General features: G+C 42.1%; 4 protein-coding genes across 5 annotated transcripts; all 4 read left to right on the top strand.

The window, feature by feature from the left end:
- The first annotated feature begins 14,455 nt into the window (after positions 1-14,455).
- On the top strand, positions 14,456-21,577 carry erich1 (glutamate rich 1). The gene is made up of 6 exons (XM_070920963.1): positions 14,456-14,530; positions 15,268-15,408; positions 15,618-15,764; positions 18,133-18,516; positions 19,610-19,804; positions 21,308-21,577. Exons 1-6 carry the CDS (start codon positions 14,512-14,514, stop codon positions 21,406-21,408), a joined length of 987 nt encoding a protein of 328 aa, XP_070777064.1. The 5' UTR covers positions 14,456-14,511; the 3' UTR covers positions 21,409-21,577.
- Positions 21,578-24,346: 2,769 nt separating this feature from the next.
- LOC139297726 (uncharacterized) lies at positions 24,347-28,384 on the top strand. Its single transcript, XM_070920503.1, has 2 exons — positions 24,347-24,537; positions 25,723-28,384. Exons 1-2 carry the CDS (start codon positions 24,484-24,486, stop codon positions 26,014-26,016), a joined length of 348 nt encoding a protein of 115 aa, XP_070776604.1. The 5' UTR covers positions 24,347-24,483; the 3' UTR covers positions 26,017-28,384.
- A 1,436-nt stretch (positions 28,385-29,820) lies between these two features.
- On the top strand, positions 29,821-44,265 carry LOC139297573 (cytospin-A). Of its 2 annotated transcripts, XM_070920307.1 has the most exons (13): positions 29,821-30,032; positions 30,669-30,802; positions 32,537-33,145; positions 33,386-33,438; positions 38,459-39,003; positions 39,390-39,486; positions 39,584-39,650; positions 40,388-40,448; positions 40,808-40,904; positions 41,337-41,453; positions 41,540-41,599; positions 41,729-41,827; positions 44,214-44,265. In XM_070920307.1, exons 2-12 carry the CDS (start codon positions 30,763-30,765, stop codon positions 41,816-41,818), a joined length of 1,836 nt encoding a protein of 611 aa, XP_070776408.1. In that variant the 5' UTR covers positions 29,821-30,032; positions 30,669-30,762; the 3' UTR covers positions 41,819-41,827; positions 44,214-44,265. The 2 variants fall into 2 exon arrangements, with proteins under 2 accessions (XP_070776408.1, XP_070776406.1); XM_070920305.1 differs by lacking the exon at positions 44,214-44,265 and having other exon boundaries at positions 41,729-43,400.
- Positions 44,266-44,521: 256 nt separating this feature from the next.
- On the top strand, positions 44,522-57,792 carry LOC139297966 (CD109 antigen-like). The gene is made up of 32 exons (XM_070920780.1): positions 44,522-44,601; positions 44,712-44,863; positions 44,946-44,974; positions 45,100-45,333; positions 45,450-45,572; positions 45,669-45,708; positions 46,227-46,308; positions 46,388-46,493; positions 46,622-46,736; positions 46,822-46,931; positions 47,022-47,213; positions 47,528-47,632; positions 47,760-47,822; positions 48,837-49,007; positions 49,112-49,264; positions 49,939-50,008; positions 50,211-50,295; positions 50,425-50,542; positions 50,839-50,952; positions 51,171-51,389; positions 51,626-51,767; positions 52,473-52,649; positions 52,775-52,856; positions 53,053-53,284; positions 53,493-53,664; positions 54,282-54,472; positions 55,069-55,224; positions 55,380-55,445; positions 56,175-56,314; positions 56,487-56,643; positions 57,030-57,132; positions 57,306-57,792. Exons 1-32 carry the CDS (start codon positions 44,522-44,524, stop codon positions 57,503-57,505), a joined length of 4,179 nt encoding a protein of 1,392 aa, XP_070776881.1. The 3' UTR covers positions 57,506-57,792.
- The last annotated feature ends 5,063 nt before the right edge of the window (positions 57,793-62,855 follow it).

Genomic DNA, 62,855 nt, shown 5'->3' with positions numbered 1-62,855 from the left:
TAGCACCTTTGCATTCATGGTATAATATAAGCAATGTGAGACACTGTAAATCTTAACTTTAAAGTTACATTTTTCCAAAATGTTAGAGCAAGAGAGTGGCACTGAGCAGGGGATAGGAAGAGTTGATACTGGGATGCCAGAAATTCTGCATGGACATGAAAAATGGCAACAGAATGGTGAAATATTCACACGTTAATTAGTGCCTATAAATAGAAATAGCCAGTGAATTTGTGGCATAGAAATGCAGAGTGCTCATCAGCACAAAGGGTTCCGCTTACGGAGTACATTAGGAGCAGAGGGACATGCTGATAACAGAGAGAGTGTAAGATTACGCTAAGCCTCATCCCTTCCAGTTTCTATGCACAAGATATCGAATCTGAGAAACAGAAGCAGGGAGCAGACGAGGGAAGTGTTTCTGAGGAGGAGGTGGACTTGTGAGAGCTGGGAAACTGCCCAGGAGAGGGCGCCCCTTACTCGATGCAGTATAGTAGAGCAGAGAACATGCACAAGACATGGACACGCACATACACACATATACACACAATGCAGCGTCTTAATCACATTCACCAGCAGGAGATACCAATCTTTTCACGGCCATTACTTTCAAAGTCTCCCCTAATCTTACTTGCTCTTCATCATTTTTCCAGATATTCCTCTCCTTCATCAAGCCGAACACTAAATTTTTCAACTCATGTCCCTCCTTAGGCAGACCCAGGCCTGGCTCAACACTCCTGAACTCACTCACTATGAGCATCCTCCTCCAATGCTAGTGTTAATTCATGCCATCTGTTAGGCATATGCAAATACAACAGCCCTACATCATCCAATCAGTAGAGAGAGGTAATGATCATTAAAAATGGACACAATGCAGTCTTTGCATCTACCAACACCACAAACTGTGTTGCCATGGAGACGCAGGCCAAACTGATGTTGATGTCAAGTCAACATTCACATACAACGTACACACACACACACACACACACACAAACATCATGAACTAAGGCTACAACAAGCTCTCTATTCCAGACCAGTGTCTGCTAAAATATCCCTGGAAAAGTTTCAGAGCTTCGCACATCCATATTCATAAGGTTATTATAAGGTTATTTTAAGAAGCGTCCACTCTGTCAGAACACCTTGTTCGAAGACCAGTCGAGAGGTGCACCCTCGGGTCCTCCATATTCATGCAGTGATTACCAGCTACCTCAACTAAACACACAGCAACTTATCCTGCTGGGAAAGTTAATAGTTGTAAAATATTCCACAAAAACTTGAGCTAACATTTGTAAATCTCTTCACACACTGTTCTGTAAATGATTAGAGTTCCGAGGCACAAAAATTAGGATTGTTCTATAACAGCACGCCCCACCCATCTGGCACCTTTTAAATAGAGAGACAAATAGAGTGGATTGGATTAAAAATTGGCCCAGGTCTGGCTTACTGAACTTTTGTCCTCAAAATAAGAGTAAAACTACTGATTTACAGGTTTGTCAATTTGCTTATCTGCTTAAGTGCAGATGATCTCGTCTATATGCCCCATCAAACATTAATTTCACGCTGGGAGATGCCTCCGTTATAACTCTGAGTTCCAAGCTCCAACACCTAAAACTCATAACAAGTTTCCTAGTGTCTCTTTATCACCAAGGTTGCTGCGCCCTTGCTCTTCAGCATGTGTCTCACACCTGGGAAGGGTATGCAGTTAGCTTGCTCGTCATGTGTCTGAGAAACACCACATCCTAAGGCAGACATCAGTCTTGAAGGATAAAGTGCAAAACAGAGGACAGAAGTTCACTGCAGAAGGCAGTTATTACTGAGATGACAAAATGGCCATGAGTCTGACAAATGAGCGAACCACTGCAAAGCCGACACGCGTCGGAGTAGCATTAGTGAGGTTTTGTTAGTGGGATGGATGGTGTGGCAGCCCATGTGCATGCAGTCTCATTGCAGTCGAGAGGTTAGAGAGGTTGAGTCGCCAAAAGTAAAACGCACAGAGAAGTAGAAGAAGTCATTATTGTGAGGACTGCGGCCAGGTACCTGAGTATATCTCCCTGCTCTTCAATTTCATCAGCAACCTCTTCACACCTGCAATGATGTTGAGAAGCCTGTCATGATCACAAGTTCGCAACAAAGGCCCCAAATTCTTCCCTCCCTCCGACATGTCAGTGGAGAAAATCAGGCCACACAGAGAACCCCATATTAGATCTATTTGAAATGTGTAAATTTTTTGCAAGAGATCACATTGTGTAGCAGCAATAAAAGAATATTGTAAGAATCACAGTAATAAAGGGATCCGTTTGGGGCCAAATAGTAATCACTATATTACAAAACTGTGAAAATCATCTGTCAGGAAGTGAACGTAGCCAGCGGAAGAGGTATGAGCTTACAGATGTTCAGAGCACACACAAAAAACAGGTAGACGGACAAATGTGACCCACCCACTGAGCAACCATTCCCCGGCATCACCACCCACTCATCACTCTCACTGACTGGCTCTCTCCTTCTGTCCCGGCGCTGTGTGTGTGACTGTGTGTGAGTGTGTAGTGGTGAGAGGGACGTCTGTTTGGTCCTTACCTGTGTTCCTGTCTGGTAAGATGCAGCAATGCTTCTGCAGTATGCCTGGCAACACCTTCCAAGAAACAACAAAGGAGGAAGGAGGAGAGGGAGAGACGTTAATATCACAGCGGCTCAAAGCAGATAAACAAGGTGGAGCTGAGAGGAAAATCACTGAGCCATGCTGTGACCCACAATTACAGAGTAGCGATAGACACCCATTTCTCACACCATTTGCATCAAAAGGAGCTGCTCCCATATTTATCTCAGCCCCTTTCTTCTGCACCGCGATGTGAGCGGTGGAGCACTAAATGATGTGGAAGGTTCATTTTCAACTGTGTATCTCTGATTCAATCTATGAAACAGTCAAAGGTGGGTTAAATGGTGTGTGAAGGAAAATATGATACGCTAACAATCCACTGGGACGGAGCAGCATAGAGATACAATATTGCTGGATTTAGATGGGGGGGGGGGTTGGCAATGTTATCAGTCAATCTGGTGTGGTCTCGTCAACGGGCCAATTTTACAAGCTTTCTCTGCTCCATCAGCAGCTTTGCTATGCCAGGAAGTTGTAGCAGCAACTACAACAGCCAATTATTGCACTACTCACAAGCCTGAGGTGGTCACTCTAATCAATAATGCATGTTTACATTCTACTCTGTGAAGAGTTCTCTAAAAATGTAATTGATCCAAAGTTGTATCATTGCTGCAAATACTTTGCTGTCATCACCTGTACAAACGAGGCATCCTGTTTGAATTTCTTTGTATAATAAGAGTTTGTTAAGCTTTGCGGCAACGCTGAATACCATTATTGGTGTTCACAAGACACAAATATGTGGGATTTCTACTAGAAGGAGATGAGGAGGTGGCTCACCGAGTGTTATCACTGCCTCTTTGTCCTTGATTCTGACTGACAGGCTCCTTGTTGTTCAAAATGACTTTCGTAATATAGACAGACCTCCTCTTCTTTTCTCTGCGCTCCATTTTTTCCTCGTGATAGTGTTAACATTCCTTTATATTTGCATTTGTTATCTCAGGCTCTTCTGTCGCTCACAGTTTCTTTTTCTTTTCTTTTTTTTTTTACCTCTTTCTCTAGGACTGGACAAGACTGATCAGATAAGTGTCCTTTTTAATTAAAGAGAAGAGCATATATATAAAAGGCACCTCTTGAAAAGATAGAGAAGACTAGGAATAAAAAAAAAAATAGAAATGAACCCTAATGGCTTGTCTCTGAGGGACATCCAATGAGATATCAACCCACTACATCATTCATGCAGGAGGAAGCACACACACTCAGTCTTATTTTCTACTTTACCAGCAACATATCAAGATGTTATCATGCCATAATATAAACACTTCATAAATTGCATTGGTCCTTAGAATTCAGTCAACTCAGTTTATACCCGACCTTTGCTTTAGGTCAGGACTTTTACTTCTATTTAAAAGACTAAACAACTTGTTCTGGTGTGATTCCATGGTAGATTGCTTAGAGTCATTGGGCCTCGTGCAAAAACATTTTCATATTTTTATCCTAAATCTCTCTTACTTTTTCTGTGAGGTTTGCTCGTACAAGTGTTCCAAGTCAGAGAGTAAATCGCTCAGCTTGATGAATGCCACCTGTTTATTAGCTCTACTGTGGGCAGGTTTCATTCACAAAAACGTTGCCAAAGACTTTCACACCTCAGAGTAAATCAGCAGACAAAAAGAAAGATTTGCAGTGTTAGTAGTGTTAATAGAAGTCCTGAAACCATTTCCTGAAAAAATATCAATAGTACAGCTGTCAACGACATGTCATCAGAGCAGCTCTGTATTGTGACAGACATAAAGAGGGAATAGTTTGACATGAAGTGTCACTACAAAATGCCTTTCTAAAGCAAAGCAGTCCATGACTAATTTCAATTCTTCACATAAACTTCACATTAAAAGTTCCTTTATGGATTGAGACAATTCTTCCACTTCTTAAGCAAAATAAAGCATTCACAATCCCATTAAATTATCTAAAGAATCACAAAGCCAAACACAGGGCAGTTTTTCTTAGCTCGCGAAAGTGCTGGAGATACATGATTTTCACAGGACAGTATAGATTGGTAACATGAGCTTAACACAGATTCAAGCCTAAACTAATGCTGATAGGTCATCACAAGTGTGTCATATATATATATCATATCATGTTTATCATTTTAAAAGATTTTGCAAAGAATACATTTGTTTTCTTCCCTATAATACTACATGTTTCATGTATGACTATGTACTCTCTCTCGTAGTCCATAGAAGAGATGCTGTATATGCTATATGCTGAAGTTAAGGGCTCTGATAACAACAAAAGAAAGAAAATGCATTCGTTATTGTAGTGACTTTATATGAGAACAATTTGCTGGACAAAAGCACATCTCATCATTTCACATGTTTTACATGAAAGTGCTTTCTGCATGCATCCCTTCTATTACACGATGTGCCGCAAAATGCTATTCAGTAAAGAAGTGAAGAAAGTTGTGTGGCAGATAAAAATAGATACCTCTGCAGAGATGAGAGACGCAATGATTGGTTTGTAATGACTCAAACAGCTGCATGATGTACAGTTATAATTGATGCTGGCTAGCTGGCTGGCTGAGAGAGGCTTGCACTGGAGGAGTGTGGAAAACGAACTGTAAGGGACACTCTTCAGTGTTTCAGACACACAGAGCTGTCACTTGCCTCTCATTTACGCTTTAAAAGGATTGGAGTCGGGAGGCAAGGCGTCTAATTTCACATGAGAAAACGAGTGAAGCTTAAAAAGACAAACAAGCGGATGTCTATCTTGGGATGAGCACAAGAGAGGATTTATGTCACCACGTTTTAACATGACAGTTAAACAAGACACACCAGGACAATCCCATGGACACATATAACAGGGAACAGTCAAGAATCTGGCTTGATGTTTTGGGTCTTTGTACAGATTCATTTTCTCACATTATTCATAGATTTGAATAGCTGGTTTCATTCAAATCACATTTTATAGCTAGCCAGATTTTATACAAAGAGCAGCCAATAAATGACATGATAATATCAAATTAATTATAATCAAACATTAAATCAGTTATTTCAACAGTTTTGCAGTTTTTGTCGCAGTCAATGGAGATTCATGAAAAGAAAAAAGGGGGTCACAAATGTGATGCACGCATAGTTCTGAGCTCCATCTCAAAAGTCCAAAATGTACTAAAATATCCTGTAATTCAGAAACTAATATAGTCCTGTTTACGTCCAAGTGTCCCTACGAAATGTAAGGATTAACTATCAGCTGATAGCCGGGGGTGACTGCAATCAGGTGTGTGACATAAATTAAAAATAATAATTCATTTCTGATCTGAATATTATTGACCCATGGCGCCTTCGGAGCCCAACAATTAAGAATTGTCCTGTTTTTCTCTGTTGAGAGTTGACTATGTATTTGTGTCTCCTCCCCTGAACCATTGTATTAACTCTACTGATATACTTCCTATTATAATATCAGACCACGCCCCAGTGATGTACATGTTTCAGATCCTGCAAAGCACCTGTTAACATACACGTAGGTGGTGCTTCAATACAACATTACCCCAGAATTCTGAATAAATAGTTTGCTCAAGGCTAGAGCTTAAACTCTGGCAAAGCTAAATGTATGCTATTCTCTAGGTCACCACATAGTATCCAACCTAATGCATTTCAGGTTCTGAAACGGAAACTGTTGAATGTTATAAATACCTGGGCTTTATACTAGACTCAGTTTTAAGACCCAGAAGGACAAAATGTTTGTATTGAAACAAATCATGTTTCTCCTCTGCTAGTCAAAATACCATTGTACAATCTACAATTCTGTCTATGCTTGATAATGGTGACACTGTATTTATGCATGCTTCTCCCTCCTCCTTAAAGCCTCTTGACTCTGTGCATCAGTGTGCTGTGCTCCATTACAGGTGATACATTTTCCACTCACCATTGCATTTTATAGAAAAGGTGGGATGGTCCTCCTTAACAAACAGAAGGGAGCAGCATTGTGTGTTGTTTATTTATAAGGCTCTACTGCAAAAACTGACTAGTTACCTCTGCTCCCTTGTTATATATACAGTCCTTATAATGTCAGTGAGAAAATGTATGACGTGTGTCTGTGAAGTATCTGTGCATCGGTCTGTGCTTAAACTGTACATGTTTTATTGTTTTTTCTGTACACAGGTCTCTCTTGAGATTACCTGTTTAAATAAATGATTAAATAAAAGCACCCACTGTACGAGATTTACATATTACAATCAGAGTGAAAGTTCAAGTAGATGTCTAGCTGCCAGGTTAAAAAAATTAATCCCTTTCCACCATTAATGCAATCAGAACTCCATCAGGACCTGTTACCTATGATCCAGATGAAATAAATGGTACTTTCAGATTGTTTTACTCTCATCTCTACACAGCTGAACCTACTCCAGATCTGACTGCCCTCAAACCATATCTGTCTGAGCTCAACCTGCCTTTGTTGACTACTGAGGATGCAGAATAACTTGAGGTACCACTTACTCTCTTAGAAGTGTGGGATGTTGGCCACTCCTCTTAGATTCACGTAAATATGCTCTAGACACTGGGTCCTTGCATTGTGACCAAAATACATCACTTGTATCAGCATTGCTTCAAAAAGGTGAACCTCCTCTGAGATGACTGATATCACTCATTACAACAGAACTGAAGCTCTTTGCTAAAGTTTTAGTTAGAAGACTGGAGCCATATGTTGGCAAGCTAATTCAAACACGACTAATTTCAATTCAATAAAAGGTTGATCAATCTAAGACAATGCCATTTGGACGAGAGGCCCAATCTTGTGAATGAGTCTTCGCACCCCATTGAGTTAGTGTGTTAATAAAAGCCTCCATTTGGCAAAGGTATAGCAGTTTACCATCATGCTCTTCTAATAGGACTGTTTGCCATTCTCTTGTAGCCTGAGGCAGTAAGAAAAAGGATTTAGTGGAGACATCATTAAACGCCCCTTAAATAGATGTTTCCAGAAACTCCCCATGTTACCACCCTGTAACATCTTAACTTCTCATGGCAGATGGGTTGGAAATGCACGAGATAACAGTAGAGTAAGGTATTCTACTTTGGCCATAATCATCTCATAACATTTCCAGAGTCCCACGATATTAAATAAGCCATCAACATCATTTCTATATATATTGTATATCATTACTGTGGCATCACATATATCCACTATAGCATCAACCTCAGCCACTTTGAGAATAACTCATCAAATAAAAATGAGATAGCTGAGCTTCTGGGCTAGAGTAGCGAGAAGCATATGGAAATTCACTACTGCATCAATTTAAGTAATTCAGAAGGCTTTTTTTCTGAGAATAAACAGAAAAACAAGGCTTATGGATGTTTTTTTTTTTTCCCAACATTTGATTGTTGGTTTAAATATAGTCACATGTCTTTTACAAAGTAGGTACTGAGCTACGTGCCTCTTTTCACAGAGACATACTTTACAGTATAAGAGCACTCAAGAGAGACAAACACGAAGACTGTTGAGGCAAAAGAGAGAAACAACCAAATGCATGCTCATTAGCAGAGAAGAACAATCAAATGGGCCGACTCAGGTGAGTCACACGCCATTTGAGTCCATGAAGAAACTTTTCTCTCTCTGATATCAGCTCTCTGAAAATGACCCCAGATATAAAAGTGCTGATTACATTCCCCCTGAAAGTCCATTTGTCTGGGAGATTGTTTTATCTACCGTTTGATGGAGCCCGCCTCATGAGACGGGAGAGTGAGGATCAGAAATAGCCTCACTGATATAACTCATGCACAAACTGATGCTCCTAAAACTTAAAGTTACGCCATCAAACAGTAAAATTAGTCTTTCTTGTTGTTGAACTTCTAATTTTGTGACCACAGTGAGATATACATGTGAAGCCAGTCAGCCTAGTTGTACCACACTTTGGTGTAAATATCTCCAAAGAAGTCCAGCTCCAATGGCTCTGTGCATGATCTGAGGCTCAGGGGCAACACAGCCCAGTTTGACCACGGCAGAGAGCGGCCAACAGGAACTACTCTTGTCACTACTACTGCTGGATACAAGCAATTATCACAAGTAACAGTGCATAATAGGATATCTTGGCGCCTGCTGCTGAGGGCTAGAGTGCAACTCTTGGTGAGCTAATGGAGATCTGAGAGGATGGACGGGAAGTGGAGTCACTCCAATGCATTTCAAAGCTCTTCCTGTCTGCCTTGAGCGCTGTCTGCTCCCTTCTTACCCAGGCAAAGCCATCAAATGAATAGTGTGCAGATTGAGCAGTAGATAAGGTTTGCGCTGTGGCCGCTCACCCCAGCCATAGCTAAAGGAGATACGACACACAGACGTGGACAAAATATTAGAAACGCCTTTCAACATCATGCAGTCCAGTAGTACAATACCACAAACTAGGGCCTCAAAAATATACATAGAGTTCAATTGACACCTAGCTAACACTGTCAGTAACAAATCACAACTGTAACTTTCACAACGCTTTGTGTGCAAAGCGACATTTGTACTAAAACATTTACCATATGACTTCTAACTCATAGTTTTCAGTTAGATAGACACAGGGAGGTGGCAAACTTAATGTACAACCTTTACTTCACTTAGAACATCGCACATAGGTAGACATGTAGACAAAAAGGAAAATGTGGAGCTGAGATCCTCTCCAGCTGCTCATGCATGGAAGCAAGTGGTGCATCTGGAAAGTGCAGGGTTGGACAGAGGTCAACGTTATGCCTAAAATCCAAGGGTGGAGCATTAAGAGCATTCTACGGAAATGGTCTATAATGGTGTCATAGGCGCGTATGCCCAAAGTTGGAGGGGGTTAGTGGAAATGATCCACAGTTGGCTCTCAACAGGTGAAACCAACAGCAGCATACAGCATTTATGTTAAACAGCTTGACCACATTAGGACGATTAAAGCACTAAGTAATTCTCTGGAGCTTAATCAAATCTCTTAAACCTGTCCCAATGAAAAATTCAGCTGCCTTGATGTCCTTCACCAGAGTGGGCTATTTTATTAAGCTAATATATTCGAGTTCATTGCTCGGTTTAAAGGGTCTGGTAAAGGCTTGGTTGTCAGAGCTGGGCCTTTCGCCAACAGCTATACTGTTAGGACTCATACTCTACACAGGAGACCTGAACTACACTTGAAGTTGTACAGGGTCTTGCACTTGCATTAGAATCAAATTTCACATTTTGACAAGAGTGGTAACACAGAGGGCCTTAAGGGATAAATGTACTACATCTAGTCTAAATTCCTTTTAGACCATGAGATGATTTACCTTTGTCTCCAGTCTAGTGTCAGAAATTTACTTTTTGACTCATCAGCCAAAGGGACTGGTAGATGACAAAATCCACTGGCCAGACATATATTATTATATATTCTTCTATGGGCCAAAATAATAAATTTCCTTTTTGTGTCACATATACACTAATTTCAGTACATTTACGTGAGACAATAAAGTAGTATGTTGAATACAAACAAAAAAAACAAAACCTTCTTTTTGTATGTGCTTTGTCCTCTTTTTTGTCGTAGGGTTTTGGTTTTAAAGGTTGGCTTACTCCTTGTAAATATCACCACATAATAGCTATTTGATTAACAGTAGCTAGCACCAGACCGACGGCAAGTGATAGCTTAGCGAAATAGCTGATGTCCCATACGGTCAACAGTACAATGAAACTAAGAGCGCTCGAGATGGTCAGTTTCGCTGCACTGTTTAGATGTGCTTAAAAACACATATGGTTGTGTCACCGATAAAGACAGCAGAGGACAGATGCAGCGTACATGACACCAAAATGCAGTACAGACTCTCAGCATAGTGTTTTATTACATGACTATTCTGGTACAAACATTTACCTGCCAGTGTGGTGGATAGCCTTCTGAGATTTACTCGCCAAACAGAAAATCTATTTTGCGCTTGCCGGGTGTTAATTTCGGACCCTGCTCCAGTCACAGAGTTTCAAAGGCATACAGCTGACAGGAGACATGGACAGTGGTCTTTCTGCTGTGCCAACTTTCAAAGGACATCTGCTGTTATGATGAAAATGTACAGTGCAGCCTGGTAGAATCATCATAAACGATGACATTACAAAGTGGGATCAAACTGTCTGTATTTATGACCGTGCAAATTAGTATAGGTTATAGATAGGATACCAGCTTGCTAATGGACCTTGTAATGAGTCACATCTGACTTAGGGCTATGAGGCAGCTATTGCAGCAACAGCATATATAACAGCAACACTGGGAGAATGCAATGACAGCCCACCTGCCTGGAGGATCTGTGCCCACCGCAGCACAAAGGTGATTAACTGAGTAGTGTACACTCACGCGCACACACACACACAAAGACTCACATACTGTATATACAGTACACACACAAGGCTCTCATGCATTATTAGATTCATAAAACTCTGCCCAATCCATCCCCTCTGCATCCCTCTACTGAAGCCAAACTATTACAGATGTAGGGGGGGGGCATTCATCAGGGAATGAATAGAGACATAAAAAGGGAGAAATGCAGAGACAGAGGAGGAGAGAGAGTGAAAATGAAGGCAAATAAGATGCATGTGCATGAATAGGTAAGGTAATAGAACGTATTAAAGTGAGAGAGAAGAAGAATGGGACATGGAGGGGGAAAACAGAAACACATGTCACGATGAGTGGATGAATAAGAAAAGAGCCTGCTGAATGTTTCAACATTTACTTTTAGTCTAGTTTAGACTAGTCTACATACACCGCTGCTCCTCTCCCCCTGTAGACCAAAATGACATCACACGCATAAATGTAGCGTTTCAAGTTTTCTCTGCATCTTCAAACAGATAATGAGAGCGTTATCGTGTCACTGCCAAGTAGGCAAAGTCCACACAAGCTTCCCATTGACAACTCTGTGAGAGTCTGTTTGTGTGGGCATGTATGTGCGTGCATGCATGTGCATGCAAGCAATTTGACAGCAGCATTGGAAATATCCTGAGACAAGCTACCTTCAATTCCAAAGTGCTTCTGAGGGGAAATAGTGTCAGCTTCCAATTAGTTTTTCTTTTCTGGTCCTTTATTCTTTGTACGCAAGTGGTTGCTTTTAATTAGGCTCTCATCTTTTTTAAGTAAAGAAATTGCCTGGATGAGTAAAAATGTCTCCATCTTGTGTGAATCATCAGGCTTTCATTGAAAGACTGATTAGTCTCCTGATTTAAAGCAGAGGGGCTGATGTGGATGAGGTGAAAGGTGGGGCCGTCCTAAAGCTGGTAAGATGACAAGTAATTTATTTTCTAGTCACATAAGGACTTATAGAGGTGACATGTATTTCTCACCTGCCACCTGGCATCTGCCCACCCACAGGTTCCCTCTCTTTTAGGAATAGACAAGCTACATATGCATATTGCACAGGCACATCCAGGCAGTGCACTGTATACACACACACGCACAAGCACATACACAAAGATACTGTCAATTACCCTCCTTATTAATTAAAAGTAATTACATTTGCTCCTGACTGCTTGGTGCCACCACCGCTGCTCTATAGCACTTCACGCCACCTGCATAATGAATGAACATGGGACACTTTTCCAGGACCTGAAATAAAACATGCTTGTTACTATGGCAGAGAATGCAGTTTCCATGTATGAACTGCCTGAGCAGTGCACCCTTAGTTTCAGAGACTAGAGAGTGAAAAAGACCATCACTCACACGAGTTCCACCCAAGCAGCTGCGTGTCATTGAAGAAAGGCAGCTGACCACTATCATCTAAAAATAAAGACTTTTTGTATTATTGAGGAGTGCAGCGTCGAGGAGCATCTTGGTAAAACTTCTAGCCACAAGGGTGAACAGCAATAACTCCATTGAGCTTCTAAAGCATTGCAATGAATATGGTCCCCTATTTTTAGCACCTCTGTGATTATGATGTCTGACTATGTGAGTGCTGGCAGCCAGCACTTTGTCACTCACAGTGTCTGCTGAGTACTGTGTATTTGCTGTGCATTCGGCAGCAGTGCTGAAGCAGGCATTCTATACAACTTCCCTTCTTTTTGTGTCGCTCAATCATGAAAATCAATTGGAGCTGAGACATCAATACTACCAACTGCATTGAATCTTTAACAACACGATGTGTCAGTGTACAACTGACAATGATGACAAGCTTTTCACACAAACAGGCTATTTCAAATCTCGCTGCATCCCCAACAATAAAAGAGGCTTGATTCTTACACCAGTGATAATCACCCATTCACAGGAGTACAAGTCTCACTACTTGATTAATCAGAAGGCTTGTGGGAATTGTGCATTTACTGTTCAATGCCTTGTTCACTGCAAGGTATTATGTAACGTGTTTACACAGGTCTGTGTAGTTCCTTGATTCTTACAAAACTCTCCACTCTCATTCAGGATTGCCAGCGCTGGGTTTGGTCTCTGTCAGACACAGTCAGTGAGGCTCATCCACCCACAGAGACTACAGTCGGCATGGTACATACAATGTTACGTGACAGTGCACAACAGGAGTAGTCTGGGGGAGATCAAACCTGACATAATATCCATTTGAGAAGTTGACCTTGTACTAAAAGGGCTTTTTTTCTGCCTGAAATGCTCCTCATTCAAGCCAGGGATAAATGTAAGTACAGGGGCGACATCCATGAGGCAAATAGGAGGAGTGGTGGGCAAAATTCATGTGCATGCAAAAGTGATGAAAAAATCATATTATATTTTGGTTATTGTGATGACTAGCCATATTTAAACAAATGTGAATTTTTGCATTTAATATAGTTTAAATAATGATGGAAGAGTTTTACAATCTTATAATTCTGAAAAAGCCAATAGTCCAAAAGTCTGATCACCTTAAACTACTATGAAAAGCCTGCAACCAATCTGCTAAAACACACACCCATTTTTCACTACTGCATACATCTTCTCATTTACTGTAAGATGATACAATGCAATGTTTGAATTCTGCACATGTCATATTTTAGGAGTTAAATAGGTGCTCAAAGATCAATAAGAGAGAGAGGGGGATTTACCTTCTTCAGAGCTGACATTCTAGGTGGATCCTCTTCCTGCAAAGCCCGTTCACATGCTGAGGTCCCAAGCCAAGTTTGGAGGGTGCGCAAATCCTAACTCAGCCCGGTGCTGATGCTGAGCCATGAGGTGCCTGTTTAGTATTCTCATCTCGCTTCCACCCCGTCCTACAGCTGGCTCGGTGTGCGCACGCCCAAAACCGCTGTTATTACCGGATTCAAACACATGGGGAGCTCTAGCCTGATGCATCGCACTCATCACACTTCATGAAAGAAAGTTTGCAATTTAATGTTGACCGCAAAAATTATTTGGGCTTGATTATGTTGACAGGAAGACACGCATGCGAAAGTGACTTCAGATCATCAGAACTAGGAGTCACATTTTAATTCGTATTACATTTAATTGCAATTTGCCTCAGTAAAATGGGTTTTTTTTTTTCAAAAATACACTGTGGTCGAGCAAGAATATATATACGTTTTATATGCCGATTTGAAGAATGGATTCGACTGATCAAAACAATATATTGACGTATGATATACAGGGTACTTGTATTTTCTTACAACTAACGTTACATTAAATTGCCGTCAGTTTGAATGGAAATCGGTGCGACTGGACCAAGCAACTTCTTCCTATGCAGTCAGTCCTGTCTGTGAGTTGGTGCCTGGTGAAGACAGTGCAACTGGAGTCCGGACATTATTGCACTTTGATAAGCCTCGCTGACTGAGTTTCCTCCTAAGTAACCCTAGCTATTAATGTAGCTATCTTTCACACCAACGCGTTATTTCACCGGTGTGTGATGTTGTAACCTCTGTTATGAAGCGAGCTCATTTTAAAAGCTTGCAGGATGGGTAGCTAACTTAGCTAGCGTGCTAGCATATTAGCTATAGCCACGTGTTACATTTAAGTGTCCGTCCTCTTCGCGTCCACTCAGATAACTGTATATGTCGATATGGCACGTAGGAAAGAAGGTGAGCATAACCGGTGTCGTCGGAAACGTTATTAATCTTATATGAAAACAGTTGAATTGAATGCAACTAGCTAGCTAACGTCGTTAGCGGGCTAAGTCTCGCGTTATGTAGCTTTCTCGCTATGTTGTAAACAAATGCACGTGCTCCTCTGTCAAACGATAGCTACGCTCTGTTTTGTTTCCACACCGTGCTCTGCTCAGACACCGATGTCCAATAGGAAGTAATTGTAACATGTCAATAGCAGGTTACGCTGACCTTATATAAGACCCCGTAAAACTTACTGCTGATTTTTGAATGCTTGATGATGATTTGTACAGTAGTATTGGAAAAATACTCAAAATTGAATTAAGTGGTAGGGTATTTTGCCAGTCGTTGGGGTACAGTGCAGTGCTATTATTATTATTATTATTATTATTATAGTAATATAGTTCCCACAACATGCATATGATCCATACACCAGCACCTCTTTCAATCTGTTGAAGTCAAAAACGATCTGTTCAATCGTTTTTGACTTCATCCTTTGTTCTATATTGGCAACACGTTGGCGTTGATAACTTGCTATGCAAATTAAGCCCACTCCACACTTGATTGAACTGCATTGTTCAACTGACAGACTTTAGCATGAAGTTTAAGGTTTATGTTTTCCTTAAGTACTAAGAAGAAGTCAGATATCTCCAATGCATCTGATTAACATATAGTGTTGTGTATTTTTTTGTCCTATGTCTTGGGTCACTTAGCATTTCAATCAAAAGTACTCCAGAAGCTTTACTCTGCATCTCCCAAATTGGAGGAGTCGTCCAGCCCACCATGCATTGTAGAGGCCTTAGCCAAAAAAACCTATGTGAAAAGAAAAGCCTCTCACGAGGACACTGCCACTGGTAAGATTACATTCAGTTCATCAGTGATACTTGCTGCTTACAAAAGTTCTAAGAACAATTCTTGACTTTTCCATCATTTGATCCTCTGTCATTTTTCACTTTTTTTAACTTTAACATACCAACACATTACACACACAGAGTTGCTGCCACCCTGCTGCTCTTACCACTGGGGTTTATTACCTCCTTTTTATTTGCCATGTCTGTCTCAGGAGGCGCTGGAAATACGCAGAGTGCAGCCAAGCCGAGCAGGCGGATGTACACGGTCCTACCTCCTCCTGCAGACTACAACACAGATCCAGAGAAATCCGTCACACTCCCCCAACTAGAAAGCATAAATAGTGCAGAGGGCCCAGCTGGTAAGACGACCATAATCTTACATTTATGGACTTGCGCTGTGCACCATAAAGCTAGGGGAGATTTACGGCATGGGTTATCTCCAGGTTGTCTCTCTCTAGTATTAAAGTCACTCTTCTTGATTGTCTCTGCCACTCTAGTTTAGGGAAACAGACAGTGATAATGAATTGTGCCTCTGAACTGAGGAGAACTTGAATGCAGCACAGATGGTGTTTGAGCCTGGGTGGTTTTCATTTTGATCTGTCTATTGAATGTGTTGTTTGTCAGAGTAAGCTTCTACACTGTATCTAGGAGACACTTAACGCTCGTTGATACCATCTTTGAGGCTGAATTGTGAGCTGATGTTTATGCCAAAGAGGAGAAGAGATGACTGGAAGTTTTATTAAAAGTTAAGTCACACGTAGTGCCGTTGATATGCATCATTTAAAGACTGTTTATTTTGTCTGCACTCCATCTGCACTTTCTCTTGTCATAAACTGGTGGAATGATCAGACTGTAATAAGAGTCCTGGCTCATTACACGTGTCTCTGTACTCATCATCTTCCTTAATGCAGACCTCCATCCACCCGGCAGGCTTCTGCTTTACCACAATGAAATAGAAGAGATTTGATGGCGGAGACAGTGCAGTGTCTTAAGGTGCCCACTAGAATGAATTATGAGGTTATGTTTGATTAATTGCACTCATCAGCCTAACAGCGCCTTAATTGAATCACATTTCTGATTTAGTGGGCAGGGAGCCTTGATGGAAATTGCAATCCAAAGTCCTGTTTAAGGTCAGCGCAGATTGGGCTTCATAAAGGTTTCGTGATGATAAATCCTATCTGCTTTACCTGCTGTAGGTTGCAGTGACTATCCTTCTTTTTTCAAAGTGTGCACTTCTGTCACAATATTTACTCCCTATTTTTAGTGTTTATCTCAATTCCTTGATGTCTACTGTGTGACAGATGTGGCTATTAAAGAAGTGCATTTAAGCTTGAAAGAATGATCTTTTCCTCTATTCTGAGAAACACATTGATGTGATGTGAGGTTCACTTTTAATCTACCACAGGAGGACAGAATTAATGAAAATCCCTATAAATATGGCATATTTGTACATCCTCTGGAAAAGATGTGACTGAGTGCACTCATGTGAGTGCAGCAAACGGGCTGTGCTGCTCTATCAGATGAGTAACAAAATGACAGCAAGTTCAAGTTCAAGTTCATTTTCACCTTTTGCTTCATTGATGCTCTGATACACATGTTTGTCATCACTACAATCCATGTTAGACTAAATTGAGCAGTGGCTCCTCATAAATTGCTTTTTCAGTACTGGTCGTTGTTGCTCTGCCACTTTCTCAGCACCATTATGTTCTGGCTGTTAGCCAGTTCACTGCTCACTAGTGTGAACAGTCACCAAGAATTTGATGGGAGCTGGTTTCTTTGACCTCTCAATGCCTCATGAGTTGTTAAGGAGAGGGGAGTTGTTATGAGGTGGAAAGGAAGCTGCTCAGGCAGGGAGAGTGCCGTTTCTGAGGGGACTCAAAGTTAAGCTCTTGCCATTCTTGGTTAAGTTTAAGGTTTAAATAATAAGACATAAGAAGAGAGATGTAACACTGATAATAAAATTTTTTTACCTAGAAACAAATGACAGCAAAAGAAATCAAAATGCAAAGCTAAAACAGAGCTGCAGGAGCTCTAATGATGATTTCCATAAGGTAGGAGGAATGTGGTCATTTTGTGTGTGTGTGTGTGCGCGCAATGAAAAGCTAATGCATAACCAGAGCATTGGCCACCTTTTTATTTAGTCTCTCATCAGAGTGCTGGATTCCAAATATTCCAAAACAAATTGTACAAGCAGCATGGGAGATGTATATTTATTGTACATAATCATTACAGGAAGAATAAAAAGACTGAATAGAGGATTTCATCTACTATTCTGTCAAGAGGCGCCACATACCATCCAACATACAGTATGCTGATTCTGCTGTACCTCTATGAACCACCCGTGGTCTCAGGTTTGTTCCATGTAAGGGTTAGGATCCAGCAGGTTTCTTTTCAGTCAGTAACCACGCCAGCTGATTCTGCTGATTAGAATGCAATCAGCTAAAAAGACGGAGTATCTAATTAGTGGAATCAGCTGCTGTGTAGTGATTGGCTGGAAGGAAACCTGCAATCTCTCAGCACTCAACCCCCCCCCCACCCCTCCCTCCCGGGTTTTAGCCTGTGTGTGGGCATTTCGTAGGCCTCATCCAGATTGCAGGTGAAATCCACCCACCTCCAGTATTGGACATCTATTCTTTTAACAATGTTATTACGTAGAGGTACACATGGATTGATTTAGTTTAACATTGTTTTAAACTAATCAAGAGTTTACAATCTTGTTGCCCACAGAGGAGAGCGTCCATGATAGCAATGAAGAACGAGACCAAGATAAAGAGGTAGAAGAACAGAAAAGAAAAAGGAGAAGAAGGAAGAGGAAGCCAACCCTCCATCCAGACTCTGGGAAAGATGGAGCAGCTCCAGTGAGTGATTGCAGCACAGGTCAGAGTCAGACACCTGTGGATGATGGAGGAGAGCGCATTAGCAGGAACAAGAAGAGGAAGCTGAAGAAGAAACGGCACAAAGAGAAGCTGCTCTCCATGGGTCTGATGCCCCGTGCCACTGCCCTGGAGTTCACATACCAAAAAGATGAGGAGGAGGAGGAAGATAACGAGAGGAGAGCTGCTGAGGTGTCGGACTTCCTCAGGACAACGATGGAAATATATATGTCAGATTGTAAGCATCAAGCAGAGCGGAGCCTGCCTGCCTTTTTGGATCAGCTGCTTTCTCATGTTCTCTGTGCTGAAGCTTGTGCTCATCTCATGTTAATATTTGGAAAATGAACACCCTGACAAGGAATAGTTAGATTTATTATGGGTGCTATGATGCACAAAAGATGGTTGCTTTCGAGGATGAAGTTTACAAACACGTAATCAACTTCTGCCAAATGCTGAAATAATAATGAAAACTGTGAGCAGAATTCATTGCACTTCTGCAACAGCACATCTGTTCTTTTTTCATAGCGTCAGTAATTGGATCAACGTGTAATAGCTAAAAGTGCAGTGCCATTAGAATGTACTAGATGGAGAAACTTCAGTATGTCAAAAAAATAAATAAATAAAATTATTTGCCAGATGTATCTACAGTATATCTGAGAGCTAACTGGAAATCATTCACAACAGCTTTGATTTATTTCATTTTTATTTAATGTATTTTAAAGGAAACCACGCTAAGAGAGCCCACTGTTACAGAAGTTACAGTGTTTCACATATTATGAAAGTTACAAATGAAATCATGTTTAATGTAGGGATTATTTGCGGCAGACTGACAATAGAAAATCCAGCTAACGTAAAGCAATTGCACTTTTCAGTCCCTGAGTTTTTAATCAAGGCTGTGAACTCGCAAGAGAAACGAGTTCATTAAGCTGCAGGGTGTGCTGTAGATGAGGCCATGACTAGTGTTCAAAAATAAGCGAAAGCTCCTCGGTACCTGGTAGAGGAGCCTCGTAAATGAGCAAGACTAATAATAAATGGGGAGACAGATACAAGATTCACCCAGTCTGGCTTTATAAATGAAAAAATAAACTAGTGAAGTTTTCTCTGTTGTGATGACACAGAGTCAAGACAGTTAAGTGTAGCAGAGGCAAGTAAAAAATATAAAGTCGTGTGAAACAGCTGTCGCTGTACAATTGGTACAATTTGTAAAGGCAGATTTCTTGTTTTGTCAGCCTCAGTTGGATTACACTTCTCTAACATTAGATAAAATACTAAATGAATATGGTAGTGCCTTTTAATTAACAGACCACCTCTCACGTCTTGTGCTCCTACAGCCTCGTTGTGTGCAGACAAGATTCCTCTGTTGTCTGACACAGTGGAGGACATTCTGAGCAGCATAGCCAGCGGATGCAAGCCAACCTCTGTCCTGAAGCAGCTCTATAGCCTCAAGGCCCTTGTTCAGCAGAAAGAGACAGGCAAACTGGAAAAGGCCCTGGAGGAACTCTATAACACGTCGCCGATGTCTGCAGGTCAGTCATGGCATGGAGGGTTAAATCAGACAAAAGTGATTGGGTCTTTGCTTGTACTTAATGCTGCTCCATGCTTTTTACATGCATTCTACATGCATTCATGTCCATACTGGCCTCTGCTTGCAGGGATCTGCCCCAGGCACTTCATTGACCTGCCCCTGCTGGTTAATGCATGCCTCTGTCTGTCCGTGCTTGCCTTCTGTTCTGTGCACCCTTACATTGATCTGTATTGTTCGCCTGAGTGTACCTGCCCTTACTTGCCTTCACCAGCCTTTACATGTAGCTGCCTGCCCTTAATGTGCAACGCTAGAGCTGGTCTTGTCCATATTACATCTCGCACACAGGTGACCTCCACTATGAGTTAACTAACATGTTTCAGCTCGCCTTTACTCTGTCAACAGCCAAAACATCTCATGAGACAGGTTTCCACCTGTGCGCTTGTGTTTGTGTTTGTGTTTGTGTGTGTGTGTGTGTGTGTGTGTGTGTGTGTGCGCATTTACATGGTTGGCTAACTGGCTGAATAATAGGATCAGCAGGGACTTTGCTGCTGTCACACGCACACAAGTGTATGTGTGTGAGTAAGAGAGGGAGAGGGGGAGAGAGACCAGCCAGGAGATTCAGGCCACTGCCACATCGGTGTCCACAAAGTGACGCTTGTCTCTTGTCTGTTCCTGTCGCCAAGACAACACTGTGTAAAAACCTGTTTGCTATCTCGCAAGCTGAGCCCACAATAGAGCCTGCTTCAGTTGTGCCTCTCCATGCACCTGCTCCACAGCTGCCTGAAAGCTTCTCTAACCTCCCTCCCCACCCGCCTGCCTCAGATTGTATGAGTCATGCTTCGATTCACTGTTTTTAAATAAAACTCAGATTGCATCAGATCAGAATTCCTTGTGAATGAATCTTTCTAGTTTGTAAAGATTTACTTTTATGAATCGCTGCAATATGACAATTTAACATTATTTTGATATTGTTGATTAACATTCACCTTGTTAAAGCAGCATTCTGTATTTTAATGTAACCCACATCCGCTGCCATGCAGGAGCTAATCCATGTGCTTCTGGAGAGGTGTGATTTTAAAGTTTTTCAAGTGAGCTCACTAAAGCTCTCTTCACTCCATCACTCTACTCTTGCAGTGGCAATCAGTTGAGTGCAGGAGCAGGTCTAAAGCAGATTTCCTGTGAGCATATTTTACCGCACCCTGGAGTTCCTCTCATGAATGACATCTGCTTGACTGCTCCCCTTTTATACTGTCCATTACATTTTCTGTTCTGCGTCCATTCACTAAATTGAATTCTAACTTTTCAAGAATAAGTAAAAGAAAGACTCTGTCTTATGCGGGAGACAGATGTGTTTGGCTGAATCTCTACATGCAGAGAGGTAGGAGGTAGATTTGAAAACTGGCTGGAGATTTTGTTTTATTATACTGAAAATACAACAGCAAATAAATCTCTTTATGTTGTCATCTGTAACTGAAATGTTGCTCTCTGTCTCTTTGTGTTTTAGAGGAAACCACTGCAGTCGCTTCACTGTTCCAATACTGGATCACAGACATTCTTCCCATGCAGGGAGACAAGAAGACAGGGCTTTCTACAATGCACCCATGAGACTGTCAGTCACACTGAAACAAAGACTTTGCCAAAGGATTATTTCCATTGTGCTCCTTCATTTTTGACAAGAAAGTTCTTGAAATGTTCTACTCATATACTGCATTTCACAATGTTGGGCCTTGATGCTATACAAAATATTTGTGTTATTAAATATGTTTCCTTTTGATCTATGCCTGTCTAATCCATTTTCATGCCTTATTTTGTACAAGAAGAAAACTAAGCCAGTTAATCCTGAGCTGGGTAAATCCTTCCACCCACCATGAGTAAGCTTAAAGTTGTCAGTATCGACCCGGCTGACTTACTTACCTCCCTGTTTTGAGTTTTATGTAGCTCAAATAAATCGAACATTTAATTGGTATTAGCATAACACCCATCCTCCTCATCTAACCTCCTAATTGTCAGAGAAGCAAATGTCAGCTCTGCTGGAGCTCCGGTATTGTTTGTAGATGTTATGACATTTAAACGCAGCCGGTTAACCTAATAGGTCCTCAATTATCTGCAGTACAATCCCCACAAATCAATTTCTGACCAAGGTGCTGTTCCACGTGCCTTTTCAAATTTGCTCTTTCACCGAACTGCACTGGTTTAATTAATAGCCTTCGGGGGGGTAATAGTAATGGTACTAATGGTGTCTCAGCAGATATTTATTATGGGGCTAAATGATTAAGAACAATAACTAATTCCATTAAATGATTCCCACAACCACTTGTTGCCCTTACCTAACTGTACACTCAATATAGCAACACACTATGTTGATGGACCTTGGGAACCAGTACCACCCAGGGCGTCAGTAGCTTAACCTTCCACCATACCTGTCTGCAGCTGAGATAATCTATTCTGGTACATTTACCCTTAGCTCAATGCCAGGGGATGAGTTCAGGAAAAGGGTAGAGAATTATCTCAGCTGGACGGTGCCATTGTGATGACCTGAATGAGAGCCGCCTGCCACGTACCAGCTCTGGAGAAACTTGTTTTTCCAGAGCTGGAATGCACCAGTAGACACCAGCAGGTCATACTGTACACTGTAACACACAACTCTGAGTGTGTGTGTGTGGGTGTTGTTATAGTGGCGAACAATTAGCATGAGGGCCACCATCTGTGGCCTCTATTCATGGATGGACGCAGCAGGTGCTGTGTCGGATGGAGGCTCATTCTACAGACATTAGCCAGAGGGGACAATAAGGGCAAAGAGCACATTGCCTGACGTGCTTTATATGACGTAATACAAAGGTGATCATGCACTTTAGTGGTGTGGCTCTAGGGATGGCAATGTCTGTCTGTAGTGTAATCCACCACTTGGGTCCGGACAGAAATATCTCAACAGCTTTTTGATGGCTTGTCATAAAATTTGACATCCATGGTGCCCAGAGCATGAAAACCACTGACATTTCCCCTTGCGCCACCATGAGGTCCACATTTGTGTTTTTTAGGCAAATGTGCCAATAACTCTTGGACGGATTGCCTTGACATTTGGTGCAGACATTCATGTGCCCCTCAGGATGAACTGTGGTAACTCTGGTTAAGTGGCCAAAAAATCTGTTATTGCAGGTTTAACTTTTCATCCAGCACCTCTGCTATACTTTGTGTTTACTGCTAATAAGCAAATGTTTGCATGCTAACACGCTGAACTAAGGCGGTGAACATGGTAAACATACCTGCTAAACATCAGCATGATAGCCTTGTCATTGTGAGCTATTTGGGGCGTGCTGACCTTAGCAGCATCGACTCTTTCCTTAATATTCTGCTTTACTTTGCCTGTTTTATATTTTCTAGCACTGAAGTCATTAGTGGTTTTACTTTACTCTCTTCTAATACTTTAAATGCTAAATGGTTTATTTTTGTGTAAAAACCCCAGTAGGCTTCACAAGTTTCAGTGGCATCGTGATTTTGCAGCATTAATGGGGGGGGTGAGATTATTCATGGATGCATGAGTTGGGAGGCAGAATTGGGTCCTATTACCAGAGATGAGAAGAAGGTCATTGTTGGCTGCTCTCACTGGAGAGAATCCCTCTCGTCCAGACAGAGAGACGTTATCAGCACAGCTACCTCATTATAAGACCTCAGTCTGAGTCGAGGACCCCTAGGCCAGGAAGGATATTAAAGCTTAAAGAAATTCGCTGACATGACAGGAGAAGCCATTCTCAACACCAACAGACAAACAGCCAAATCAAACCACTCGGCAGATTCAAATGGGTTCTAGTGACTTGGGCCTTCTGTATAAAGCTATTAAAGGAACAGCTGAAATAAGAAATCAGTCACACCTGATGCTAATATACTGTACTTTACCTGAATTAGCTAATTTATCATTCATAATGTTGCACTTTGTTTTGATGTCAACCTCCCTTCCAACAGACAGAAAAGGATGGAAATATGTATCAAATCCCGAAAATGTTTACATGAACACCCCTCTGATTCTCCACACACGTTCACCATATACATATATTAATACTCTGTATTATGACTGGGTGATATGGCTGAAATAATCACATTATTGATAAGAATATTTTCTATGTATTGATATTCATCACGATGTGGCAAATGTATGCAAGATGACATAGAAAATACTTGATATTTTATACAATGAACTGCATTCCACTGTAATACACCAGACAAAACTCAGCATACATGCGAATCAAAAAGTAAAACCTCACTAATAACTTTACTGGTTTTGCTTGAAGTCATTCATTTCCACAAGAGAATTTTGTAGAACAATAGAACATATCATTTAAATATGATTCCACTACTAGAGTCGGTATGCTTTGATATTTAGGTATCACTCCATTCAACCGTCCTTCTGTTTAGACCGTCTTCTTTGTCCCTGTGTGCCAGCTCCTGTAATCCCCTTAGGCACACCACCTGCAGACTGCCTGTTATGTAAACAGGAAGGAGACGTTATAAGGTCTGACCAGGCTGACCTGCGTTACATAGCGGAGCACAGGTTGAAGTATCCAAGCGCACAGACCCTCTGTCACTGGGTTTCCCGTCCCGGGAGTCCAGGAAGAGGAGCCAAGAGTTATCTGGCCCTTAATTCATTCCTAAATTAACAGGAAGACCATAGTGGGACGCTCCAGAATGTTTTTCTCCCAACTCCCAAGACTGACTCCAGGCTACATCAGGCTGCTGCAGGTGAGTGTGAGCAGTTTGGCAGCCTTTGAAGAGTTGAATCGTTTGAACATTCATGAAATGACGTAACACTGGTTTGGATCTTCCAATGCTACTTTGTTATCAAGGTGAACAAGATTTAAAGTCAAGTAGATACTGTAACCACCTACAGTACAGTATTTCCATGTGCTGTGATGGTTACTCTCAGATGCATAGTGACACTAAAGCTGTCTATGCTACCGGGTAGTGGGAGCATAATGTGCTGAGTCAGTGGAAGTTGCTTGCCTATGATCTTAGAAGCAGACGTGGATTGCACTTTATTGCAATTTTTCTGCATCAAGTAGCCTGTTTTGATTTAAGGCCTTTAAAACAAAAAGGCGGAAAGCCCTCTCAATGTCTTTGGAATTGAAGTGAAGATTACACGGTGCTTGGCATTCTCTGTCTCTACTGGTCCTTAAGGAGTAGATGGCAGATGAAATAACTCTGACAGTCCTGAGAGCAGCCATTGATGTAATGAAGTGTTTGCAAGGTACTGGTTTTATGGGTACATACAGAAGTTTATAGACAGAGACAGTGCATATAGCAAGTCAGTATCTATACGCCTTATGCTGCCATTATGTTTACCACAAACAATGGAGAAATCCAAGCCTGTGACAGTCCATTGCATTGTAAATGGAAATGGGAAGTGGGTGAGTGAGCTACAGGAATGGCTTCTTAACTGTCTGTGACACAGCTCCATTAGAAACTACGAGGTTTCTATTATTTGCTCCTCGGTGCTCTTTATAATTGTCAAGGGCCCACTGAGGAAATTGCCCATGTCGCAAAATAGACGAGCTTTTTGTTTGTCAAAAGAGACAGGCCACGATTTGGTAAATGAGAGAAGATGAGTTTTTAATCTCTCTGGGATGGGTGGGAGGGCTAGATGGGATGGGGGCCGAGATGGGCATATTGTAGCTCATTCATTTGACGCAGACAAATAAGGGCTGCAAGGCGTGTTGTCCTCCTGTGCTATATTGGCCTAAAGTTGACCTGCATACATACTTTGGACATTAACAAATCATAACTGTCATTGTTTACCAGGAAATTGTGTTGTTTCTGGACTTCTTTGATAGCCCTGGTGCAGTTTATTTGTCTTTCATACTCATACAATACAAGGAAATCCAGCATTCCTCTGATCGCATTTCACTCTTCACTTTTCTCCCCTTTCAGACCCAGGCCTACCATAATGTGTCTGTGACGCCTCCAGCTGAGAAGACCATGCCTGGCATGGCTATGCTGCTGGGGGCCGTGGGGATCGGGGTGTGTGGCTACAGCTCCAGGCAGTTGGCCCTCCACCACCGGCCCTCCGCCCGTGTGCTGCAGTGGGTTGGCACACACACTGATGCCAGCATGGTGGGCACAGCAGCACATAGGACCCCCTTCCTGGATGTTACTCGCCCGGCCGTTGCCTGCCAGGAGATCCCACCTCCCTCCTTTGTGGGCCTGAAAGTTCCCTTGAAATAGGCTTTTATGCTAGGTTGGATATAGATTGGCCAACATCATAGGTTGAGTTCCAATAACTACACTTATGCACGTCTAAGATTGTAGCTATGCTGGCCCATTGCAAACCCACACTGGTGCAATGTGGCCCATGTGCTCTCTAATGATGTGCAAGTGTGGATATTTGACTGACCTCAACCTTTGTGTTTGCAGGAAGTTGGATGTCTTATAGTAGTAATGACGTCTGTAACTAGTGCAACACATAAAAATAGTTTGAACGCTATTGGATTGTATCAATTAGTCACTAATGTTAGAATCTGCAATGCACTGAGAAGGGCACTAAGCAATATGAATGATGATGAGTACATAATGATGCTGGAACTTCCCAAGGACTGTTGCTGAATGTAGCTTGAAGGAGTTAACATGTTTAATTTGGAGACATTGTGTGTCTCTTTGAGGCCTGGTGTAAAAAGGGACTGACGCTTGGCAGGGCCCCTCTATACACAGATGGTTGGCAACTGTCTCTCTGTGCCCCCACCCCCTCCCCTTCCCTCCCCAGGCAGACAGCCATGTGTAAGTGCTTGAGCAGTCCATCCCTGCCCATGACTTCAATTGATTTCCTCTGAGGACGAGCAGGTGCCATCCATCAACAAGCCTTGGCGTTTGCTGGCGCGATCTGGCATCGGCTGTCAATCAAGAGACAGTGGCGGAAGACACAGGTTGGCTTTGTGGCTGAATCAGTGCCTGGCGCTTCCTGTGTCCAGAAAAGTTAAATTCTCCAAGGGTTGAGTCAGGGTGGTGAAAGAACAGCAGAGAGTGGGAGGGCAGTTTTGTGGATTGAAAACACTATTTTAATATAAGTAAGTTAAGTCGAAACCTGAGTCATGTAAACAACACTTGCACAAATACACCATGTTGGATTATTATGAATCCTAACCTGGCTGGGATACTCCGGGTGGCAGGCAGGCATGGTAGACTGGTGATTCCTCCTGGATAAACCCGTGTCCTCTGTGGGGATTAACCCAGGTGGAAATCATTCCTGGCACGCACACTCATTCACCTAATCTGGTATTAGAGACAAGGACCCGTGAGAGGCAGACAGTCCCTGTGCAGCCCAACGTTGTGCCATTCCCCCTGCAGTGTCCACCATTCATCTCACTGTCAATGGATTGATAGATTAGGGGATTGGTGTTTCCATTTGTGTTTACACCAAAAAAGTAGGAGTGAAAAGGGGACTTGAGATTTGGCGAGACACTGAGTGTGGTTGAGAATGCGTGCTGTGCCTTATGGATAGCTCAGGGTCATACTGTCTTTATTGCCTGCTATTTTGACTATGAATACTTGCAAATCTACTGAACGTAGAGTTTTGTGTTTCAGACATCGTGGTGACACAAGTGACAGTACCAAGCAATAAAAGCAGGGGACAGGAGGAGGAGGAACTTCTCTAGTATTCTGGAAAGTTGTGAAAAAGGGAGGATGGTGAGAAAGTTGAGTGTTTCTTCACTTAGAGGTCAGCCAGACCTTGTAATCCAGTTTTTCATTGCTGAAGAGCCATCCTTGTCTGTCTGCCAAATTGGATCAGCGGCTGGTTGTGGCAGGTTGGGAGTTTTTAGTGCCCCAATAGAGGCCCTCCAGAACGCTAGCGCAGTAGGTCACCAACAAAATGGCCATAATCCACTCAGCAGAGGGGGCTAATGGCTCCAACTGGCATCAGATGCTGAACAATTGGACACTTTACTCTGGACAGAGACTGACACCCATAAACAATTTCATAATGGGGTTGTGATGGTCTCAAAACAACAGGATCCTCTGTGTCGCCATATACGCCCAAGGGAAAAAAACACAAGGTAAATTGGGGCTTTTAAAACTTTCAGGAGTAACCGATTCAGACACACAGACTGTATTTCATAGTCATGTTCAGACACTGCACTTCCATGAGCGTGAAATCAGTGTGGGCGGGGGCTTGAGGTTGTGTAATGCACCTGGCTGGTTTTGATGGATTCTCTCTGTACTGCAGTGGTGCACAGTGAGCACAGAGCACTGTGGAAACCTATTGATCTCAATCACAGAGAGGGAGAGCTTGTCTCCTCACTGCAGCAAACTTCCTGTTTCACTCAGCATTGTACAGTTTATGAGGGAGAACTGCCAAGACACAGTGCACTGACGACGAAAAGGAATATCTGAAAACATGTTTGCTGTTGGAATAAAACACAGGGAATGTTTGAAAGCACAGTTACTCATCTGTTAGCTTGCTGTGGGTGTCACACATCAGCGCTTGTTCATTTCAATCTGTAAAGTTCAGCTGTGCCCATTGAAGGAGAGATTTGTTCTGTTAGCAATATAATTAATATTTAATGAAAAGATGTTGGAAGAGATTTATGAAATAAAAGCATTTGGCAAACACTGCTCTGCTGTTAGTCACTTAAGTCACATCTGTGGGTCTGATTGTTTTTGTACAGTGTTGTGCGATGAAGTCGTGCTTTTTGCACCAAGAAAAAAACATGTTTTTAGTCAATGCATGCTGTTCTGCTGTAATTAGGCTTAAAGAGATTAGACACTGATTTTACAACTTTGTGGCTCATCTTTGTTATTAGGGTAAATCATTTCCCAATTATACTTGGAGACAGTAATCACAAGGAAAATCTCAATCCTAATGACCTCATTGCGAGCAGTATTATTAGTAGCAGTAGTATTATTATCTAAAATGTTAGAATTACTGATATGGAAAGTATTGTAAAATTAATAAGTTGGGAAGGGTTGAACTCAGAGCCAGGTTTTTTTTTTTGTCAGTAGTGGATACTGAGGAGAAAAGACCAGTGACCTTCCAACATGCTGGAATCCCCAGGAAATATCTGAAATCTTAAAACTTCAGATTACATTAAGCAACAATTATCTCAGATATACTGGTGAAATGAAAAGATTTTGGTTGGAATAGGTTTTGTCAGATACTGATATTGATATTGATGCTTCAGACTTCATAAAATAGACAACGTACAAAACAAGTGCTATTGTTTATTTGATCTGTCAAGTAAGCCTCAAATAAGCCTGCTTACAGATTGTACAAGATGGTATCGTCTTATTTTTTTTTACATTTCTGATTACAATAAAGGAGCCCATCTAAGTATAGAGTATTTACGGGTGTTTGAACATAGTAAAGACGTTCTTTGGTTCGTTTGTGGTTCTTTGGATCTAAATTCTGTGTGTTTACCACATGACATGTAATAGTCAGAATCTATCAGTTTTATTAAAGGAAATGCTGAGAGAGAGTTGTGCTTAGTATTTTAGTGAATGTACTATTTGTATAATGAGTAATATCTAATTAAATCTGAAAGTCACAACAGTCACTTAAGTTCCAATAGCCTTTAGTGTTTTTATCCCATGTTATACTTACCATGTTATGTGTATGTTGTTTGTGACTGAATTAATCAACCCATAGAGTTGCATTAGTGCCAAAGAGTAATCAGACAAGTAATTTAATTTCTGAGCGTACCACCTTAGTTTAAAGCACACACAGCTGTGCGCATCCAGATGTTGCACTGAAGCTGTCAGCATCTTAAATCTCCTATAATCTGTACACTCAGTGGGGACGGTGGAATACACTGTATCTGGTAAAAGCTGATATAAGTCCGCTTCGTAATAAGTGTGGAGGTAAGTGAGGGAGGGCCACCACAGAGTCAACAGGTTCTTCCGGACACACAGCCTAACTGTGCCCTCCAGTGGACACATCCAGCGCCGTCGGTCATCGATGTCCACAGTTATTTTTGCCCTCGGTTGGTTTTTTAGTGCGGATTACAATCGGCTTTCGTCTTCTTGTCGGGATGTTCCCAGCAGCAAAATGTTGCTTGGATTAAACTTTGTTCCGAGGAGACGCAGCGGCGGCGGCGGCGTCCCTCTCTCAGCCGCCCCCTCTCCTCGGCGAGGACGCAGCAGGGCAGTGCGCTTGGCTGGGCAGCGCTGAAGGAAGCAAAGCGTGGAGAAGAAGAGCACCTCACCAAACTCTGAACAAAAGGATTCGGGATTTATTTAGTCCGCTTTCGAGGGTTTGTATCCACTTTTCGTTGCTCTTTCAAAGTAAAGGCGTGTGTGTGTGTTTTTTTGTTTTGTTTTACGAACTGGGAGAAAAGTTAACTAACTTCTCTAAACACGTTTTCAGACTCCTGGATGCACACTTGCTTCGGACTTGTTCGGAAAGTTTTTGATAGCGCGTTAAAGTCTGTGGCGTTACAACAAAATGATGTAACATTTAATTCACATTTGTTTTGCCAGCTCGAACTAGTTGTGTTGTTTTGATGACGCGGACTGAGTGGGTTTTGGCGCATTTCCCATCTCATGTTTGCAGATTATTCTCATTCAGACGCACTGAAACCTGGCATGCCAACAGCTTTGTTTGTCACATGTGGTCACACTGGAGTGGCCTGCTTCTTCTGGCCGATCTCGTCCCTGTGATTTCGCCTCCTTGTGTAAACACACTGGGTCACTGGTTCAAACATTCAAAACGAGCAGCACCAGTTCCCTGTAACGTCCCTCAGTCTGCCATGAACTGTGAGAGACAAGGTTTATGTTCAGAGCTGTAGTCACTGAAATGTTTCTCAGCTGGATAACAGTGCATGACTTCATCCATCAGCTCACTGTGTGTGTGTGTGTGTGTGTGTGTGTGTGTGTGTGTGTGTGTGTAGGTCACCTCCACAGTGCCACTTTGGTCTGGACTGAGTGAAAGAGCAACAAGCACCCGCAGGGCTCCATCAGTGGCCCAAACCCCATCACTGCAGTATGGGCAACTTTTCCAGCAAGGACGGCCATGGACCCACAGGTAGGTCAACGCACACACACAGATACGTACGCTTATGAGCCAGCAATTCCTTTTTTTTTTAACACTGGCTCTGGTCAAATTACTTCTTATATGGCAGTACACACACACACACACACACACACCTGGCAATGTGTGTGTGTTCGCTTCATGTTTTGAGATATTCTGAGAATAAAGACAGCACACCTTAAGGCTCGGGTACGTGGAGGAGGAGGAGGGTGGCACAGGGAAAAAGAAGAGAAATACAGGAAGAGCAAGGATGTTAGAGACTGTATGAAGGAGGGGTGGATAAGGGCTAATCAGGAAACTAAAGGCAACAATAGGAGAAGAAAGCGGAAAGGCTGTGTGTGTGTGTGGTGAGCGGCAGCAGGAATCTTGGCAGCCCTCCTGTGTGCTGCTCAGTGAGTGGTCATTCTCCTCGCGTCCCTGTGTGATTTGTTCTGGCCCCGCCGGGCCAGCTGTGATGAATCGGCAGAATTCTCCGGCTCAGCACAAGGGCAGCGGATTAATCATAGGAAGCCTAATGCTATCTGACACACACACACACACACACACACACACACACACATACACAGAGACCTCAATGGACGCACCCACACACACTCTCTCATTCAGTCAACCTGTCACCCTGTGCGCATGGTTGGACGAGCACAGTAACTTTTGGAGTGAAGAAATTAAAAGCAGGGGTGGCATGAGAAAGTTATTAGACAATCCTGTCATTCTTTCCCAATGATTTGGCCTTACAGCAGGTGGTGCATAACTTTGCAAATGTCCGACTGCTGCTCTTACATCATTTAAGAAAACACACATTCATTTTGCCAGCAGTGATGCTTTTGTCCAAACAAGGAAAAAGGAGGAACGAACAGGAGACACCATGCCCAGTGGTTCCCACAGCTTCTTAAGTTGGCATGCTGTTATGGGCCAAAAAGCAAAAAATCACTTGCTGTTATTGTGTCAAAGTTTGGAAATGTATTTGCGGCCGTCTGCTGCAAATTCTTCTATCTATGGGAAGTATTTGTCCTGTGTTCCTGAATCTGGAGAATGAGTGTCGCAGCAACATGGCGGATGAGCAGTCCAAGAGGAATGTCCGTATTAAAGCATTCATATTCAGGGGCATGGCCTGGATGTTTGCTGGCTAATGAGGGCCTTGCTGCTCTGGTCACCTCACTGAATTGTGTTTTCAGTGTCAACATGCCAGACTAAGTGACCACTAAACTGTTTTTTCCCCTTCATTCTGTCCATGATTCAGCTGCCCAGTCAGTTCTTTCAATCTGTTCTGTTTCCTCTCACACGTATTCATAATTTTAAAGTCCCCATCCACTCAAAATAAGTTTTGTTCATTGTTACTTCACTGGGATTTCTGACCTTATACTGCGCAGAATGATGTATGCGCAGAGTTTGACACTAGAGGGCTTTTTTCACATTCATCTGATGAAGGGGGAAAGTTTCTCTGTGCTTTCAGTCTAAAATGAGCATGATTTTGTGACATCACATGGTTTGGAAGCCAATCACAGTTCAGTATGCAACTTACATGTGTGTTGGTGAAACTTAAAACCTCCAGCCCATATCCACTTAGAATGGACATCAGTGGTGTTGGAGACATCTTGTATTTGGTAGTTAAACTGAGAAATATTTGCATATTCATATATATATATATATATATATATATATATATATATATATATATATATATATATATATATCTCATCTGATTTTAGTTTGGGTTTTTTTCTCTAGGGGCTCATGGGGATAGTTTCCACACTCCTCCTGCTTCTCCACAGAGTGATGGGCCCACTTTCATTCCTGGTGTCCCCCAACTCCTTCACCTTACGTCACCTCGACCTTCCCCTTCAGCCCCGGTTTCATCTCCACCTCCAGTCCCAGTCCTCTCATCCAGTGGGAAGAAAGTGCAGTCCAGCACCACCCCTACCACTCCCAGTCCCCCTCCTGATTGGAGGCCTCATCCACCAGCCAGCTCAAATAGCTCCACCATTGGCCCTGGAGTAAGCCCGGTGCACAGCAAGCCAGGAAGTACTGTGGTTAAAGGACAAGCTGCTTTGGGGAGGAATGGGGGTCCTCCTACCTCCACCCCTCGGTCTCCAGTCTCCCAGGGGAAGACTGTGGCCATCAGCCCTGCAAAGAGCCCTTCTCTGTGTAGTGCCTCACCTGTGGTGGGCAGTTCTTTGGGGCAGAACTGGAGAGAAAGGGACAGCGGTCTGAGTCAGTCTTTACTGCCCAGTCAAGAAGCTGGGGACAGCCGGGGTGAGGAGCTGGAGATGCTGCTGGAGGAGGGTAGGACAGCACTGGGTGTCACTGCCAGTCAGGATGGGGCCATAGACACAGCAGGCAAGAGTCATATGTCTGTCATAGTACTAGTATTTAATTTTTTTCTTAAAGCTATACTTTATATATTGCCAATAAATGATATTCAGGCCTGCAGAGTTTTTATTTGATCACTAAAACTTTTCATTTCATTGTGGACCTAACATTTCCCTGTTTTGAGAAGGGCAAATCCATTTCCTTGACATTTTTTTTGTATTTGATATGCATGTGATGTCCTCTGACATTTCTGTATCCTTCCCTCAGAGATACTGAAGCATCTCCTGACAGAAGTGAAGAGTTTGAAGAGTACTTTGCAGGTGAGATGTGATAGAAAAAGTTGTTTGTTTTTAGATATATTCTCTCCAGTTTTTGGCCGTGTGTTCAGTGTGATACTAGTGGTAATTGACCACATTCCCCCAAACAGCAATTGTCCAGACGTGGTATGCTTGTCCAGTTTTGGATTTCTCCACACGTGGAAGCGGTTTGCATGGAGCTGTGTTAAGAGCAACATTACACATTAGCATGTCCTGCAATACTTTGTACAGTTACATGTTATATAATAAAAAGCTCGGTTCACGATCACACATACACTGTAGTATTTGGTTAGTCCTCATCCTTAAAGCCTTTTCTCTTGTAACGATAAAAGTGAATCGTACTGTTTTGAAAATGTGAACAAGTAAACATTTTATGCTAAAATGAACATGAAAGACTTAAGTGGATAAGTATAGCAACGTAAACAGGAAGTCACGTAGTCCAATTATGCATAAGTCAGAGTAGTGCTCGTGACCTTTCATCCAGGAGATAACACCAAAAGACACCCTGTCACCCTCCATTCCCCCTATCACAATAGGCCTTGGAATGGGTCCCACTGGGAGCTGCAGCTTTGCTAATTGAGGTCTTCCTGCTTCTCCTGAGAGGCTCAAAAGAGGGAAATTGTTGAGATCATCTTCTGACTCCTTTTGAAAGGAGTAAATCTTGAATGTTAGCAGGTCACCTGTTCATTGTTACAGATTGTATTGTTTTTAAAGTAGGAAGTGAAGCTTCCATGACACACATTTGTTTCTCTTCCTTGGACCCCAGCAAAAGATGCTTGTCCTGTAGGGACCCACCAGCTATTTTGGATTGAGCCATTATTAGGTCCCAAACCCAAAGTTAAATAAAGCATGCACAATAAGAAAAAATAAGAAAAATATTCTGCAAGCATTCTTCGGTCCTATTGCTCAGGCGTTTCTTAGGGGTTTCATGGTCTTATGAGGATGGTGATATGCTGTGGTAATTTCCTGTCAGTTGTTCGTTCCAATTCCTGACCCTCCCTTATGAGGATTGTGGCCAGAGGCTCCCAGCTTCCTCTAGATCTGCCACAGATTACAACAGCTGGAATATGACCTATACAGTATGCCTCCCTCAGCCCCATCTCTTTTCTCCTCTTTTCTTCCCTCTGTGACAGTCCTATTCTTTTATTTTACTGTGTATTAGTGTAAGAATTATTTAAATTGCAAGTGCTTATCTGACACTCATGACAATTGTGTACTCCAGCTCTTCTACTCCATACTTCCTCGGTGTCACCTCTTTCTCTATTTGATATTCAATCCCTGCGCCCTCCTGTCTTTCCTTCCTCTCTCCTCCACTTTCCCACATCCTTCTAAGGGACCTAGAAATATAAGCCTTGCGCAGGCCAGCTAAACCTCAGAGAGACTGCGGTATAGCACTGAGAGATAGCCGTGTATTAGACGTTGGGGCAATCCAACACTGTGTTTACATGGGCCCTCGGTAGGGCAATGTAAGCTAGCAAAGCTCGACTTTATGAACCCTCTCGGTCTGCTCTGCTGTCCTGGGAGCCTTTTTGTGGAGAGCCAGGGAAGGGGAGTGCAGTGCGGAGGAGGGGGGTTCACATTCGGCTGTTCAGGAGACAAAACTTGTTTTGTTGTGTGCTGTGTGGCGAGGTGGGGTGGTGGCGGGGGCTGCAGCTCACAGTGACTGACTGGCCATGTGTTTTTGTGTGTGTGCTACACGTGAGACTGAAGACTCACAAACACGTACAGATGCATTGAAAGTCTTGGCTTGTGCAATTGGTTTTAGCTTTGTAGGGAAGCCTCCCTCCTCCTTCCCTCGCTGTGCCTCTCTGCCTTTTCTTCATTCCCTCATTCTTTCTCCATCAGAGAGCTGGCCGCTCCTCCCTGAGCACAAGAACTCAAAACAATTACCCTCCAACTTTTGCTGCACTGCTCCTCTCTATCTTATCCCTTCCTTCCTCTCTCTGTCTTCTCCCCACCCCGCCTCTATCTTGCTTCCTCAACTCCTAATCTGTTCTTTCACTTCCATCCATCTTTTCATATGACCCCATGTTGCTTAAGCCTTTTTTCTTCAGCTCTGACCTCTTGTTTTTTGACCTTTTTTTCCATGTAGATGAAATAGCCATTATTCTTCCAGTCACATTCTGTCAGCTAAGCCTCCCCTCCGCGCCTCTTTGTCTGTCTTCATCCCTGCCTTCTCAAATGCTTCTATATTTCTCCGTCTATTCACAGTCATAATGTATTTGTGATGTACTGTAGTTAAACTGAATTTCCGAAAAAAGACACATGGCTACCCAATGTGCAGCGAACTACTAAGGATGTTATCCGATGTACCATCTGTCTGTGCTTATTTGCACCACCAGTGTTCAATTGTCTTAACCAACAAAAATGAAAACACTCCATTCATGGCTTGGTAGTGTGTGTGTGTGGGTGTGTGGGTGGCTGGTCAGATTTGCGTTCCCTCCCTCCTGGAGAGTTAGTCGATCTCAAAGCCCTGCTTTGGAATCAGTTCCAGGTGAACGCTGTCGGAGATTTCCAGGAATGGTCTCCGGGTTCCCTTTGCTCTCTCTTCTCCTCGCTAGGCTGCTCCAGCAACCCAGACTCAAAAAGGGCCCTGTATCTTGGGGGCCATGGAGGCTGTGTTCACATGTAGAATGAAGATTTAGTGTGTTTTGGAAGGATTGGAGGAGGGGGCTTGTGCGCAGGCTGTGTACAAATTTGCAGTGCAGAGTAAATAGCAGTGACTTGGGACCCTTTTCTTTGATGTCTATGGACATTTAGATTATTTTCATGTCCGAGTCGGGGAGAAGTTGGCAATTTTGTACACGTGTGACGCTGTAGAGGGAATGAAATGCCCCTTAATAGGTGTAATGGTGTATTGAACCACTTTTTTGAATACACACCACAGGCTACGTAAAGCTGGAGAGAGGAGCCATTACGGAGTTGGGATGTTTCCCCAAGTATGTATTAGAAAGACTGGGTGTGGAGGTGAACTTGGGACAGATGTTTGGAACACACATACAAACACACTCTGACACAATTGTCAGGAGATGTGCATCAAAAGTGTAGACAAGTGTATCCGTGAAAGCTGGATACCACATCTGGTCTTGCAGTGGGGCACTAGGTCAGCTCTTAAGGGTGTGTGTGTGTGTGTGTGTGTGTGTGTGTGTGTGTGTGTGTGTGTGTGTGTGTGTGTGTGTGTGTGTGTCTTAAGACTGACAATCCACACCCTTATCTCAGTGTGAACTGAGGAGCGCCCCTTCCTGTTTCCTTAAACAGACATGCTCCAGTTGGAGTGTCCACTTCCAGATAACAAAGGCTCTGTGAAGACAAGATCCTTCAAGTCCAAGTAGGAGTTTCAGTGTTACTCAATATGAAACGTCCCCAAACCAAGACCGCTATCCTACTGTTCATTTGACACATGTAGCCAGGGAGAGATGTGTGTGAGAAAACCTAACAATGTGGTTTGGTGGTGAGGTAAAAGAATAAGGGAGGTGTATTTGTGGGAGAGAAGAAGAGAATATGATACGTATATGTGTGTGTGTGTGTGTGTGTGTGTGTGTGTGTGTGTGTGTGTGTGTTTGTGTGTGTGTGTATCCAGTGTAATCGGGTCCAGCTGTGGTCTTGAGTCACTGGTCAGATGAGGGAGCGACTTGGCTCAGACATCGCCTCCTCCTCCTCCACATCTCCATCCATTCTTCATCTAATTACTAACCTTCCCAGCCCCTCCGCTCCTCAGCATTCCCTCACATCTCTCTGGCTTACATTGCTCCACAGTCTGCATTAAATCTGTGCACGATTTCAACCGCTAATATTGTCCTTCCTCTCTCCTTTTATGATGATGGTGGCTTAACGTTTTTAATGGTCTGGTATTGTTCACCTTCTAGCATAATTTGTTTCCGAGTGCATCTTTTGATGTCCGAGGCAATAATACTCTTATAGAATGAAAACTGGAAACATTTTCTACATCACTCGTCCTTAAAGGTGTGAAACCTAGTCTAGTATCAGGGGAAGGTTTTCATCTAACCCTGCTGCTAATCTCTCATAGGTTACGGTGGAGAAAAAACCCTTATTGAGATGCAGCCAGTGTTGGTGACACAGTTTCACAATACAACCTTGGCCTCGCTCCCAAAATGTTGCTGAGATCTGTTTTTTCCGTCTGTTTCCAAACTTGTTAGGTCTTTTTTTTATATAAATTGAGCACATATTCTCGTTTTGTGGATTTTTGATCACATGAATTAAAGACTGAGCAAAACCCTTTGGCTCACAATTCAGTTATGCCTCATTAGAGTTGACTTGCCAGCTCCTCTGCTCTCTGCTTGCTGAGGCTTGCCCATCAGTTCAGTTCAACTTCTCCTAATGAGGGCCAAATGGATATTTGATTGTTCATTTGATTATAGCCTTTGTATGTTGAGATGTTTGTTTTGGCAGTCGTGCAGTTTAGTTTGAGTTTTAAAAATTCCTTTGTGTGCTTTGTATTAAGTTATTGTAGAAAATGATTTGCAGTAGGATCATGCTTGTCTAATTGTAGCAGTTTGAGTTGTCTGTTTATACTGTGATGAAAATACAGGCTGCATGTATTATGTTAGCCATTGTTGTTAACCACGCTAGCGGCTCAGAATGAATTGTAGTAATGTTGGTGACCCCTTAAACTTTCGTCTAACCCTATCATCAGGTCAATTTGAATTTGTACTTTTGTTTATGACTAAATACCTGCACAACCACTGACATTCTCATTAGCCCCACTTCCGTGAAGAAAAGTCACCATGAGCCTCATGTATGGGTTACAAAGTAAGGCCAGGGAGCTTGATTTGACTGTACAAATTACTTAAAAGGAATTTAGTGCCAGCTGGAGTTCGTAGGATTTCAGGCACATGGAAGACCATGTGAGTTAAATTGTAGGGCTTTTTTGTGTACTACCATCTAGATTATATTTTAAGAAAGACAAGGCACCATAGATATGAGTTTGTGTTCACATAAACATCATCAATCAGTTGGAATAACAGCGTTCTTCACATAAACAGCCCTATTGTTTCCCTTCCAGATGGAGCGTGGGGAATGGCTACAGTTCCAGGCTGACCTACAGGTGGCCGTGTCAGTGGCAGACCGCCTTAGAGCCGAGGCAGAAGAAGAGCTGACTGCGCTCCGAACTGCGCACAAGGATGTCGAGAGGGAGCTGGCTGCCGCCCAGCAGAGACAGAAGGAGGCTGATATGCAACTGGTCACCCTGAGAGGGGAGTTGAAGGAGAGCAGGCAGAGACTGGCTACTCTCAAACAGGCCCAAGGCAAAACTGACACCCAGGCTCCATGTCAGGAGCAAGAGAGGCCCAATGGAGAACCAACCAACAGCTCTGAAGGCAAAGAAGGGACCCAGAGGGGCAGAGAGAGGGGGGTGTACAGGTTGGGACGAGAAGGGACGGAAAGTAGCAGTCAGAATGAATTGCCGAAGAATGTTGCCAGTGAGGAGGCCAGAACAGACTATAAAGATGTGACTAAACGTTACCTGAGAAATGTGACCAATAAGGAAAGGAGTGGAGAGGAGGTGCGATCCAGTGAGACACGAAGGACGGTAACCACAGAGAGGTCAAGGTGAGAGGAACCGTCTGACCATGTGCTTTTTGGGAATACACAAAAACAGATTTCTGCACCACATTACTGAAGCATCATGTGGTGGCACAAATGTTCTCAGACAGTCAGATATTTCTAACAAAGCCTCTTTTTTTGTCTCCCACATTTTTTGTCTGTGACATAGCAGTCACAAATGGATACCAATCACCAAATTTGGTCAGGACTGCGATAGTGGTTTCATTTGAATGTGTTGCATTCAACCCACAGGCCTTCACGGGGCCACTTGAGGACACTTTAAACAGCTTAATTTACAGCTGGAGCCGAGTGGAACAGCTGTCCTAGAAAAATGAACAGTTGGTTTTGATTTATCGTGTCTGCTCTCCTAACTATGTGTTGTGATGCTACAGAAGCCTGTCTAGATTACCTGCCTCCTCAGACTCTCTCACCGTGCAGAATGGAACTTCCCAGTTCAATACTGCCTCAACAGTTGGACCTACAAACAAGGTGAGATACTTTATCTGGAGGAAAGTCCTTCATTAGAGTTTGGTTGTTAGCCAGGAAATGTCTGACCTCATTTGAATGAATCCTGTTTGTTTTATAGAGCTTGGGGCAACTAAGAGGCCGGAGAAGTCTGGATTGGCAAGACAGCAAGTCAAACACTGACACAGGTGTGTGTGTACAAAATGCTTGCATACAATGTGTCACAGTATGCATGTATTTGTGGTACAGCCATTTTTTCACTTTCATGACTATGCATAATGTGAAAGTTATTTAAAAAAAGTTACAGGTAATTATTACCGAACCCTGCAGTTCCCCTCGGCTCTACGAGGTGTTGTAGTGTCTTTCAGATCACTATTTTAGTTTTAGGGGCCAAAACTTCACTGTTGGTACAATGAAAACTGACTTGCATGTGACTTTAACGTCTTCAGTTCCCACTCCACTCTACTGAAGAGATGAAAAATAGCAGCAGACTAAAACATCAGATGTGTATGGAGCAATGACTGTAACGCTCCTTAAATTGATACATGAAACAAACATGAATGCCATATTTCCATTGTGTTTTCAACATTGTTTTTCACCATTTGAGGTTCAACTGGAGCTCTTTTAATTGCATCATCTCCCGACTGGAGAATTGGCGCCACCTATTGCTTATCTTGATGAACCAACTCCTAAAAATCGCAGATTTTCTCAAATTCATTTGGATGGAGACCTGGCTCATGTTATAGCTTGTTCTGCTGCCCCGAAGTGGCCAAAGGTCAACTAATGCTGCTTTAAACATGGAGAAATTCATTTTAACATGTTTAAGGGTGGTGTAGCTAAACCTCTCTCTCTGCACCATTGGAGTAGCCACTTCATTATGACAGCATGCTGTTTGGTAATGAAATATGGTTGCTTGTCTGTACAGGAAAACGTGAGGAGTCTCTAAACAAGTACAACTCTGCCCTGACTGAGCTTCCTCCCACCAAGTGAGTCTACACGCACACACACACACACACACACACACACACACACACACACACACACACACACACACACACACACTGACAAACCATTGTGTCTAAGAGACCAGCCTAATTGCTACATCCTGTGTTAATCTAATTACTCATTTTGACCCAAGTACATTTGTCTGGTGAACTCATAAAGCCTGAAATTGGGGCCAATACACCTCTCTTACTTGAATCAATGTGTTAATTAGGCTGTCTTTTCAATAACAGAGTCAACTATGTGACAAGATTTTTGTCCGCAAAAGCCCAACTGATCTCCTGCGGTGTTTAAACCAAAACATCTGAAGACCTCAGCAGTTTGTTTGTCTTGTTGTTTTCAGATCCCAAGATGGTTTCAACCTGCTGCTGCGTCGTCACGGAGGCTCAAAGAGAAACTCGTTGCTCCGCTGGTGTCAGAGCCGAACACAAGGCTACAAGGTGATCCTTTAGTTTACATGTGACGTTTCATGTAAATTTACACTGGTCTTGAAAGGCTAAATCCCAAAGCATAATGTAATAGATGTAATTGAATAGTGAATAGTCAAGCAACAGCTGACGTATTGATGATAATATTTGACAGCCCCAGCTTGCATGGTTCAGTCAGGATGGACTAACTGAACGAAGGGCTTAAAGATAAAATCATTTAGTTGATATAGTGTGCACAATAGGAAACGTTTGTGAGACATATGTGAGGAGTCTTTGGTGATTAGACTCTTAGCAGATTTCAAAGTTTTTCAAAATGATTGGCTCACAGAGGTTGTGGTGAATTCTGATTAGTTAAAGTGAATAAGGGGATAGCCCGCAGTCAGCTTACTGAGTTAAAACCTGAACAAATAGTAAAATTAAGTTCTGTCGTTTCTCTCCATGCAGAATATTGACATCACCAACTTCAGCAGCAGTTGGGCCGACGGTCTTGCCTTCTGTGCCGTCTACCACACATACCTCCCTTCACACATCCCTTACAGCAATCTCACTCCAGAGAACAAGGTAGGAACTGTGCCTGGTGCCTGTTTAATGGATAGGACCAAGTGATTTTTGGTGTTCTACTTATCGATTCGCTCTTTTCTTTGTAGAGGGAGAATCTCAATCTGGCATTCAAAACGGGAGAGACTGTAGGGATTGCACAAACCCTGGTAAGCCGTGGTGTCTTTTATAAATAAAGCAAATTTTTATTTTTACAGCAAAGCCTCGTCTGACTTTTCTCTGAGAGGTGAAAGGTTGATTTTGAGCTTATGAACTTATTTGAAATCTTTGTTCCACAGACAGTAGAGGAGATGCTGAGATCAGGCGGTCCTGACTGGCAAAGAGTACTGAGCTACGTGGAGAGCATCTACCGTCACTTTGAGATGTGACTACTGGAGGTACTGACTGAAGATCCCTTAAAGATCCACAATGGTGGGATTGTCAAAGGACTGTTTATAATGATGGCTCCCAGAATACTATATTATACTATACCTTTGTTGGGGGCCTGGCGACAAGAGAAACCGATGTTCTTCTGTGAGCAAAAAAAAACTTTCAAAGCTAAAATATGCAACTTTTTGACATCAAAATAACATCAGTTTTGCATACTCTGGTTGTTTCCATTCATTTTAAATGTGACTTTACAGATGCTGGTTCAGGCAAGAAAAAGAGTGTGTTAATTGTTAGTGCATTTCACATACTTACAGTGTTTACTGAATAATAAGTGCTGTTACTGCATACAGTCCAGTATGAAGAGTGAAACATGCATTATGAGTACATACAAACACATTTTCACAGCCAAGCAGATGTGTTTGTAACACTGGGTGGGAATCTTTCCTGTTTAGCTCTTTTGTTAAAGACATATTTTATCACTAAATCGTTGAATAAATTATAGATTGATACCTGATGAAGACTTCATGTCGAAACATAAAAGATAGTTTGGACATCAATTTGCTGTTGTGGATTGAAGTTCCTTCTGTTTGGTTTTCTGTCAAACGATTCAGAAAATGTCCTCTGACCAGGTGGAGGCTATGGAAGTGACAGTTACCACCGGCTCATCAGTCAGTATTTCATTTTTTGGTGTATGCATTCATATATCTTTCATGTGCTTAATCAGCTGAAATTTCACATACATCAGTTTGTACTGTGAAGAATTCAGACACAGTGAAGGTTTATCAGATTGAGTGAAAAGTGCAGAGGTGACAATCTGACCAACTGAGAAGGATTAACAAAACACTTCACTTTTTAATACAGAAAGTTGGAGCTTTCGAAATAGAATATCTGGATCTTTTTTATAGCATCCCTTTGAGGTAGGTATATGTACAGGTAGAGTTGCTGGAAATGTCTCCACACTGGTACTTCACTGGCCAAAAGTACTGTATTACATCATGTCCTTCATCAAATCTGGTGGTTTCATCAGTCGATATGCCTTTTAACTTAGTCTGTGATGCTCTGCGAAGACTTTTTTCTGGACCTTTTAACACTCTGTAAATATGCACTTTTGTCAGCACTTTGTTGGTGTAAGAATGTAATAATGTACAGTGCAGATGTTACACAGCTGTTGTAGGCTCGGTGGGCATTCGATAGCCAGGCTGCAGACCAGTCAGAAGATTTGTCAGTGAGTGTGTGTCAATGATAAAAAAGTGCCTCCTTGTTATCACAAGTGTGCCAGTGCTGTTTGGGTGCTCAGGGATGTGCATCACAGGAGTGACAGAGAGCGGTTGTCGGTTGCAACATCATCTCACGTCACACCTTCATTCTCGGATGCACAAACGCACCCTCATACTACACCAGAGCTGAGAAACTGTTTCGACAAGTATTGTTGCCAAAGTCGTACGTGCCAAATGTTGTTTTCCAACTCCTTTTTTTGTGGAAATAGACCATTGTAAAACATGTTTATATGTAACTAGTGTGAAAAAAGTATACCAAAGAAATAAAATGTTAATATGAAGCAAATAAAACGTGTATTGTGTAACCCAGTGACGTTCAAAGAAAACATTGTATTCTGTCTTTTCATTGCAGTAAGTGTTCTCAGAGCAGCCATTTATGGGCTTTTAGCCAAGTACAGTGTTCCCATCTCTTCCGGGTTCGTCAAGGTTCATGTTTGAGTTGGAGGAAGCTCAGGTTTAAAGTTTAAAGAGAGTTAGCCTGGACTTTACTACCACCTGCTGGTAAAGAAGAGGGTTTTAATTGTGGCTGTCCCTCAGTGAACATTTTAATTGCTGCTCAGAGGTTAAAACATGGTCTCGCAATGTCAGCTCATCTCCTCCATGTTGCTATTTTTTACTACAAACTCTTTGTGTAACCTGTGTTTTTGTGTCACACTTGGATGCAGTGCAAAACAACATATGACATCCATTTTTCAGTTTAAAACTAAGACCTGTAGCTGTTTTGGACAGAGACAGTTTGAACACAGTTAACTGCATTTTGGTGACTGATCGCCATTTTCCCCAAGACAAAGCCTCGCTGACACCCCACTGTTCTGTTGTCCTGTGTTGTCACCAAGTAATTAAAATGCCAAACCTGTTTACCACATAGCTGAATGGTGATGATAAGGACTTGTTTTCCGAGGAGGCCGTATAAAGTAGTAAAATATAAAAAAAAAAAAACAATGCAGATCCAAATAGCAGCCTCTATTTTCAGATAACATGCCAAGAATTAAACCCCCAGGTGGTTTTGTGTCACATATTGCATGCTGGGTTGTGTTCCTCCTGACATTCAAGGCGTATTTTCTTCTCAGTATGGATACAGTAACACCAGAATGTCTCTCTCTGTGCTTTTGGACAGGACTGGGAATTGTCAAATCCTGAATAGACAGACGAGACGCATCCCCCTGGGCAAAGGCGTTAAGAGAGTGTGAACACCCCCCACTCCACTTCATCCTTTTGTGTGTGACAAAGAATATATGTGTGATGATATGTGCATGCATCCTGGTGTGTGTTAACGGTGTGTATGAGCATGTGAGTAAGGCCCCATGGGGCGTTGGTGTCAGGACAGGAGGTGGAGTTTTTTGTAACACGTTGGTCCAGGTCACTTGTGCTTCACGAAGCGGCCGCTGTCAGTTTGAACGGGGAGGCGAATCGAGGAGCAGAGGCATGGACGGGATCTGGACCCTGGTTGTGTGTGTGGGAGTTGTATGCTCTGCTGTGCCTGGTTCGACTCAGGATTCATCCAGGTAGGCGACGTGGTTTGTTAATACAGTCAACACATACAATTCATTCATATTAATGCAGTTTCTATCTAATGATCTTTCCGTAACAAGCAATTCCCTCTCTTTCTTTGTAGGACATTATTTCTGATCTCCAGTCCAGAGGTATTGCATGCTGGGACACCCACTCCGCTGGCCGTCACTGTCCTTTCTGACTTCCCTGGCAGGGTGGTGGCTGAAGTGGCACATGGCAACACCAAAGTAGCCCAAACGGAGGACTTCCAAGGAGGTGACAATGCAATTACATAGAGGTTTAGGGTTGATTTGCATAATGACTTTTTAGAGGGCTAAAGTATCATTCTGATTCTAAGGTTTGACCAGCCTCCTGACACTCCCTCCTGTGAGTATGAATCTTTGTTCTTTCTCCATTCAAAATTCAGTTGTTTTTTTTTTTATCACAGATGAGAAGATAATACTAGGTCATTCAATCATTTCCATGTTTCTGAAAATATACAATCGCTCCAGATTCTTGGATCTTCAACCCAGAATTCCCCCTTAAACTTGACGGTAAGGGGCTTCAGAGGGGACAATCTCATTTTCACCAACACCACCACCCTCAGCTTCAGCCTCAGGAATGTCTCCACCTCCATTCAAACCGACCGATCTCGCTACCAACCAGGCGATACCGTCATAGTCAGAATTGTGTCTGTTCAGTTGGATAACCATCCACACAAAGGCAGAGTGGATATCTCTGTACAGGTAAGGTCACTGTCTTCTGTGTGAAAGGACAAAGCCAGAGGAGTTGAATAGATTTTTAGCCAGGTATTGTGTGGTGGTGGTGGGAAGTATGACTGACGTTCTTTTGCAACATGCAGGATCCCAGTGGGAACGTGGTCGACAGGTGGGAGTCCACAGGGAATTTGGGGATTGTGTTGCGGGAATTCACTTTATCCCAGACGCCTCCTCTTGGACAGTGGGCGATCACAACCGCAGTGAATGTAGGGTTGAAATATCTGAAATGTCTTTACCGACTGCTATTTGAATTGAATAAGAAAAGCATCCTCCTATTTAACCTCCCATCCTCTTCCCTGCAGGGCGTGACTGATGAGAAAACATTCATTGTGGAACATTATGGTAATTGACATATCAGTTTATTGCAATATTAGCAGCATAGCTCTAATGCATGGCACAGTCAGTTGGCCACGTCCACCACTTTCAAGAAATGTCTCTGGACTATGATGGATTGCAATGAAATTTTGGTACAGACATTCATGGTCCCCAGAGGATGAATCCTACTGACTTTGGGGATCCCCTCACTAGCGCCACCATCAGGTCAAAATTCTTATTTGCCCAATACTTTGGTTTATGACCTAATACCTGCAGAACTAATGACAGTCCTGTCAGCTTCAGCTGTGCTTTGTTTAAATGCTAATTAGCAAGTGTTAGCATGCTAACAGGCTAAATTAAGATGGTGAACATGGTTAACATATCTTCTAAACATCAAAATGTTAGCATTGTCATTGTGAGCATGTTAGCTGCACCGCTGTGTCTAAGTACAGCCTCACAGAGCTGCTAGCATGGCTGAAGACTCTTAGTCTCGTTTGTAAGTAAAGTTACTGCCATTCCCATCATTTTACTGACTGCTGTTGCAGAGCGTCCTCCCTTTGAAGTGCTGCTCAAGACACCGTCACAGGTCCTTGTTGGAGATAACATCTCGGGATCAGTGAGAGCACTGTGAGTTCAATTAGCTCATGCAAATCAATAATATCAAATGTACATATATGTTGTGTAAGTATTGTTTTTTTCCCTCTAGTTACCCCAGTGGACAACCTGTACAGGGAACACTAGCTGTCTCAGTCACTCTGGCCTCTGCTGTACACAATGCAGCCTCTCCATTCATGCACACACAAACTAAACAGGTGAGGTTTTATTGTCACTGCAGCTCATTTAAGAAAGAATGGACACCCAGTAGACTCACCCAGCATTTACAGTCAAAATACCTGCGTCAATAAACGTCATTGCCTAACTTTTGACAATTGTTTTTCAGATCTATGGCTCAACACAGTTTTTCTTCAGCAAAGATCTGCTTCAAGCCCTTCACACTTCATCAGGAATTATCAGCCATTTACATGTGTCTGCCTGTGTTACTGACAACTCCACAGGTGAGATATATTTGGAAATGATTTTAGCATAGTATGCATCTCAGCTGCATCCTCAAACCAATTACATCATCCCGTGTCACCCCAGGATTTAAAGTGAACAAAACAGTCGAGGTCCACCTTATGAGGAACACATTCCAGCTCATGTTCCATGATTTTTCACCTACACTGAAGCCATCTCTACACTTCTCTACAAAAGTGAGTGAATTATCATAATTCTGTTTATTTGCCATCTATTTTAAACATTTATTTAATGAGCTAACTTCCCTCTCTGCTTCTCTTCCACAGCTAAGGATCTCTAGATTTGACAGGAAGCCACTCAGCTCACTGGATCTAACGTACTCTGCTGTGATTGAAGTCACTCAGAGAACCTCCATGATGAGCGCTGAACCTACAACTCTGACACTTCCAGTGCCTGAGGACGGGAACATCCACATAAAGTTTGAATTACAGGATCAAGTAGTGATGCTTTTTATCAGGGTGAGTATTTTGATTTACAGCACCTGAAATGTCGGTCCTCCGGGAGAAGCGGTGTTCGGCAGTTTCGTTGTGTGTAAGATGAGTAGTTTCAGTATAGCAGGATTACACACAGGTTTATCATTAAGAAAATTACCCCAGGACCTGTAAACTAATAAAAGTGAAAGCAAACATCCTAGGACTCTACAACAGACTTGCCATGTGAGGATTATTTTCCTTAACCATCAGTACAAAGAACGCACAAAGATTAATGATGTCTTTCATGTAGCACAAATGATTATTTTATATTATATAGGTCATATTTTCATTCTCTTCAGGCAAGATTCCAATCCAGTGAGGAGACTCTGGAGGTTTATAACAACTACTCCTCTCCTAGTGGCTCATATATCCAGATCTCCCCAATCAAAACCTTACCTGCACAGGTAACTCTAAACATGTGTTTTGTACCATTGCAGTACATTAAAGAAGAAATGATGTAGCAAACATGTCCAGATTCTGTTGTCCGCTATGCAAGCAAGACATCATTCACATAACATATTTTACTTTCAGATTGGACTGCCTCTTCAGCTAAATGTGGAGAGCACCTTTCAACTGACCAAGCTTCACTTTGTGGTATGTTTGGTCAAATACATCGAATAACGCTATGCCATCTGCAAATAAGATAACCTGGCCTTTTCTATTCTGCAGTAATGACATATGGCATGTCTACGTGAAGAACCCTACAGAGAGAGTGCCGCACGCCTTAGTAGAAATTCTTCTTAGGTGTTTGGTTAATGAATCAAGAGAAAGTACAGTAAGGGGTCATTTAAAACTTGACTACTTACATCCCGGTAAAAAGCACTTTTGTGTGTAATAGTGACAGTTTTTCTGTCATGTTTTATTTGTATCAATTTAATGGGTTTTTTTTACCAAAGAAATGCAGAAAACAGACATCAACAAAGCATGGGAACCAAGTGAAGTATACATTTCTTGGTCTCTTCCTTATTCCTCAAGAAAAACATGATTTCTTCCATCACATACTGTGTGTATCACTTACTATGTCCATCCAAAATGCCAGTTTTAATTTTTGCTATTTTGTAGGCAACAAATAGAAGTTTACCGAGGTACAGGTTGCTTCTCAGTACTACTTCCTCCGTTATCCTCCGTAATCCAAGACACAACATCCTACTGTCTTTGGGAATCACATAACCTAAAATGTCTCTTAAGGTTAAACATGTGTTCTCCCACTATATGTTAATATTTCCACATGACAAGAAGATGTGGGAATGATTAGCATTTATGCGCACACTCAACCTCCTATACTGCTGTTGAGTATGGAGTTGATTATTTTTAATGTTAGTCGTGATGAAAATATCTCTCCATTTAGTTCTGATTCCCATTTTACTTTGACGTATAGAGAACTATTGTCTTTATGGATCTGTAAACCCTGATACAGTTTTGAATGTCTTTTTTTAATTTGCTCCAACCAGTACATCAATCACGGTAGAGCCAGCAGTATTTTCCAATGTTCAAAGATGATGTTTTCATTAAGTATCACTATGCTAGAGAACATTGTGGGAACGTATGGACCTCACTGTGCTCATTACTTCTTGCAAAGAGCAAATACTTTTATTGTTGTACTTCTAGGTGAGCTCCAGAGGTCAAGTGGTGGATGCTGGGACAAAGACTTCCTCCTCTTTTTCTCTGACCCCAACAGTGTCCTGGTCCCCTGAGGCCTGTGTCACCATCTACTGCATCCTTTCTGATGGAGAGGTCGCCAGTGACACAGCACACATACTCATCAACCAACACAAACATGTACTTTAATTTGTTGTTTTTTTCAGCGTATTCTATCATATAATTTTATAGGTGCATGATTCTCCTGGACATGCCTGTGACTGTTTGTGTGTTTGCCTTCCGAGGTATCTCTAAACTGGAGCAGCGACAAAGCCCAGCCAGGTGAGCAGGTATCACTCACTGTGACTGTCCTTGAACCCAGCTCCCAAGTAGGAATCATGGTTATGGGGGCGCATGATGATGCACCACAGACTGAGCTCATCTTGAAAGCGGAGCAGGTATGACAACCCTTTCGATTTGCCAAAGTTGTTTATATATTCAGACAAAAGCGCTAAACATAATCTCTGAAACTTAAACTACTGTGAACCTTCTTCTGAAATTCATCTATTTAGTCAGATTTGCTTCATGTCTCCTTTGTCCATTTCACAATTTAATTACAAAGCACCAGTCTTCCCAGTCGCCTTAATCTGACACACCTTTTCCAGTTAGATACTGTGTGGGTATTCAGTGTGTGACCACTGAGCCGGTTAGTCCGGCCGTAACCTATCTGTCTGCTTTGTTTGGAGATGACTCTGCTGTTTCTAAAAGCTGGTAACTCTAGTGTGTTTCGTGCAGGACCTGGGGGTTATTTATGGATGCAAGATGGTGGAAACAAAGCATCACCGCAGTGGGCTGTCTTAAAATGACCTTTACTCATTTCCAAATCACTGACGGCGTGTATTGTGTCTGGTAGAATAGACGGTTTTAAAAAGAGAGATCTCCTCAGGCGTCTACAGAGTTGAGATCTTACATCATCTGCCAAGACCTGACCTGTATTTCACTGGCTGTCACACTAATTATGCATGATCTGATAGTGGACCTCTCAGTACAGGCTTTGGTGCTGGTTCATAGCTGTATTTGTAGCAGCTACTGTAACAGAATTACCATTGTTATCATGTCTTTCACACCACAGGAATGTAATATTAGGATGCTGACCAATGCCAGAATATATAAGAAAAAGCAGCCCGATGGAGCTAAAGATGGTATGATAATAAATAACACAGTGAATAATTGTGATCCTGTTAATAAGGCATCTACTCTCTCTTTGGAGTCCCTCTTGTGGCCATTTAGCATATTGGATTGGTCCCACAATTTCAATACTACTGGATTTAATCCTCATTCTTCAGATATTTGTACAGTCTGAGCTTCTTCTCATCCCTCCTCTCTCTACATTGGGGTTTTCAGAAGGAGGTGCCCTAATGGTAGAGAAGTACTGGAGCCACTGGATGGATGCCACTGAATCCTTGCTGTGGTTAGACACTAATGTTAGGTAAGTGCTGAAAGGACCAGATGCTGGAAATGGGAAGGTGATTCAAATGAGGTGATCGGTATTGTCAAATATATAAGTACAGTTCACTGCATACACATGTTTAGGACGTATTTCTGTCTTTTCTATCAGTAATAAAACGTGGACAAGTGGGAAAATAACTGTGCCAGATGGTGTTACTTCTTTGAGAGCTGTTGCATTGTTGATGTCAGACAACCTGGGGTTGGGCTTCACTCCTGTGCCACAAAAGGTGGGTCTTTGTCTGTACTGAAAAGGAAACATGGGGAGTGAGTTTTACATTTGATTTCCCATGCTGTCATTCTGAGAAACTCTAAAGCTTGAAGTCTGTCCTTATATATCAATGTGGCAATGTTACACAACTTCTCTTTTAAAGAAATCTAATCTAATTCACAGAACTAAAGTGCACATTTACAGTAGTATGAAAGTATAAACTGTCTTACTAAGGCTGTAACCCTACTGGAAGTAGCCCTGTTCCCTAACTTTTAATATCCACTGCTAACAGTGTTTATGTTCTATCATTCACAGTTGAGCGTGTCTAAAGATTTTTCCTTGTCTCTGGATGTCCCATCACATCTCATCAGAGGAGAGGAGATTGTGCTGGAGGTGAATGTCATCAACCATTTAGAGCACGACATAGAGGTATGAATGATTACATTTGTGGAATATTCTGCTACAATAGGACTGATCAATGATCTGACCTGTTGCACTGTATTACTTTTTCCTTTAGATACAACAAGAAACGCCCTAACTGATGATTTATTAGCATCTTCCAATAATAAACACCTGCCACTGTCATTTATGGCACATAGAACGTCATACAAGGATTGTACTTTGTTTCCATATGCTTCTCTCCACAGGTCATCCTGCTGCTAGCACAAAGTGAGGCCTTTGAGTTTGTTTTGGCAGACAGAGGGGATGTCTCGGTGGTAAATGCCCAAAAACTCACCTTAGGGAGTCATGTGTCTGCTTCAGCGCTGTTCCCTATAAGGCCTGTGGCTCTTGGAGAGATGGAAATATCTGTGGATGCCATATCTGCAGAGGCCTCAGACAGCCTTGTTTGGAGAGTGCTTGTGAAGGTGTGGTATGATGGAAACATTGGACAATATCTATGAATTTATTGCGTGAGGTCTAACTTTGTGAGGTTGTGAATAGCAGCGTTGTGGCAAAGAGGTTGGTGGTTCAAATCCTCTTATTTTCTGGCTATGCATGTCTCAATTATAAAGGGTCCTTAGACTTAAGGATGCACTATGAAATGCAACGTGCTACGTGGTTAATCCTATGATAACAGTGAATTACCTCCATGTTCCCCAAGCCTGGGGGAGTTGAACAGTCCTATTCAGAGACTCTGTTCTTGGAGCTGGCACCAGTGAAACACAACAATTCCAGATCCGTCTCCTTCTCCTTTCCACCAGATGTGGTACCAGGCAGCCAGAGGGCCCATGTGGCATTGGTTGGTAAGTCTACCATTTGTCCTCCCTGTTGTGCCAGTGGCGGTTCCATCTGAGTGCACCTCATGTTTACTTTTAGTCAATTAGGCATGTGTAATATGTGCTCGCATTTTCCTTTGTGTTCAGATGATGAGCTTGGGTATATGCGCATCAAGCTCAGCGCTGTCCTGAAGACATTTAGGTACTGAACGTTGAAAAATGGAAACGATGGACATCAAACAGGAATGTTTATGGCGGGCAGATTATGAACAGCTGTCAGGCTGTTTGGCTTGGCTCCATTCAGGTTGAGGGATGTTGGGCATTTGTCATGGTAGAGAGGCAAGCCTCAGTATTTTCCTCAGATAGAGCCAAATGTGTGGTTTCTGTACTTGTTGTGATAGTGAGCTTTATTAAACATCAAGCAAATGTGCAGGATGTTTTCGTGCAGCTTTCTGCTTGTGATGGGGTTTTATAGTTTCTTCCCCATCTTTTCCATACCTTGCAACTGAAAACACTGCTGTGACTATTCAAGTGATTTTATATACAGGTCAATAGTCGCCCAATTTCAGAATCCTTAATAGTATTATGTGGTAGTATGGTAAAGGTGGGAAAAGTTATGATTATTCACAATACAGACGATTTCTGTCCCCCTTTAAGTCTGAAACCTATTGGTGAACATGTTGTGCAACAGTTAAGTCATTCCTCCTTCCCTCCTGTATTGCTTTACCACAGGTGATATCTTGGTCCTGTCCGTCAGAAACTTGGATTCACTGGTTCAGATGCCTATTGGCTGTGGGGAGCAGAACATGATCCACTTTGCTCCAAGTATTTATGTTCTCCAGTACCTGGACACGTCAACCCAGGACAATAAGGAGATCAGGAGCAGGGCTCTGGGCTACATGATGGAAGGTAAGCAGCCTTTACGTGAGTCACTGACAGTAAATGTACTGTATACAGTATAATCTGTGGGCAAGGTTATTTCATGTGATACTTAAGGCATCTTTTGAATGATGTTTTATATTTTCTGCTGTAAGGATATCAGAGACAACTGTCCTACCAACGAGATGACGGTTCATTCAGTGCTTTTGGAGCTAGCAGTGCCTCTGGCAGCACATGGTAAGTCACCAATTTAATGGTACTGATACACTTGTTGCAGGCATTTTTGTAGTCAGTAGTGTTACATAAATTAAGTACATTTATTTATTTCACTCTCTTTAATGAGAGACCAGACCGCGTTGTGTTAGTTAAGAAGGTAAAACGTGCTTTTAATTTTATCTGTCGCTAATGCTCCTTCTGCTTCATGGGGTCCCAGGTTGACAGCCTTCGTGCTGAAGTGCTTCCTCCAGGCTCAGCCCTACATGCAGGTAGACCAGAGTGTCCTGTCCAGGGCCATGACTTGGCTCCTGAAACACCAGGGGCCACAGGGAGAGTTCAGTGAGGTGGGCAGGTTGATCCACACGGAGATGCAGGGAGGACTGGATAATAGTCCGGTGGCACTCACTGCCTATGTACTGATGGCACTGTTGGAGGACGAGAGCTACGTGGTGAGTAAGGGGAATTTGTGTAATTCAGTGGAGAAAGTCACAATATGGAATTTTACAAAATTCTCACATTTGTTAATGAGATAAAACTATAAAACTACACTACTGTGTAACCCTTTGAGTGTATACATTTAAGTGCTGTATATAAAGTATATGAGGATAAGAGGTCAATTGACAGTAATGATCTTGTGCCCGCTTCCTCTGTGTGAAGGACATGTATCCAGGCAATGTGTCCCTGGCCCAGAAGTACCTGGAGGACAAAGTGTCCAGTGGAGTGGTCAGTAACTACAGCCTGTGTCTGGTGGCCTATGCTTTAGCTCTGGCCAATAGTCCTGTGGCCGGCACTGCCCTGGCTGAGCTCAGCAGGAGAGCTGACTACAGAGGTAATTTAGTAAAGGTATTCTGCTGTTTTATGGTCAGGAAGGGGCAAAAGTCACATATCTACTTTACTTTAATGCATACTATAATTTTAGTTTTATTATTGTTGTTGATACCAGAGACGGGTGCTTTACATCCTATGACACTGCCACATATCCTGGCCAACAGATGTTGTACCAAGAAAACTATTTTGGAATTACAAATATTTGATTGTTGTTTTATCACTGCCTTAATGTGAACTTTGAGAAATGTGGTACCCTGATGTTAAATAATGACATAACCATGATGTCAAGCTTCACCAAATCCTTCTTCTTTTTTTGTCAAATATATGAATGATTGGCTGAATTCATTGTGGCTAAAGAACAAGGGTTCCAAAATTATTTTGGAAAACTTTCGGAAAACAATGTGAAGAGATGCTGCTTGCCACATTTGGAGATAAATGTGCCTAAATGTAAAATATGTTGCTATAGCTACTACTAAAGACTAGAAGACTCAAAGACTAAGATCCATATTCTTGTAGGAGAAGAAGAGCAGCAACAAAAAACAACATGTTTCAACACTTGTAGGAGCTGTATGTGTACAAGTTTATATTGGTTACATTGGCTGTCATTTTGTTCCAAAGATGGAGTCATGATGTGGAGATCCTCAGCTGGCCTGGAGTCACATGACTGGCAGCCACGCTCTGCGCAGATCGAGATGGCCTCTTATGTGCTGCTGGCTTTTTTTAGGCGTGGCAGCTTGGTGGAGGGCATCACACTCTTTAAATGGTTAAGCAAGCAGAGAAACCATCTGGGAGGCTACAGGACAACACAGGTGACTTTTTTGTTGACTGATATTTAACTATGCAGCTGGAAATACAATAAGACCTGTTGGTTCATGGTACACTATAAACTAGAGGGAATTGAGGGGTTTACAATTACAATATTGCACATAAACAAAGTACTTACATAAATGTTCTAACTTTTCGTCTCTGGTCAAGTTGCTGCAAGTGAAGTTTAGCTCGCTGTTGAGTATCTTTGAGATCTGACCGACTGATGGAATGGAGACTGAGTGGAGCCAGGTAGTCAGTCTGGGCTTAATGTGCTTTGAGTTGTAAGATCTGGGGGATTTTGTTTGATTTTCCAGTCGTCTTCCTGTGTTTAAACTGTCAGTGTCTCTGGCCAGCACATGCTCAAAGCTTGAGGTGACTCTTGATGACATTTCAAAATGTCAATTTCATAATTATGTTTTATGCAAACTGACAAAATATACATATTCAGTTTTTTAATTAATTGAGGAAAAAGCCACACATCACAGTTTTAGCCAACTGTGGAACCATATTGAAAAAATATATCTCCCAATTCTGCACCTACTGATATATAAGGTGATAAACATCCAGATGCAGGTATTTGACCCCTTGTTTTCCTCAGGACACAGTAGTTGCCCTCCAGGCTCTGGCTTACTACGCTGCCTTCAGTGGTGCCAACGCCATCGACCTCAGGCTCAACATATCTTCCCCAGCGTCTCGCTTTGTGTCACTGTTTCGCATCAACTCCACCACCTATCGGATGTATCAGAGCCAAGAGGTAATAGAATTGGGAGGAATCCTATGCTGGTTGTGTAATATATATGTGATTTGATATATTGGATATTTTATATGATGCTGTATTTACTGTACCACGTGGGTATATTGTTGTCATGCTGACTTTCTATATTTTTCTACTTTTACTTTGTTTTTTAGATTAATGCTGACAAAGATCTAAATCTAAATATATACATGGAGGGAAGAGGATTTGCAATATTCCAGGTACAGTTATACAGTGTTACTTCTTTGTCTGCGCTGTACATTCATTACATTTAATAACAGTTTGCAGCTTTAATATGAATTCTGCTCAACCTACCCATGTAACACCACATCTCCAAACCGCCACTCACTATGCAGGAATGTTTTCATACCTCCAACATACTCAACTCAACATGAAGTATCGTTCCACAATTGGACCATGACCAGAATAAATTGAACGCAGCAGCTGTGCGTGATAGCTTCACCCAGCACAAAGTCCTGCATTGTAAATGCTAGACCAAAACAGCTAAATGCAAATGCAGCATGATAATGGACCCCCTGCAATTAACATCTGGAACACACACTGTAGCTTGAAGTCCTGTCTGCGTTTATTGTGTCCAGATATTATCACTCAGAGGAGGACTTTGGTGAAAGGGTAATCTTTTCACTATGTTCAGTATTACAACCTGTTGTCGTCTGTTACAGATCATGTTTTTAACCCTCCGTGATTCAGTGCTTTATTGTTGAAACGCATAAACAGATACGGAGATTCAATCTTTTCTTCATTTTTGCTTTACGGATTGGAGAGTTTTAGGACTACAACAGAAACTGTTTTTGTGACCTTGAGGCATTTGCACTTTATCATAATCTCTGGCTGTGCTATCAGGCAGTACAGTAAACTTTAGCTCTTCACCACTAAATCCACTAAATAAAAGTTCTTACATTTTTAAACATCTCCATGAATCCGTCCAGATGAATATCTTTTACAACCTGGAGAGCAAAGCATTTTCACAGAACCTCCAGCACGCCATAGACGAGGAGGCTTTCTCATTGGATGTGGATGTTACTGAGGAAAGAGACCACAATCACATGCTCTTGTCTATATGCACAAGGTACAACACAGATAGACCTGTATGTCAAATTACTTTCATTTTTTTTTTTTTAAATTTATTTAAAAATATGCCTGTAATATCCATATTTCTTAAGCTGTGGTGTCATGCATATCAGATATTCTGCAAAACAAGAGACTCAAATCATATGACATCTTGCTTTTGTCCTCTCTAGATTAAAGAACAGTCAGGCGATATCTCACACAGGCATGGTTATGTTGGATGTGGGCATGCTCAGCGGTTTCAGTCTGTCTCCTGGAGCTGCTGCCCCAACAGATCTTGTCAGAAAGGTGGAGGTACTGCCTGAGAGAGTCAGCCTCTACCTAGACTCAGTAAGTGTTTTGTCATGTCACCATTTGATCTATTTTACAGTATAGTAGCTGGATCTTAATGTCCAGTGGCCACATGCTGTTGTTCTGTAGCAGTACTTTAAGCTTTCACAAAGGAAGACAAAAAAAACAGCTAAACAGATGTTCCTCTTATACTGTAGTATGAATTAAACTTGCACATTTAGTAGGACAATATTTGCTTCTTTGAGGTGCCTGAAGGTTTTTTTTGAACTTCTCACTTCTCTCATCCCACCTCTAGCTTCTTAAATTAAAATATTCCTACGTCAGATACTTGCACACATTCCCAAGAAATGAAAGAATAAGATAAGCAAACGCTATATTGTGTTTTACCACATTGTCATCATTCACTTTTCTGGTCCCATGTGCAGCTTACCAAGTCAGAGGTTTGCATCAGACTTCCAATCGTCAGAGATTACAAAGTGGCCCACGTACAGGATGCTGTGGTGCAGGTTTACGACTACTATGAACCCAGTGAGTACAGTTTCAAACCGTTATGATGCTATTAAAGTCTGCTTTGTCTTGTGTTGGACTGGCAAAAGTCAAGATCACTAAACAGACCAGCCAGAAGGATTTCACAGTGATATTCACAGACTGTCGTATACTGATTATCATAATATCACATGATTATTTCTCCTGTCTCACAGCGAGAAAAGCAACAAGAACGTACAACTCAGAGTTTCTGCACAGCACGAACTCCTGCCTCTTCTGTGGGGAAGACTGTGATGGCTGTAGGCCAGGGATCACCATCACGGTGTCCTCCTCACTGTCTCACGCCATAAGCAGCGCCACCTACAGCTTGATTTGCCTGTTTCTTGGGGTCACTGCTTTTTTAATTGTGGTCTAATTAGATTTAATTATTGCTCAGACGTAATGAATATACTTTGAGAAGCATACTTTTAGCATGTCCACACACTGATATGCACTGGATGCAATTTCAAATGTTTTTTTAAATACAGAAGTTAAGTTTTGTTGACAAATTATTGTAATATTTAGAGGCCTGTTAGCATGCCGCTCTTTTGGTGAGTGCAAGTGCCTTCTACTGTTTATGATGTGTTTTGTATTGTGTTTGGACAGAATGTGAATGTTTTGGTTCGATACATTAGAAAACAAATAAAATAATTTCTTTACTTAGTTCTTGAAGCCTGCCAGTCTCCATATGATTCTACATGTGGACTGGAATAGAAAGTTCATGTACAGTTGGCAGCAGAACAAATGAAAGGATTTATTTGTCCGTTCCACATGTGTGCTGTTGTTGCCATTTTGGCAGAAAATGAAGACATGTTGAGCTGCCTGAAGTAATATAAAGGCTAAAATAAGATTTATTCTATAGCTCTACTGTGCTTTCCAGCAAATAGCTGACTTTTGGGTTTAATATTTTGTTTTACTTGATACATAACAGTCCTGCCTGAGTGAACCAGACCACTGAGTTAGGGTGTAAATATGGCACCAAGGAGGATAATGCCCTGTAAGATCATTTGGAGTGAGATAATCTACCTTACCCTTCTGCCACGTCACAAATCTGTGAGCCAAAGGCACGCAGACTGACCTGCAGAAGTATGCAGACGGAACACACACACACACACATAAGTCATCACTGGAGAGTAATCGGGTTTGACGTTGCTGACGTATCATGAAATATGGTTATTTCTAAAGATTTCAGTTCATGGCCTATTACATTTTTGTACAACATAAACATTCCACATCAAGTTCACCTGGACAGGATTACATTTTTTTTCCTACTAATCAAGAATTCCACAATGACAGCATTTTAACAGCAATCATATTGAAGTTTAGTCTCCATATACAGTAAATGTAAATACAGTAATGTAAATCGGATGGTGTTTGTAGCCAACTCTTAGTTAATCCCCAATACCCCCCAGATAATACTGTACATATGGAGAGCTTTAGATGTTTTTATCAAAGTTAAATGTGATCAAGCCTGCTTTCAGCAAACATCCTCCCTGCTGAAGTGCCTGTCAAGTTATTGAATCCCTTCCAGCGGTGGGAGGTTTCTTCTGAACCTGACCTTTAACCTCTTTGGGGGTCGGCCTCACTCTATCCTTAAGCCATCTAAACAAAAAGATATGCTGTCTGTGTTTCAGTGGAAATGCATGTCTGCATTTTATGTGTAACATGTTTTATAAGGCTCATTGGGCAAAGTAATTTCCCTCAAGGGGCAATAAAGCTTTTTGTTCATAAGCAAAAACAGACATGGAATGAAGTTGAAATAGCAAATACATACTTCAGACAAGCTTAAACACATTTGGACCATTAACTCTTGGCTTCATTTGAATGTAATAAATGGTTATAACTTGTATTCCTTGCCTTATTCTCTACTTTAAAAAGAAGTCAATCCTTCACTACAGTTGATTTACCACAGAGCTGTGACATGAAAAAATCTACAGAATTCTATTCTATTCTATATTATCTTCTATATTCATATTTGACCATATGTGACCACACTGTTCACATATGTTGTTGTTATAAGACATTACCTCATATAAGCATGTTGTTCTGACTGTTACAACACACCAGGAGACATACACATTTGCAATATTTACTGGCATAGAAACAAAGGTTTTTTAAAGGCTCTTGGCAACTCTTGTTTCACAAAAAGCTGAAAAGCTGCAGTACCAGACTCACTAACACTAGATGGCAGGCTTGGTATCATAATATCAAATATTTGGCCTGCACACTTTACATGTTTGTGATTTAATAATATCTTTACTGGTACTACTAAACATAACAAGTGCTTATCACAAGGAGGATGTGAAGTCAGGGAAAAAGAGTCCAGCAAAGTTTTGATGTGACTGAGTTTTTGTGACGCACGGAATAATTGAAATGGTCAGTTGCGTCCTGTACGCTGTCTGAGAACTTTATTGCCTGTAATTAATAGTGTTGTTTAATTTAACTGTGCTGTGGCTCTGGTGTAAATATGCATTCACGAGGGATAACATATAAAAGGTCATGACAAATGACCTTCACTAACCAGGGCCTTGTTGTGGGTCAGGCTACAAAAACAGACAATCAATCAGGGACGTACACTGGTCATGATGTCATGTATTTACTATGTCAGAGGGCTGACGACTGCCTAATGTTGTGGCCTTAACTGACAGAGAGCTTCGTTAAGTGCAGTGAAAGCATTAAGAGTTTAAGACGAGTCAAAGGGAAGCCTTTCTTAGCAAAAAGGTGTATGGGAGAGAGACAGAGAGATTTATGTCTTTACAAAGCATCTATCTTTCACCACTTTGGGAGATATTACATTTTGTTCTTTTTAATCTCTCGTGGCTCTTCACTACTAGATGTCAAAGTTAAGCTTTTGCAGAAAATCACTTCTCTGTTTCTGCGGAAGTTTCTGGAGCTTTGGGTTATGTCATGCCCAGAATGACACTGAGGTCTGAACTCATAAATCAGGTCCATTGAGTCTGATGACATTTATTAATATTCACTCTCGTCAAAGTGGCCGTGAGAGGAATAATGTTGGCAGCGTGCCTGTCACCAAGGAGATGCAGATGGGGTAAACAAAGTGAAGGAGATGATTATTTATGAGTTTCATCTCCTGATGGGAGCCATTAGAGAAACATGCAATATTGTTGTTGGACTCACTGTGACAGAAGGCAAGATGGAGTGTGTGTGTGTGTTTTGTTCAAATACGCAGTTCACATTGACAGCAGGCTTTGCAGATGAATCTTCAAAAGAGGATGTGTTGCATAACTTCAATCAAACACTTATCAAGAAGGAAAAGTCAGACGATAACACTACATATATTTAAGTGTGGTACCCTTGTTGCTTTGAATATAGCCATGATTACGATGTGATATATTATAATATTGTAATGATGAATTGCACAATAAAGGCTCTATAGTTTACACTTCTAACCGCAGTTATTCAGTGTAAGATGGTGTGGTTAGATTGTGCTTCTGCCAAGTTTGATGCTTTATTTCAGTTTCCCCCCCATGGCCCTGTTCCAGATGACATTAGTAGGAAAGAACTGCCATCACAACAAACAACCACATCATATGGACAACCAACGGTGTTGGTGTCGTGACAGAAATCGGGGGGTTGCAGCAACAACAAAGAGTCGAGGGGAAACTCCCCAGCGATGCTACCTAAACGACTCCCTATGACTGCGACTGGGAGGAGGATGATTCGTTTGTTTGGCGAGGCACGCTCCATTCACCGGGGCGAGTCATGGAAAATCCCTTTGAGCTTCCATCCCACCCAGAGTGAGTGTGTATTTACACAACCCCGGGGCGACCCTGCAAAGGCCGGCCCAGACAGACAAATCTGTCCCAGACAGAGGGGACCGAGGAACAAAGCAGGGCTGAAGGTCCACTCAGTCATCCTGCAAGAGGGAAGCCGTCCCTGATCTTATCACTATGGTATGATCTTCTCAGCGAGATGACACCAAACTTGAGGAGTCTGGTCCATTCTTCGTCACCACCAAAAGATTATGTTTTGGTGATTAGCGTCTGTGCACAGGTGAATTCAATATGAGTCACTGTCTCTTGGTGTGTCAGCAGTTATTCAGCTACATGTGTTTGTGTCTTCATAGCTGTTATTTGAACAAGTACAAGCTGCTACAAGCCCAATGAGACATAATACCACACAACCAAATCCAGACTCATATGAGTATCATGGCCCTTCATAGCTGTCTCATAAAGCTACGACATTTATGTCAAAGATCCATTGATAAATTTTGTAATGTGAAACATAATATAGGTCCTAGATCTGATCACACACAGCTCTTTGAGGCTCTCTCCGACACTCTTCATTTCTCTTCCTCACAGATTTCACAGCTACTTCCATAGCCTACCCTGTATATTTCCTTAAGTGTGAATGAATGACCAATTCAACTCCTTTCCAGCCCCACTGAAGCTGTTTTCATTGTGGTGAGAGGGCATCATCGGGAAAGGCTTCAAGGGTACCAGCTCTTGGAGTGTGACTGATTGATTCTGTCTGGCTCAAGATAATTTATTGACTTATCACCTCTGTGCTCCATTTATCCAGCCTCACACTCGCACTTGGCATCGCTCGATGAGTCAGACAGACTCTGGGGTTCTGTTAAATCTTTATGTGTGTATGTGCTAAAGAGAAAGTGAGAATATGAATGATTCGCAGTAAAAGACAGACTAAACTTAACCGATCTTGCACACACACACAAAGGGAACAAACCCTGACTCCAAATGCTGGTATGACTTCTCTCACTTTAACTGCTCGCCTAGTTTTCCACTAATTTTTCACCAGGGTCAGTTTTGCTACCCCAGATTCAGCTCTCACACATTTCCTCAACCTCACTGGCCAATTAGAGTAATCAGAAACAGGTGGAAATAGGTTTACCCCACTGCTCCCGTATGTGCGAGTGTGTGTTTGTGCTATATGCCAACATAAGACAGAGTTGGACAGACAAAAAAAAAGAAGAGAGGAAATCAAAGCAAGATTGTTTATGTGTGTGAAACTTATGAAAGCAGCACATGTGTGTTTGCACAGACATGTCTGACTGACATGGGATTATTATGTGTCCAAACCACAGAAAGAGTGGGAGTTCCTGCAGTCTGATTAGGACCCAAACACTGAGTCTGGGTCGTCTGGATTTTACGTGATCAACTGCTTTGATTAGTCCGCACAGAGGAAAACACACAGGCCCAGTTAAACACATGTGACGTGAGGGTTCATGCAGTAGCAGGGATCACGGGATTGATGAATGGAGGGAGCAGAGAAAATAAACGCTCCTGCTCTGTTATTCCACTGACGTATGGCTCGGTGAAAATGAACACCTAAATGGTGGACCTGAACTCTGCTGGAAATACTCGAGTCACAGTTGAAATGGAGTGTACCGAATAAGATATGAGCTTTTGTGTCTCGTCGTCTGGCAGCAGCTCATTAATTATATCTTATCAAACAATGCAACATTTACATTGTAGAATAAATCAAGTAACTTTGTGTGAGGAATGAGTTTTAGTTAACAGGTTCATGCGGTAGTGATTTTTCACTTGATTCAAAGTATCCCTCAGACCTCATGGCGATGTGCTGAAATGTCCTCGAGCAAGAAACTAGCCATGTACCATTTCCATACATTATACTAACTGTGTACAGTATGCACTATATGCTAATCTTTACAGTGCACTGTTTTTGCAGTTAGAATACAATGGTAAAGTGTATTGATTTCTTGTAACAGTAAGCGATACAACTCA

The sequence above is a fragment of the Enoplosus armatus genome, chromosome 15 (genome assembly GCF_043641665.1).
Source record: "Enoplosus armatus isolate fEnoArm2 chromosome 15, fEnoArm2.hap1, whole genome shotgun sequence".
NCBI lineage: Eukaryota > Metazoa > Chordata > Actinopteri > Centrarchiformes > Enoplosidae > Enoplosus > Enoplosus armatus.
Note: the sequence above shows the minus strand (reverse complement) of the source record. Positions and strands in the feature narration are given on the sequence as shown.

What these genes read in the sequence shown, in the direction of transcription:
- erich1 (XM_070920963.1), top strand. An exon ending in TCACGAGGACACTGCCACTG is followed by an intron (nt 15,409 to 15,617) that starts GTAAGATTACAT and finishes TGTCTGTCTCAG; the next exon opens with GAGGCGCTGGAAATACGCAG. An exon ending in CACGTCGCCGATGTCTGCAG is followed by an intron (nt 19,805 to 21,307) that starts GTCAGTCATGGC and finishes TTTGTGTTTTAG; the next exon opens with AGGAAACCACTGCAGTCGCT.
- LOC139297726 (XM_070920503.1), top strand. Translation starts at nt 24,484, where the DNA reads ATGTTTTTCTCCCAACTCCCAAGACTGACTCCAGGCTACATCAGGCTG. An exon ending in GCTACATCAGGCTGCTGCAG is followed by an intron (nt 24,538 to 25,722) that starts GTGAGTGTGAGC and finishes CTCCCCTTTCAG; the next exon opens with ACCCAGGCCTACCATAATGT.
- LOC139297573 (XM_070920307.1), top strand. Translation starts at nt 30,763, where the DNA reads ATGGGCAACTTTTCCAGCAAGGACGGCCATGGACCCACAG. An exon ending in GGACGGCCATGGACCCACAG is followed by an intron (nt 30,803 to 32,536) that starts GTAGGTCAACGC and finishes TTTTTTCTCTAG; the next exon opens with GGGCTCATGGGGATAGTTTC. An exon ending in GTAACCACAGAGAGGTCAAG is followed by an intron (nt 39,004 to 39,389) that starts GTGAGAGGAACC and finishes GTGATGCTACAG; the next exon opens with AAGCCTGTCTAGATTACCTG.
- LOC139297966 (XM_070920780.1), top strand. Translation starts at nt 44,522, where the DNA reads ATGGACGGGATCTGGACCCTGGTTGTGTGTGTGGGAGTTGTATGCTCT. An exon ending in GAGTGGATATCTCTGTACAG is followed by an intron (nt 45,334 to 45,449) that starts GTAAGGTCACTG and finishes TGCAACATGCAG; the next exon opens with GATCCCAGTGGGAACGTGGT. An exon ending in TGACCAAGCTTCACTTTGTG is followed by an intron (nt 47,823 to 48,836) that starts GTATGTTTGGTC and finishes TTGTACTTCTAG; the next exon opens with GTGAGCTCCAGAGGTCAAGT.